Consider the following 72,089-nt stretch of genomic DNA (forward strand, 5'->3'; position numbering starts at 1 on the left):
ACCTATAAACTCATGTAAATAACGTTAGTTATCCGGAGTTAATCTGGGTGCCGGATCATGCTGACATTTGGATTGAAATACAAGTGATATTTTAAGCAGCCCTAGCCAAACACCAAAAGATAATAAACATGTAATCAGAAGGTAATAACTACAGAATTCAAACTAAATATGGTAACCAGTGTTGTTTCCATAAGCGTATTATTTGTAGATCTTCTCAAGGACTATTTATATTTAAAATTTAAGCTCAGTCAGATCATAAATTTTGGCGATTTTTTTTAAAAAAATTAGACCCGAGGTGAACCACTTTGAGGGGCTACGCACTGACCCCCATTAGTGCTAGGAAGCTGAACAAAAGTAAATCAACTCGAAAACACCAAACAAAATATGGAAACTCCCACGAGACCATCTAAAATACGAAAATTGTGTTTGAATAATGATAAGTGCCTCATTTCTCTCTCCGATGAAGAAGCTCTAGCATTTTTTCTTAAAAAATAATTTCACAAAGAGGCAATATTGCAACATAAGACTGGAAATTAAGCAAAGGAACTCCGATAAATTGGTGTCATATATGAGAATATTGGCAGGAACACAAAGCTGTAGACCAAATGGCGTAAGTGAAAACATAGCTAAAGTTCCTCTACAGCTCTTAATACACACTGCAACAAGGTTAGTTGAATTGCAGAAATATGTTATTTCATCAGTAATGAATAGCAACAATTGCAACTACATCTCAGCAGAGTTAATTTTAAGTTATGGGTTTGATAGCACCACGGCCCAAGCTCAATTCAAGCAATCTTTTCATGAACAAAATTCATCCCGCTACGCAGATTCATCTCTTTTAGCAACCACGGTAATTCCTTTGTGACTTGTTGGTGTCTCAGGAAGACTGATTTGGTGTTATAGAACTAAACAATCTACAAGTTTTTGTCGACCACCAAAACTGGAATTCGTAAAGGAGACGAAAGAAGTTGTATTAAAAGAGGATGCTTTATTAAGCAAACAGATTGAAGATATTCAAGTTTATTGATTTATTTATTTTTTTTTAATTTTGCTCGATATTTTTATGGTATTTTAGATATGGTGGGCCTATGGAGGGTCAAAATTTATTTTTAAAATATCAGATATATTGGCAATAAAATTCTAAATAAAATAAAGACAACTTGCTAACAGTTATCTGTTTCCTATAAAAAGTTATACGCATCCAAAGTTGGAACTTGTAAAAGGGTATTTTTAACGTTTTTTCCCAAAAAAGCCCATATATGTTTTTTTTTAAAAAAAAAATTTCTTTTTTTATATGATCCGGTATGATAACTTAATGAGAAAGCGTGTAAAGAAAAATTTGGCTCACTTAAGAGGACATATCACCCCCCAGAGCTATCCAAACTTGGCCAATTTTAAACAAAAAAAATCGGTTTGAGTAAAAAATTCTAAAAAGGCAAAGCACGAATCCTCGAAAAAGCTGCATATTTGTATAACCCCATATGTTTCTTAAATACTTGCTAAGTGTTTTTACTATTACACGGTAAATAACGTCACAGTAGGCACTTTTCTGAAAAAACTCAGTTTTTGTAACACATTTTCTTCGTTTTAGGAATTTCGGTATTTGAAAATAAAAAATTTCAAAAATTCTAATGGCATTGATTTAAGGATATTTGAGTCTATATTTGTTCCAATCTTTTTTTTATGATATCTTTAACTATTAAAATTTTACATTAAGTCAAATTTTATATTTTTATTCGAGGAAAATCACCATATTATATTTTTTAGTTTTTAAGGTAAATGAAGTCCCAATAATGTATAAAATTATTAAACTTTACCAATATATCAATCTTCAAGTCATATGTTTTCAACAGTATCAAATACTTATATAAAAATCCTTTATTTACTCCTTAGAAGTTCCACAAACATTGACCCCTTTGACAAATTTGTACGTTTTTTCATATAATGCGTACCTCAGCTCAAACCATGTGAAATTTCGTAACAATATCTCCCATAGGTGCCAAACAGTACTTAATAAAAAATAAGATAATATATGTTAAATCAAGTTCTCGATTGTATAGACCTGATACTTTACATATTCCCATAGAAAATATTCGAATGTCTTCAAATAGCATGTTAACAGGTCCTATTCATGAAATTATTCGTTCGCCAAATGTCCCTAACAATAAATTGATTGTTTTATTTTAATTAAAAGTTCTTCGCCTCTATAAAAAGCATCCTTTAAAAGGAAACAGTGTTAACATTTAGCTTTAAATGTTCACACACAAAATGATTTAATGTTTCTTTATTTCAGAGCGGGCAAACAGCAGGAACTTTCCAATTTCCACAGTACATAAGGTAACTAAATTTAAGATGAGTATAATTAATTGCTATGATAATTATTCTTAAAATGAATTGCTGTCTTGCCATCATCTTTCCTTTCCTTGTTACCCTTAAAAGAAAATTGAAAATCCTAATAGAATACACGTTTCACCCAGAATTCCTAGCACGTACCTGTATCATTACAAAACAGCAGCACACGCTGACTTCATTGCAATGACAACCAATTATAGTGATTATTGTCAAAGACACACGAAAAATCCCAAACAAAAAAAAATATGAAAATAAGAAAATAAATAATCCTATCCACAGTTATCAGTTGGAAACAAGTTAACTAAAGGTTCGTCCTTTGTAAAGTAAGTGACACGAATAATAAAAAATGTTTACTCCTGACAACATGTCCAGTTGAAATAATAACATTTTTGCTTTTTCTCGTTGGACACAAGCTAAAATTTATGGTATTTATTAACTACAACAAAATAAAATGTCAATAAAAACCTGTTAATAAAATCTACAATAAAATTGTTCGTCAAAATAACAAATATTATTAATAACCTCAGGCTTTCATCTCTATGAACATAATGTCACCAAATTCAATTCCTTATGGCTTGAGAAATTCCCACTTTACCCTGAACTTCCATTGAATAGTACAATGTCTTGATATGAGTAGGTGTTTGTTAGTTAGTTTTGGGCTGCTTCTCCATCCCTTGGGCATCATTTGAAGTGCTTATTTTTTTCTGGTTGTAAAAAAAAATGTTTCCTTACAACCGAATGTCTTAAATTGCTGCTAATGCGAAATTACCACAATAAATTCCAGCAATTCATTTGTTCGCACTTGTAGTTGGAGCAGTAACAAGCAACATATAGAAAATATTGGCCAATATTTAGGGTGGCCATTTCTTGCAAAATTCCAACACTATCGAAATTCGACGAATATTTAGAATAAAATATGCTTATGTTATTTTCCAGTGGGGAAAAAAAATTGCTGCACAGTGGGGAAAAAAAATAGTTTGGAATTAAATCTGGCATTTCTAAACGGCTTATTCGTTCAAGATAAAATTTGACATGGGCGTAGACAAAAAATGGACCCTACAAATGCTTCAGGGGCAACGCTACGGGGGTCCAAAGTAGGGTACCTTCGACATTTTTAAACACGTGTCATTTTTGTGCTTCCCATCAGATTTCAAAGATTTTTACATTATTGGAAAGCGCTCGGCTAGGTCTTGTACTATTCATCTCTTAAAATTTCCGAGTTATAGGCATTTGAAAATTTAATTTTTTTTGTTAGTTAAACAAGTATATTACCAATAATATATAAAAGATTTCAGAGCAATATCAATAATGAATCCAAAAATAAACGATTTTAAATTTAGAAATTAAAAAAAAAATTTTGCTGTTTTTATTAAAAAAAACTTTCTTTAAGAACATACTCAAATTTCATGTTTTTCTGTAGGTATCTCGAAGGAGAACATTTTGGTATAAAAAACATGTCCTATTTTTTGAACGTATCGCCTCTACGCCCTTCGGAATTTTACCTATTTTTTGTCAAAATTTAAACTTTGGGCCACATGTTCTAAAATCCCAATGCTGTGATCAGAAAATGGAAAGTAGTTTTGGAAACCTTTTTGTGTTCCCTATTTATCCCCAAAGTATTTTCCCAGCCCCGAAGGAAATGTGGACCCTATGGGCAAAATTGTAAAAATACCAGTTTTGGGATTCTCGCTTATATTTTTAGGAATTGCGGGATTCCCTTTTATCTTTTGACAAGTTTTTTTTAAATTTTGTTATTTAGAATGACAAGTGCAAAAAACTTTGAAAATTTCATTGAGTTTTGTTAATAAATAAAGATTTTATTACATTTTACATATTTATTGAGTTTCTAAAACTAAAATTTGTATCAAAATTTCAATAGGATTGCAAATATTAGGAACAATTTGATCCACATTTGTTTCAAACTAATCTTTTTTGTTTAGATAAGTTAATTTTTGGCTTTACAAAATTTCAAGTCAATATCTCAATTAGATTCAAAAATACACCACTTTACCTTGGCAAAATTTGTAACCCTTAAATGCATGATTTTTACTTTTATTTTTCTATAAATTATCAAATATTTATTTGATTCTTATTTTAAATTTCAGTTCTCAAATGCCTATAACTCGGAAATTTTAAGATTTAAATAGTACACTCAAGCATGTTTTTCCAAGACCTAGCCAAGCGCTTTCCCAAAATGTAAAATCTTTGGGAATGGATGAGAAACAAAAAAATGGCACGTGTTTAAAAATTTTACATGTCGAAGCTACCCTAATTTTAGCCCCCATAGCGCCGCCCCTCAAGCATTTGTATAGCCCATTTTAATAACTTAAACTCGAATACTCCTTGTCTACGCCCACGTCAAATTTTATCCTGAACGGATAAGCCGTTTAGAAATTCCAGAATTAATTCCAAAAAATTTCGACACTGTGCGCCCAAGAAAAAATATAACGGGGTCACAAATCACACTATATCCGTGACCAGTTCAGATCACCTCCACGGAAATAACCATGCCCTCAAATCGCTCATAAAGAGTGTCCAATGTGACATGAACTTTGTGGCACATAGCACCGTCCTGTTGAAACACATGTCGTTAATATAAATATCATCCAATTCAGGCCAAAAGAAGTCGATAATCTTCAAACTATAGCGCTCAACGTACTCAAAGATATAGGGACCGATGGAGCTGTTAACCCAAAATTCACTTTTTAGGGATGGATTGGACTCTCTTTTGTGTGGTTTGGTATTGTCCCAAATTCGACAATTTTGTTTGTTGATGTACCCATTCGTCCAGAAATGGGCCTCCGTAAAATGGGGAGGAAACACAATTTCAATATTTGCACGTGTTTTTGAACGCTACATCTGCCCATGGTGATTTGCAAAACAAACGTGGATAAATGACAGCCAATTCGACAGATGTAGCTTCAACAATACAGCTGCTATCAACTGTTAAAGTTCATAAGTGCCTATTGGAAGACCATTTATAAGTAATGTGGGATCTTAAATAATTTTAGAGAAAAATAATTTACCAAAAAAATATTTTTCCCGATTTTGGCCTATTTACGGTCCGAGTTTCTATGATGTTATAGATCTGTGAAATGCTTTCAATTTGATATTCATATTGTCTATATAAATGAATTAGTTATCGAGATATACCCTACACAGAGAAAACAGATTCGTGATAGCAACCGAATTTGTTGCCAATCGAATGATTCTACCTTAGTAACCGTTACAGTTGTAGCTACAATTTTTTAGAAGCGGTAACAAAATTTTGGTTGCTTCAACCGAAATTCTTCTTTATCAACTGACTTTCTGTTGATGGAACCGAAAAATTATATGTGTGCAACCGAATCATTCGATTGGCAACAAATTCGGTTGCTATCACGAATCTGTTTTCTCTGTGTATATATTGATGTATCAATCATGATTGTAAGTTATTTCGGGTCTTCGGAATGTTGATTTTAACAGACACACGGAATGACAAACTTATATGCACCCTTACTATTAATGGTGAAGGGTACTATTATTATTTATAATAAACTCCTACAGCCTGGTCACCTTATTTGCAATTGTTCTTGTACTTATGTTCATATTTAGTTTCTAACATGATTTGATTTTTCATTCCTTTTGATTTCTTTTTCCTGACATCCTTTAGTACGTTCAATTTATTAAGTGTTCGTTACACCCTCTCAACAATAACAACAAATATAAAAAAAATACAATATAAAATTATATCTAAAAAAAGAAACAAATCGTTGTCGTACATTGAGTTCACATTATTATTTTCATCATTTATCGCATTTCGATATTTGGTGTAATGTTTCCAACATATTGTTGGAAACATTTTCCACTCATGTTTAACAAATTGCCTTCAATTGACTTTTATGTTTGCGAGAAAATAGAGTTAAATATAGAGTTAGAGTACCTAAAAGTATAAACTTAAACAAAATATTATGAATGAATTGTTACTTCAAATAAATCGAATTATCATCTGATAATTTAGAATATCTGCTAATTTTTGTTATGCTGCCAATTAAATTGAAATTTACATCATGTCAAAATAATTTTGCATACACATCATCATCAATTCATTTACTCAATTTTTGCCATCAGGCAGTTTTTTTGGAGGTTTCGGAATCTTATTTTTTGTGAACAAATTGATTGCGGCTTCAACTTCATCTTCAACATCACTTCCTGAAATCACAGATTTGAATAGCTTCACCTTAGCGTTCATAATGCCGAAGAACAGTTTGAAATCTGCCTTCTCCAGCACAATTGAGCCGGTTTCGGGGAGATGGCAAGAATTAAGCATATGTTACTGTCGCTGTGTTGCTTGGCCATCCATTGGAATTCTGGGATTCTGAATTACTTAGTCATCTCGATATATGTAGTTTATCATCGATTTCCAATTTGAATTCCGTAGATGAAAGTGTTCGTCTATGAAAGTGTTCGTCTCCTATTAGACTAAATACAAGATATTGATACAAGAAATGTTAAAGCATTTCATTATCCTCTTCACCTGCTCTACAGATCGTATAATTGGAGCCACCGAGCCAGATAAGTCTCCAGCTTCTTCTTTGTATTCTCATGGTTTAGGTTTTCCGATTGAATGTCGTTCTTTCTGCCGACTGTAGTGTTCTGCCAGTTTCATATATATTCATTTATTGTCCATTCTTTAAGTTCGTTCTTAAACCCTGATGGTTGGGACACATAAATCTCATGATATCAGCAATTTTAGTAAGTATTTCTTACATTTAAAACTGTCGCTTCTCAGGGTTTTCATTAACGGCTTGACCATCCGTAAATATACGAGTTGGAGTTTTGTTATCAGTCCTCTTCAACCATTTATTATCCGCCGTAATCCTAGTCTGAAAACAATATTGAGATCGTGGAGACGAAAGTATTTAAATATGTTTCAGCTTACTTAACAAAAACTCCTGAGATTTGATACTATTTTTCTGGTAGGTGTTATCGAGTATATTAAGAATTTGTTTTTGAAATTAGCAAAACACGTCCAAAATCTTGAATTACGGGTAAAAACCCGATTGTAACATACATTTTCCGAATTTGAAGATGTTTTTTTCATTCGAATGGCCATTAATTATTTCTAAATCCGCTGAGAAACGAATAACTCGAACAATGTTGTCCTCCAAATCGTAAATTGTTGCTGGTTTATCAGCACAAACCAGTGACTTCACGTTGTCCCACAGGAAATAATCGAAAGGTGTCAAATCTCGAAATCAAGTTATCGCCAAATTTTGATTTAAATAAATCGATGGTTGAGGTCGCCTTTTGGCACGTAGAGCCATCCTGTTAAAACCACATCTCGCCCGGATCAATGTCATCCATATTTTCAAACAAAAAAACATCAACATGGTGAGGTAACGATCTCCACTGAACGTAACGCGGCTCCGGCTTCATTTTTAAAGAAATAAGGCCCGATGATGTCACCAGTGGTATAGAAAAAAAAGAGGGAAATAAATCAGTTTTTTAACAAACCCGTCAAAAATGGGCCATCGCACAGTGGCGCCCGTAGAACAAGTGAGGTTGCAAAAATCAAAAATTTCATGTGTCCCTAAAAAATATTGAATAAACCTATTTTACAGTAAATTTTCCAACGATTTCGATTTGGTTCAGAAGATATAGCCCTTCAAAGTTGACTGATTTTCAGTTTTCAAGAAAACAGACCATTTATAGGTAATTTGGACCGCTTTCAGATACAATATATTGAAAACTATATAACGGATCGTCATTATTTTTGATTCTATTGATAGATCTATTTATTAAGAAAAGAATAAAAAATATTGTACTATTTTCTTTGTATTTGTCCAGGTAAATCAATATTTACCAACTATCCATTTTTTCAATATTTCAAAACTTTGATGGAAAATAAGAAAAAAACTATAATTTCATTTATTTGCCATATTTTCAAAATAAGTTCTTTGATTATTCCTTTACCTAATGCAAAAACTTCAGCTGCCCGTCCTTGCCCCATTTTTTGCTAGAGGTAAAATTTTGAAAAAAGACATGTTTCCAAAAATGACATTAACCGTGAAAAACCAACCAAAAATAAAACAATTTTTTAATCTTTTCTGGAATAATTTTAAATCATAAAAGCTTTATTTTACTTTATTTTACTTCCCATAAAATTGATTTTTCCACAAATTTCAACTTTGCTAACCCTTAAGTAGGCAACTGAAAGGCATAGAACCATTTTCAAACACTCATTTAGGGCTAATCAATTATCTATCATAGTCCTTTTAAATTTTTTGATTATCTCATTTGGTTCAAAAGTTATGATTTTTGCAACGAAAAAACTCAAATGGCACCACTGTGCGTCGACACAGTCGTCTATAAGTTGCTTGAATCGATGACTGATTTTCAAAGTAAATTTACATAATTCGGTAGCTTCGTTAAAGCGTCAATCTATTCATGATGATTTGCCAGAATATACTGATCATAACTGTCAAAAATTGAGTGGTGTATGGCAGTTCATTTGACAGTTAACCCTTTCGTAGGGCTTAAATAAACCTTTTACTTTGTAGAATCTAAGTAGACAAATTTCTATAGAAAATCTTAAAAGAAAGATGTCTATTATTTTATTTTAGCTAAAGATATACAAATAACTTGTGACTGAATATAATCTTTTGACACGGTCTTCATGGCACAATTTTCCGCTGACACTATAAAGATAAATAATTTTAAAAATCACCATTTCTTCAATATAAACCTTAAGATAAATTTACATTACGACCAGCCAGCCGGTCACCCACTGTAAAAATGTAATCTAATTATGTTAATAAGACATTTTTATATTTTATTATATAATGACCTCATGGAATGTTTCTAATCCCTTAGTTAACTATAAAAATATTTTCTATCGTTTGAAAAAGGTCAAAAAATTATGCTTGTTCCTAAAAGATAAACATTTAACGCGCCAAATTATGCGTTATAGTTAAATTTTATTAAATATAACCTCTAAAAAGTTCCAAATATGGGACAATATAATTAATATAATCCGCTAAATAAATGACAACTGCTTGAAATTTCATTGAAGGCAAAAGTAGCACAATTAAAAGAATTTAAAATAAAGTATTCTTACTATTTGTTATTTTAGAGTTCATTTATTTTAAATGTAAACCAGCAAAAATTAAACTTAAACTCTTTCCGTATTTATTTCCAAGTGCAATAATTACTTAATTGTTTATAATTTGTATAAAATAAATTGACTAAATACTCAATCGCTCGCACACACAACTCGTACAAATAGTTTTAACAACATAACCTCAAAAATTAACAAAACGGAAGCATACTGATTGAATTGGCATTGTTTTCATGAACACCATACTCCATTTGTCTTCTATGCCCCCCCATCCATCCACCTTTTCCTTCTACTTTACACATCATACACTTTTCAATACAAGCTATACAATTTATGAGATATTTGTACAAATAGCACGAACACCATGGTCGTCCTTATTAAAGCAAAGCCATCGAAACATAAAAACAGTTTGTCCTTTTGTTCTCTATAAAAGCCCCCCATGGAAATGTTTGATTACATCAAGGGGTGACTGACTGACTGGTACTTTCATCCTACATGTAGAGTAAGAGTACTTGCTACTTTAGACAATTTTAAAATACCATTGTACAAGTATTTTAAGCGTTTAATGTCTCACCCAAAAAAAAAACAGGTGGTGGCATTGAAGGCATCAACAACCAAATCTGTACGCACCATACCCGCCAGCCGTGTTTGTTTCACTTCAACGAGTGGCTGGTCCAGGGAGAAGCAACAAAAGTATACCAAAGTGATTTTAATGCGTCCTTAATGGGATAAATTTGTGTCTGATTTGTGGTTTTTGTAAACCATTTAAAAATAAAAGACGAATCTTTTTTTAATTCAAATATTTAACAGCATGACTTTAAAGTGTGGTGAGTTTTAAAGCAGGTTATTGTGGGTTCTTTTTCTTCTACCCTTGTCAGAAGAAGAATGTAAATTAAATGAACATCACTTTATAAAAAGATAAAGAGATATTGTTCATTTGTGGAGTTTTTTAACACACAATAAATTAATATATTGTATATTTTTTACACATTAAAATTAATTCGAAGACCACAATAATTAAAATCATTGACATTGCCATGCATTAAGTGAGTATGAATTGATTTTGTAATAATTTTTTCTCTGCGTGTTAAAATGACAGGAAACGAAAATGTTTTAATTAAGTTGTGTGTTTCCTATCATATATAAAAACTCACAATATCTAAATTCGCTAATAACTTGGCCTATAAGCATTGGTAGGCAAAAATAGGCATTTAATTTGTGTGCTCTTTTGGGTAAAAAATAAAATATCCACAACAACATCAAGAAACTGAATGAATTGTGTGTATTTTTACGCTCTATTACGCTCTGTTGTTCACTTTCGGGTTGTTTGACGAAAATCATCGTAACCTGAACAATATGAACGCCTACCATGGCCTATAAGTGTTTAATCAAGAAAAGGAGCTCGATCTGTGATCACTCTTATTTCTGGCCAAAAATAGATTTTTTCTATAAAAACTCAAAATATCTAAATTCGCTAATAAGTTGACCAATAAGCGTTTAATCAAGAAAAGGAGCTCGATCTGTGATCACTCATATTTCTGAACAAAAATTGATTTTTTTATATATAAATATTTTTACTTTAGTAAAAACTGAGTGGTTAATAATGAAAATACGACGAAATTGTTAAATTTTATTAAAAACAAGTAAGAGTGCTATATTCGGCTATGCCGAATCTTATATTTTCTCTTGCAATATATAAACAAAAAACTAAACTATTTCAACTGCAACAAAAACAGTAACAACAAAACCAAAAATACTCCATATTTAACGCGTCAGAAAAAAGTGTACACATTTAGAATTGCAATAAGATTTTTCTAGCTACATAAAAAAATATATTGTTATTCTTTATTTTTGCCTAGATTATAATTTTTTGTGGATCTTGCTGCTAGTCTCATGAGATTTTAAGATAGTAGCTTTTCTTGTTTGATCGCGAGAACTTTAAAACCAAAATGGGAAAACAAACTGCAATTGAAACAAGAAAGTAAGTCATAAAATTTAAAAATGAAGGCAAATCGTCACGTGAAATCTCCTCTATAATAGGAAGAAGCCATAATACTGTAAAAAAAATTATAGACAAACAAAAAAATTTAGAATTTTAGAAGATCAGCTACGTGCCGGAACACCAAAACGCCTTAACAACCTTGAAATACGATCGATTGTGAGAGCAGTGAAGAAAGTATTCACAGTAAGTGAAGTAAAATTATGCGAAGAATTAACAGATTCGTCTGGAGTGAGAGTTAGTAACAGTACGGTTCGCCGAGCGCTACACCCAAATGCTCTATATGGTGGAGTTCCGAGAGAATAACCCCACATTTCCAAACGAAATAAAGAGCGACTTCGAGAATTCGCAACCAGGTATAAAAACCAAGAAAATAGTTTTGGAATAATGTGCTGTTTACGGACGAAAGCAAGTTTGAGATTTTCGGAAGTAAAAAAAGGAGTAAAATTTGGAGAAGCAAAAATCAAGAGTTCGACCAAAAAATGTACTATCCACCGTAAAGCATGGTGGTGGTTAGGTGATGGTGTGGGGGTTTATGGCGGCAAGTGGCATGGGAAAACTCATATTTATTGATAGTTGGATGAGCAAAACCAATTACCTAAACATTCTTATAGAAAATATGGAACCCATCATCAGAAAACTAAATCTAGACCGAACCTGGATCTTCCAACAGGACAACTATCCGAAGCATACTTCTTAACTTGTTAAAGAATGGTTGTTGTATTATACACCGAAACAACTGGAACAACCCCCACAGTCACCGAACATTAATCCCATTGAACATCTGTGGTAGCATTTGGACAGACAGATCAGAAAATGAAATATTACCAGCAATGACTTTCTACACGAAATCCTGCAGGAAGAGTGGTTCAACATCCCAACATCGGTGACATCAAAATTGGTAGAAACAATGCCAAGGAGGCTTGAAACTGTTTTAAAACCCAAAAGATGTCAAATAAAATACTAAACACGTTTTTTCTTCTAATTTCCCTAAACTGTACACTTTCTTTTGACGCGTTAAAAATGGAGTATTTTTGATTTTGTTGTTACTGTTTTTGTTGCAGTTGAACTAGTTTAGTTTTTTGTTTATATATTGCAAGAGAACAATTAAATGTTTTGTTAAATATACTAGAACTGGAGAACAAATAGTTTTTTAATATGTAAATAAAATGTTTTAAATGTAAAAACAAGTTGTACACTTTCTTTAGACGCTGACTGTATGTACATTAGAGTGCTCCAAAAAAATAAAATTGTGAATTTTGACCGTCCCCCCCTCTAGAATTGTTCTATGTATTGTAGAAACACATTGTGTAAAATATTAGGATGACAGGATAACGTTAACTGGTGGCGCAACGACGCTGAAGTTTTGAGGTGCATTTACAAGGGAAAAATATGCAATTTTTTCAGTTTTTGTAAAAATTTTGCCATTAAATAATGACTTTTACAATTTAATTTAAAAGAATCGAAATGTGTACGTAATTGTCGTTATAATAAGATATAAAAGACAAAAATTGGTGAAAAAATGTTAAAGTTATTAAAAAATCGCCAGGCCATTAACGTGTCTCAGGCCACTAGAACAAGAAATTTATGAACAAAATTAACATATTTTGAGAAATATTAAAATAAAAGCCCATTTTTACTTAAAATATATCCATATTTACTTGTATATGAGTTTTTGTCCTCGTAGGATACCGTTAACATATTCGCAGGTATGACCAAAAAAATTAAATTTTTTTAACTGCAGTTTCAAAACTCCAATTTCAAATTTTTAAAAATTTTGTTAAACAAATTTCAGAATTTTTTGATCATCACATGGGGATTTATTGACAACATAATAGGGAATAAAAATGTGAAAAAAGTATGTCAATACCTCCCATAGTTTTTCCGTACCTGCGATATAAATTTTGCGATTTTCGAGAAAAACTAATTTTTTGGCCATATTTTGGGGAATGACCAGAATTTCCTTACTGTAATGATTTTTAAGTAAAAGCTATTCAGAATAATATAGTCCAGGTAATTTTAAATATAGTCTGAAAGTTTTACTAAAATCGGAAAACTTTAACCCTTAAATCGTGAAGGTCAAAGGTCAATTTTTTCAATATTTGGAATTTCTCGTGGAAAGATAGCGAAATATTATATATTTTTGGGCCGATTTTGATGAAACTTACGAAAAATATAAAATGGAGTCTAGTATTCACAATAACAGTACAAAAATGGAAATTAACCCTTAAGAGTACTTTAGGCCAAAATGACTGTGTTTTTCGTGATTTTAAAAGTTGAGGGTCATTTGGACCCCAAGTGCTTTTAAAGGGTTAATTTCCATTTTTGTACTGTTATTGTGAATACTAGACTTCATTTTATATTTTTCTTAAGTTTCATCAAAATCGGCCCAAAAATATATAATATTTCGATATCTTTCCATGAGAAATTCCAAATATTGAAAAAATTGACCTTTGACCTTCACGATTTAAGGGTTAAGGTTTTCCGATTTTAGTAAAACTTTCAGACTATATTTAAAATTACCTGGACTATATTATTCCGAATAGCTTTTACTTAAAAATCATTACAGTAAGGAAATTCTGGTCATTCCCCAAAATATGGCCAAAAAATTAGTTTTTCTCGAAAATCGCAAAATTTATATCGCAGGTACGGAAAAACTATGGGAGGTATTGGCATACTTTTTTCACATTTTTATTCCCTATTATGTTGTCAATAAATCCCCATGTGATGATCAAAAAATTCTGAAATTTGTTTAACAAAATTTTTAAAAATTTGAAATTGGAGTTTTGAAACTGCAGTTAAAAAAATTTAATTTTTTTGGTCATACCTGCGAATATGTTAACGGTATCCTACGAGGACAAAAACTCATATACAAGTAAATATGGATATATTTTAAGTAAAAATGGGCTTTTATTTTAATATTTCTCAAAATATGTTAATTTTGTTCATAAATTTCTTGTTCTAGTGGCCTGAGACACGTTAATGGCCTGGCGATTTTTTAATAACTTTAACATTTTTTCACCAATTTTTGTCTTTTATATCTTATTATAACGACAATTACGTACACATTTCGATTCTTTTAAATTAAATTGTAAAAGTCATTATTTAATGGCAAATTTTTACAAAAACTGAAAAAATTGCATATTTTCCCCTTGTAAATGCACCTCAAAACTTCAGCGTCGTTGCGCCACCAGTTAACGTTATCCTATCATCCTAATATTTTACACAACGTGTTTCTACAATACATAGAACAATTCTAGAGGGGGGGACGGCCGGTACCTAGAAAGTTTTTTTCGTCCATACAATCTTGGAGCACTCTAATGTACATGCCCACTTTCAGCGTACAGCATCCTAAATTTATCAAGAACACAAAAAACAACAACAACGCCAAACGAAACAAAACACCAAAAAAATAAACAAAATACGCAAGGCAATGAAACCAACACACATCTAAACATACGTTTAATTGTATAAAAAACAACAACAACGCCAAAAGAAACAAAACACAAAAAAAAACAAAATACACAAAGCATGCACATCCAAACATACGTTTTGTTGCTTTTTTGTCAAAACAAAACCACATACGCAAAGCAAAAAAACCAACACACAACCAAACATACGTTTAGTTGTATAAAAAACAACAACAACGCCAAAAGAAGCAAAACACAAAAAAAAACAAAATACGCAAAGCATGCACATCCAAACATACGTTTTGTTCCTTTTTTGTCAAAGCATGCAATACATTGTGTTTTTTGATGAAATTTTCAGAGGTTGTCTCGGATTTTTGCTCATATCTCCGTTATTTATGGACGGATTTTGCTGATTTTAAATAGCAAAATTCTCGAAAGTATGTCTGACAGAATTGTTGAAGATTTGGATCCCGGAGATATCTGGGGCCTTCAGAAAATTGATTTCAACAGACAGACGGACAGACAGACGGACATGGCTTAATCGACTCCGCTATCTATAAGGATCCGGAATATATATACTTTATAGGGTCGGAAAATTATATTGTGGAAATTACAAACGGAATGACAAACTTATATATACTCTTCTCACGAAGCTGAAGGGTATAAAAATACGCGATTTGACATTTAAGAAGGTTTTTTCTGCAGGTACAGATTAAAAATTTCAAATTGCATGGACATTGCATTGGTTGGTATTCAAATTATCCGATTTTTCTCTTGTTCGAATAATTCGAATAAGGGATTTTAACTTTTTCGATGAATTCGATCACACGTTTAAAATTAATCGAATTATTCGAATAATTTAAATTTTTTTAAAAAAGTAAAGAATGAAGTTTTTATGTAGGTTTTTTAATATTTTATTGTTAAAGAAAAACAAAAAATAACGTTATAGTTAACAATTCAAGTATTGATAATGTTAAAAAACATTTGAAAACAAAGTCCATGAACTAATTTTTATCAGAAATATTCCGATTAGATTCCCTCCCAAACAATCTACACAACAATTGTCTAGCAAACCCTTTAGTTTCCGTTTTTGTGGTATGCTTTAAAAAATGTGAGCTAGTTGGAAATGATCCTGAATTCAAGTACACTATAAACGTATTAAGAACCTTTTTTCGAAAATTATTCGATTAATCGAACGATCATTATTCGAATTAATACCCTAATACTTACCCGCTGATTTGTAATTGGTAATAATCAGCTGAATGAAAACATGAATTTTGAAATTTCAAGTTAAATGAAACTGATTTGAGTGGAAACCGTTTTTTTTACAAAATCTCTTCACAAAAGAAACTAAAAAAGCCTCAGATTAGTTACAAATCAATAAAAAATTCGAAATTTTGTAAAAAAAAAAAAACGTATTCCATTACATTAAATTTTAATACATATCAATATGTTCATATTATCAACTTTATTTACACCACCTTTTGTCCAAACAATACAATTAGAGTTTATTCAATTCATCGCCTCTAGAACTCACGGGCATCAAATGACCATTAAAGGGTTTAATGTTGGAATATAAAACAGCATTAGGAGTAACAGGATTTTCAATACGATTTATACATTTAGATCGAGCTCTAAATTCAGCTCTAGTGCACTCCATATTACGAGTAACGGTGGCTTGATATGGATCTCCCGTATAGAAATCATCACCTGTTAAAAGATGAAAAAATATTTAAATTAATTAGAAAAGGTTTAGGTTAAAAATGTTAAATTAAACCTGGAAATACAAAGACAACACCATCCGTACAAACGTGACCAATAGGACGATACATAGTTATGCCTTTTTTCCTACGATCCCATGAAAATTGTTTGAGATAATCGAAAGATTTATAAGGAACTAAGCGTGATAACTCATAAACTTGTGGCGGTAAAAATGAGAGTTTGGCTTCACGTACCATTTGTAAAAATGTAGGTGGAGGCAGCCACTAAAATTAAATTAAATTTGTGTATCAATTGAAACATTAGTTTATAATTTATTTTATTAGTGATTTTTTGAATCCCATAACTTACCAAACATTCTTTGACTTCCGTTTCTTCACACAACACTTTGGGTATTTCATTAAGGAATGTTATAAAAAACGCTGTCTCATAACCTCTTTTTATAATGGCTGGACTGGCCCAACCGCACCACTCATGTAGTCCCCATAAATCGGGCACTACATTAAGTTCTTTACACATATTGAGAAATTCTTTGGGATCTTCATGAACCAATTTTTGCCACTTTAATTTATCATATTTTTCAATATAAAAGCCTGTTATACTATTGTTGAGCAATTGTTCCCGATTACGACACAAGAATACACCAACTTCCTCAAAAGTTTCACGTATAGCATTTATGCGAAGTGAAATTTCCCTGAAATTAAAATAAAAATTTTATAATTTACAAAATAACATGCATTAGTTTTACCCACCTGGCCCATATTTTAGAATTTTTAAAAAATCGATCATAGCATCCAGTGCCTTGGGGTGCTAAGATTTTTGGTCTCTCAGTTTCGCCATCGATTATCACCAGCTCTTTCAATGACTGCTGTGTGACACCGAATTCTTCGAAATATTTTAACCATTCTATGCTCTCATCGAACGGATCATAAATACCACCGGGAAAAACACCTTGTTCCTTAATTAAAGCTGTGCGATCCGAACGTTTTAGAATTAAGATCTGTGAGATAAGAAAACTGTAAATAGAAATTTATTTACATATTTATTTTATTTGTAATATATTTACCCTATAATCGTATTCACTTAGTTTTTCCGGACTTTTGGCACATATTATTAAACTGGATGATTCTCGCCATACGGGACTCTTAACTTTTTCACCGCTTGTTGTCATTTTAATATAGATTTTTTTTGTTGTTAAATAAGTGTGTTCTATCTTACCGTATAATGATACAATTTTGATAATCGGGGTTGTCATAGAATCCAATCATTGTCGGAATCGGTTTTGAAAACGACAAAAAAAAGGTATATTTGACTTATGAAAGAAATCCAATGTAATTTTATGTTTAATCGATAAAAAATTTAATTCTAGATCGAATATAAATCCGATAACTTTCGATTTCACGAGACCAATATACCTTTTCTGTCGTTTTCAAACCCGACACTGATTGGATTCTATGACAACCCCGAACATGATTGGATTCAAACCCGACACTGATTGGATTCTATGACAACCCCGAACATGTATAGAAACAAAAATTGCCGTTTTCAAAACCGATTTCGACAATGATTGGATTATATGACAACCCCGAACATGTATTGAAACAAAAATTGTTATAGATAGAGTTTCCGCAAATGTAATTTCTTTCAGTAGCAGCCTTCTGTTTTGGGAGAGGAAATTAAAAGCTTCTTGTCATTAAAGACTTGAATTATTGCCTAAAGATTTGAATGTGGCCCAACTAAAATCAAAATAAGGTTGCCCTTTAAAAGAATATTTATAATGTTTCACAGCGTAACATCGGAAACAGAATTTATTTAAAGTAGTAAGAAAGCTTTTATAACTTTCATTAATTTTAAACATTTTTAACAAAATTTAAAAATTAAAATTTAATTTAAATTCAAAAAATTGTATGGAATTTTATTTTATTTTTCAAATCAAATAAAATACTTTGGGGAAACCTGGTGGGCCCATGCAATCAAAATTCAAAACTTAAACTCCTCAAATTATATTCAAATCGGACTAAGGGTTTAGAAGTTACAGATTTATTTCCCTTTTTATGCCCTTCACCTTCGAGATAAGGGTATATATAAGTTTGTCATTCCGTTTTTAATTTCCACAATATAATTTTCCGACCCTATAAAGTATATACATATATTCTGGATCCTTATAGATAGCGGAGTCGATTAAGCCATGACCGTCTGTCTGTCTGTTGAAATTAATTTTCTGACGATCCCAGATATCTTCGTGATCCAAATCTTCAATAATTCTGTCAGACATGCTTTCAAGAAGTTTCCTATTTGAAATGAGCAAAATCGGTCTACAAATTTTTGACCTATTTATATAAGTCATTAACCCTCCGGCGGTCCCTGGGGACCTTTTTCATTTTCAAACTGAAATTACTCCTTAATGGTACATGGGAAGTATAACCGCCCCCCCCCCACATGTATTCCAAGGAAATTTTATCTAGAATCGTTTAAAAAAAATCAAAGCGATCCGACCAATAGTTTAGTTTCTATTGAGATTTAAATGTGTTTAAATGTGAAAAAGTGAAAAGGTCCCTGGTGACCTTTTTTTTGAGATTTAAATGTGTTTAGTACGGGAACGTGTGAAAAGGTACTTGTACTGAAATTTCAACAATAGTTTTTTAGTCTTTGTTAATATAAAACTCATAAAAAATTAATAATAAAATATATAAAAGAAAATTATTTTTCTAACATTCATTATACATGTATAATTAGTAAATAATAATCAGGCCTGTCACACATTTTGTTTGGTTTCAATTCCGTAGTTTTTATTCCGATCGATTTCGTTTTAGGTTCTTCAGATTCCGTGTAATTTATTAATTCCAAAAATATTTAATAATTCTATATTTCTGATTTAAATTTGAAAGCGTTTTTTATATTAAAACAAAAGGGAAGCTTTTGGTATAGAAATTGATTAAAATTTTTAGAAAAACCAATAATTATAAAGAAATATCAATTACACTTTGAAAACTGAAAGTGGTTTCATTCCGAAAGAAATTTTCGTTTAACTTTTTCTGAAGAAGCAAAATACGGAAATATGTAATTCCACTATCGATCGGAATGGAATTCTGTGACAGGTCTGAATAAATCAAAACAAAAAAAAAATGTGTTTTCATATAATAGAAGTACAAGGTCCCTGTGGACTTTGTACTTCGTATAAGGGCAACTTCTCCTCAACCGTCGGAGGGTTAATATATCTAATGATAGATATTTGAAAGACCTTTGCAACGACGTATATGGGTCAATGGGTCAAAATCGGAAAAAATATTTTTTAACCTGAATTTTTTTTTTAACAAAAAAAAAATTAAAAAACAAAAAAATTTTTTTTAAAATTTAAAAAAAAAATTTTATACAAAATTTAATACAATTTTAATAACAATTCGAAAAAAAAATTTCCAAAAAAATTAAAAAAACATTGGAAAAAAAAACAAAAAATATTTTTTTGTTAATTTTTTTTAAAAATTAATAAAAAATTGTAAAATGAAAAAAAAACTGCAAAACAAAATTCGATAAAAAATAAAAAAAAATAATTTTGTTTAAAAATATTAAAATATTTTTTTTTTAAGTTTAATTTGGTGAAGGGTATATAAGATTCGGCATAACCGATTCTATTAAAAAAACCCCCATAGATCGGTTTATTCTGAAGTCACAAATTTGTATAATTTTATCCAGCTAGATTTAGGATTGGAACCACAATGTACCGCCAGCCGTCGTAATTGTGTTTATTTTTTCTCTTACAACAAAACTGTGTCAATGTCGGACAAACTGCAGCTTATCACTGGACTCTCTAAAATAATGTTACTGGATAATTTTTACTGAAGAGAAAGTTCAATAACACAACTATTTTCGAGCAAACTGCAGCTTATCACTGAACAATTCTTATTTGCTATTAAAAAATAAAACTGTTTCGACCATGATACCCAAATATCAGTATTTTTCACTATTTTCTAACAACTTGTTTACTTTTTGTATTGAAAATGTCTTGTCAACTATTCTACAAAAACAGTAAAGTATAATTTGTACACCAAAGTCCAAATGCTCCAATTCCCCAAACAGCTGTGGAAGATAACAATCCAACAGTGTTGTAAAATGTTTAATGAACAGCTGAGACTGATTAGAATTTAAAAAAAAAGATAACAAAGTTCAAATTTAGCTTAGATTTTTGTTAGAAACTAAAGCAGACTGAATAATGACTGATGATGAGTTGGAAAAGATCTATAGACCTTCGGCCACCTTAATAATAGCTGCTAAATCTAGCAGTAACGAACATGGCTACAATTATCAAGTAAATATGGTTTAAATTTGTATTCAGTTAAAAAAAAATCTTTTCATAACATGTTTATTAATAAAGTTTTTACTGGCCAAACGTTCTGCCGCCATAGCATTTGCTCCCGATCATTATGTTTTCCCCGGTGGCGTGTTTGATCCAAAGGCTGATGAAAATATCGAATGGTTAGGATATTTTAAAACGTTTGGCATTTCCAAGGAAGATCTGAACAAACTGAGTTTGCAAAACTTACCCAACAGACCCACACCCCTAATGACTAATGGTCACAACTTAGGCCGTGATATCTCCTTACGTATAACTGCTATTAGAGAAGCCTTTGAAGAAGTTGGCCTATTGTTATGTTTGAATCGTGAAGATTTGAAAAATAAGCATAAAATCAGTGGTAGTTTTAAGCACAATTTTGATCGTTCACATTGGCAACAGAGGGTACATAATAATGCTATGGAATTTTTAAATTTATGTAAACACATGGATGTTGTGCCAGATTTATGGTCTTTACATGAATGGAGTGTCTGGCGTAGTCCACCCACAGCTAGAAAGAAATATGATACAGCCATTTATGTGGTGACATTAGAGGATCAACCGAAACTATTACTAGAGCCGACAGAAGTTGAAAAAGAATTGGTAAGTAGCTATTAAGGACTTCCACGTTCATGCTAAATTTATACTCCACTGTCAATTTTGGTCCAATCCTTATTTTAAAAAATATCAATAGAAAGTGTAAAAATTGAACTCGAGATCTTTTATTAAAAAAATCATTTACAATATTTACTACTTTCAGTGGGCGACACCACCTGCCTCTCTTAAGCTCTACAAAGATAGCACAATTTGGTTGGCTCCTATGCAATTTTACGAAATCTCACGCTTATCTAATGCTTTAGACTGGTCCAAATTACAAGCATTTGTTAAAGAGCGCAACTTTAAAGGTAGTACACTAATAATGCTGGCTTATTATAGATGTACCGATTATTTAGTGGGAACTTTACCAGGTACATACAACCTTTTAAATAATGTTTGGGAAATAATTCCGTATATTTGTATTTCAATTTATAGGTGACGATTATTACCCCAAAAATACTTTAGAGCATACGGAAACTTTGCCATTATCTTGTTCAGTTATGGAATTTAAAAAAAAAACTAAAAATATTCATCGAATAACATATCTTGATATGTATGATTTGTGTGTTACTTCAAATATTACACCAATAGATGGGCATTTAAGTCCTGTGCTAAATTTGTTGGATAATAGTAAATTGTAAATATGTTTTAGGTTGTAAATTAAAAAACATTTTTAACAATTATTTTTTCTATTAAATTTTTATTAAAATATACAAAATGAAACATTTAAATTGATAAACATGGCTTTATTCACAGCAATAAACTTTCATTTGCCGATTCCATACATATATTGCGACACGCGTGACATAATTTCTTCAAGTAAGGTTTCTCTACTGAACCTCCCACATTTTCGGTAGCCTTTGAGTTCAAATCCGGGCATTTATCCAAAGTACAACCACTTTCGGAGACAAGTCGTGAGAACTCTATAGCTAACAGGGTAGTAGAATCTTGATAATCTAAAAATGATTTACAAAATGAGCAGCATTTATCATCCGTCTTCAAATTATCTTCGTTATTCAAATCAAGTTCGTCCAAACGTTGTATCACATCCTGATTAACCGCAATTTTATCACCCGTTCGAAAAACTGTCGATACTGTGGCTGAGAAATTCTGCTGCAAATTGTCTACAAAAGATTTTGTTAAATTTTGCAAACTGGCCGTTGAACCAACCTCCACACCATAACGTTTAGTCTGCAATAATTGTAAATCTTGGGCTTTTAAATATAACTCTATCTCTGCGATATTTAAATCTTTTAAAGGTCTTATAAGTTTAATGTCATCACCCAAACGATCATCAACCAAGGCCACGTCTAATGCTGCACTACCACCTCTGCCCAAAGCCACAGCAGCTAATAAATCGGAGGCTAAGTCTGAGCTAATATCAGCCATAAAGGCAAATTTACTTTCAAAATGTTTAGCTACTGCTGCAATTAATTTGCTGCGATGATGTTTAACAAAATCTTGGCGGGATGTTAAGGATTTTATGGAATTGATTGAACTTAAAAACGATTGCTTTTTGTCCTCATGTTGCAAATGATATTGTTGATCTTTGATTGTCTTAAAATTTAACATGCAACTTATAACCTGCTGTTCTTCCACCAAAGGCACAATATAGCTTTCAAAGTGGATATATTCTTGTAGAAATATTTGCATCTTTTCCAGAAATCTTACATACTCATCTTTCCTTTCACTACTCTGTTCCAGTAACTGGTAGTCGTCTATATACAATACGGTGGCGTTACAATGCAAGCGTTTAAAGGCGTTTTGTGTCTGAGCGTGATGCAGCATATCCAATAACACTAATGACTCAGCACTGCCATCAAACACCAATACAACTTTGGCATCTTTCGGCAATACTTTCGATGAACCCAGAGCAGCTCGAAATTTATGGCGAGCATAGAGTAGGAAACACTCACGGCATTCTGCCTGCCTAAAGGGTAATTTATATCCAGCTCCTGGTTTCTTACATTTATTACAAAGTTGTTCCTCTATTAAGTTAGTGACTTTGTATGTTTTTATGTCGGGTATCATGGCGTGTACTCCTCCCTCATCGCCAAAATCATCTTCACCTATGCTGCACATATTACTTTATTATTTATTTTTGTAATTATTGTAAAATTTTAAATAATTTCACAAGTTGCACATGTGAACAGTGAAACAAGCCGACCGGCTCAGAGCCGACGGCGCGCCGCCGCCGGTTATATTTTGGACTTTGCCGCCGCCGCCGTTTTAGTCGGCTCATAGCGGCTCGAAATAAGCCGCCGTAAATATTTAGTACATACCAAAAAAAGTAACACCAAAGTAAATTAATAAAGTAGACTCAGTAGAACAGCTGACTATTTTTTTTACTTTGGTCTGAACTGTCAATTCACTTGTGGTTGTTGTGGCGAAAAATACAACAAGCCCAAAAGCAAAAACAACAACAGGCAACTTTGACAGCTCAGACCTTAAACCAAAAACAAAATTGCTTGTGGTTTTTGTAAATGTTGTATTTGTTGTAGTACTGTCGCTACTTTATTAATTTACTTTGAGTAACACTGTTTGTTAAAAGAAAAAAATGCAATACATACATACTAAAAAGTGCCGTTAGTTTTATTTTTAGTGAAATTGTTGTCAAGTTTGCAAATTGCAAATTTCAAATTCATTTTGAATTGGGTGTTGGGACAATATTTTTGCACGTTACGAACATCAGCTCTAACCCAATATAACCTCCCCACTATGGTTCTGTAGGGTATAAATATCTAAAAACACACCAACCAATACTTTATGTTATTTTTTTATTTTTATTTATTTACTCAAGCCTTCAACTTTGAAACTTAATTTAAAAACAAAAAACAAAATTGATTGACAACTAAGAAATATTGTCTTTGTTGTATTTGTTGCCGAGACGCTCTCACCTGATTAATACGCCTTGGCCTTATTCATAAACTATGATGTGGAGCTCTTGGCCTAGTAAAAAAGCAGACATTGACAAACATTTCTATTTCTAATGTAATTTGGTTTTGGCCAAGTGCTCTACATTGTGAATACCGCTATTGTTTAAATTTAAAATTATTTCATGAATAGGGTAAATTTTGTTATTAGAAATTTTTTTTTTATTGGAACATTCAATAAAGAAGTAAAGCCGAAAAATTAGCCGCCGCCGTTTTATTTAGTCCGCCGCCGCCGAAAAAAAACATTCTAGCTGTCAGCCGCCGCCGCCGAAAATTTTGGCTCGGCTTGTTTCTCTGCATGTGAATGTTTACAATTTTATTGTTGGTATTTTGACAGTTTCTTATTATTGTACAGATGTTTTGACATTTGCTTTAAACATGATTTCATAAAGATCGGTGTGGCCAGACCTCAAAACGTTTGGATTATTTAAAATAATGCCAATTGTTTGTTGTATAAAGCGCATTTAACCGGTTTCACTTTTAATTAAAGTCGGACATGTTAAAATGTGTGAATATACTGTCAAAGTTTGGACAACAACTATGTAGCTTGTACGTTTCTTGTAATATTCGCAACAAGAAAAACCCTTGTGAAACCCCCCTCTAAACAAGTGAAGAAAAAAATAATCAGAAATGCTTTGGATAACAAAGTTTGTGGAAAAGTAAATATGAGGTGAATATAAATATTTGACAAACATAATCTCTTGATCATTTTTTTTTTGAATTGTCAAAATTCATCAAGTCGAGAAATTTTAAATTTACATTTAAAACTTTGAATTTACGTTGCTATCGTTTGGCACAAGCTCTAGTTAGAAAATATACACTGAATTGGATTACATATATACTGTTCAGTTAGCATCAGCATAAACAAACATTTTATGCAGTTAGAAAATGTACATAATATTCTGCTTATTGGATTGGTTTTAAATTTCTAACAGTTGTAAAGTAACCGTACTTGATTTTGGGGGTTCTATTTAAAAGAAAATTGTAACGTGTCAGTTTTTACATAATATTTAAAGTATGGCAATACTCGTAAGTAATATTACCATAACTATCTCCCTCTAACCAACATCACAGAGTGGTAAAAAAAGACAAGCTATCATATGATGAAATCAGAGATGCCATAAGGTTACCAGGTGGTAAAAAAAACTATATCAGTATCTAATTTAACAATTAAACTTAAAAAATAACCATTTGAAAAGTAAATTATCAAAACTATTTAATTAAAACTTTAAGCATTACACAAATATTTTTAAATTTGCTCTTTTAGAGCAGTTTTTAAAATTTTTATTGAGAGCACAATTCATTTGTTTTAGTCTGGCTACATTCTTAGTACAACTCGTTAGATTTGTTATCCATCCTTATTCGTTGAACAACACGAATTGTAAGTGTGCTGGTGTTAATTAACAAATTTTACCATTTAAATTAAAAAATAATTATTAAAATTGTAAAATTTCAACAAATTTACTGACAAACTTCATGTAGTAATAGTTTTTTTTACGAAAATTGTGTAAAAATAGTGGAAATTTGTATAATAAAGTTGGCAAAAAAAATTTCGCCAATACTGTTAATTCAGTAACGAGTAGCAAAGTCGAGAAAATTTTTCTTCTCGTTACTTCGTCATGTAACGCAGCGAATTGAGATAATGTAGTAAAAAAAGCTACTACTACATGACATTAGAAAGACAACACACAGTCAATCACACGCAGAGAAATTTGCAGAAATATACAATTAGAATTTTTATTTTTTCGTGACATTTTTGACAAATAAGTGAAATAAATATTTACATTAAACAAATTATTCCTATTGCCATGCATTTACAGAAAACGTGTTTACTGAATATAGAGTATAACTGGAGAAAGTAAAGCATTTTTATTATTTTTTAGTTGTAAAAAAAATAATACCACACACTAAGAGATAGAAAGATTAAGAAGAAGCTAACAACTTAGGTCATTTAGCGCAAAAAAAAATAAAGAAACGGAACAACAATCACTAAAGACCAACCCCTACTTTGGTAAACAAATACATACAACAACAGTAGCAACATCAATCAGCAATCTCGTTTCGTCGCATACAGAGATTCTAACTATGCTGATAAATAATACGGAAGCTTTAAAGAGCTGGCTGGTGGAAATCCTTGAACCACTGTAAGTAATTATATTCGACTTAACGAATTGATATGAAACTATATTTACTGAAAATTTGTTTGTGTTTAGATGTGATGCGGATTCCTCGGCGTTGGCCCGTTATGTGTTGGCTCTATTGAAAAAAGACAAACCCGAAAAAGAGCTTAAGCGTGTTATGATCGAACAGTTGGATGTATTTTTGGTGGAAGAAACAAAACCATTCGTTGAACGTCTCTTGGAAGCCATTAGTACTGAAGAATATTTGAAAACTCCCCTGCCTACTGCCAATAATCCAAAAACAATTGTGACCGGTAACGAAGATGCCGAAGTGGCCTCCATTGCTAATAATGCTGCCGTCGCCATTGCTGCCTCCTCGGCGGCAACATCGTCATCATCAACCTCCTACTCGTCTAACATGAACAACACCTCCTCCAATACAAACACTGGTGCTGCTGCGGCTGCGAATACGATAACGACGGGGTCAAATGTTACAAATGTGATAAATCAAAATGATAATAGCGATACAATCAATAGCGTAACCGCCAAAGTGATAGATAATAATACGGCTGCTACAAGTAGCACATATGCGGATAAAATAAATACACCACCCATTGATGAAGTAAGTAAATTATATCATTTTATTTTGTTTATACGTTTGTTTTTGTTACAATAATATTACCACCATGTGTTTTACACTGCATATATTATGAGCTCATTTCTTTTAATTAATTAAAAAGTACAAACATAACCTTAAAATATGGTTAAAATTCGTCGGATTAAAATTGAATGAAAACTGTTTGTGTTTTTGGATTCATTAAAAACTGTATTAAACTTATTCAGTTGGGTTAATTATAAATTCAGTGCAAGCCGGTTGTGGTCTTGTGTATTTTGAAATATACGGGGAAGTCCATAAGTATGTTTATTAGTTGTCACAAGATAAAAAAAAAATTGATGCTATATAAGTTTTATCATTAAAAAGTTTACTTACGTACAACTTTAAACAAAATACGTTTCGTTTAAGATTTTGAATTAGCGACAAAATCTTCAGATAAATTCAAGTTTTATAAATCGTCAAAAATAAGATAATTTTTCATATATGAATGCATTTTTATATAGATTTTAATAGCATCTTTGATAAACAAATAAAACAAACACTTTAAGTAAACGACTTAAGTAATGTATTTTTCCAGATCTAAATTATATATTTTAGACAATATAGCAAATACTTTAGTTGTAGCAGAGGTGATTTCTGAGTTGACAGCCTAAAACCAGCTGATGTGGAAATACTTAAGTAATTATCATTAGTGGTAAAAAATAAAAAAGTAAAACTATGACTGTATAACCCTACGGTTGACGCTAAAATATGCATGTACAAAGACCTACGATTGATACCAATAGAAGACTGTATAAACATACAATTGAAGATAAAATATGAGTGTATAAAGACCTACGATTGGAACTATAATATGATTCACTCAAAGTACTCGCAGGTGTTATAGATCTGGTAGTAATTAGAAGAAATTTACAGCCTGTTTTTTTTTAATTGACGAATTTCTAAATGAACAATTCGCCAACAAACGAATGTGTTACAAATTGGTTTTTTATAAATCACAACAATTTGTTTATTTTTCATATATGTATTTTTATGCTAAAATTTCAAATGCTCAAAGAATTTCGTTTAAAAATTATAAAATTCTTTTAATAAAGCCAAAAACAGATGACAACCATGGCAGAATCAACCAGGTACAATTATTAGAAAGTATGTTTTCAATTATAATTTCCCTAAAATGTCAAACAAAAGAAAATTAAAAATATCAAAATAAAATGTCTAAAAAAATAAAATTATTTCCAGTTTTGTTGAAAAAAATCCATTTGAAAGGTTTATTTCTGAAAAAATTTATTTAACGAAATAAAAATGTGAAAAATTAAAGTTTAACGCAAACAATTTTTAAAAGCGCGCACAAATCAAATGAAAACATTAAGTGATAACATCCAGAGTTTGACGTTGTAGGTTGATTCTGCCATGGATGATAACTAGGTAGGTAACTGAGAGGCAAAAACCTAAGTCTGTTGTCATAAACCTAATTGATGAGAATGTATTGTCATATATTTTGTTATTGTATCACACATATGGGCAATTCCATATCATCGTACGTGACATTTGTACGCCTATAGAGTGGAATAGATTTTGCAAAAATAAGAGTATCTGAAAAATAATTTGGAATTTTTTTATTATTATTTATTTATTTAGTAGTATTTTAAATACTTTATCTTATAACTATATAACATTTGATTAAAATTATTTTAATTTTTAAATTCTCTGATATACATTATTTTTCACAAAAAATACACAATTTCTTTTAAATATATTAATGTTTCGTTCATTTTTTACATAACTTGGTAATAAGTTGAATAACTGTAATCCTTTGTAGAATAGGCATCTCTTCATGGCATTATTTGTGGCTTTATGTATCCTAAAATCGCTGGCATTTCGCAGATTGTATGGTTGTACTTCGTTGACATATGTTAGTTGCTCTGTTAAATATCCTGGAGCACTTCCTATCTTCATTTTATATATAAAAGTTAATGTATTTAGTTGGAGTCTTTGTCTGATGTTTAGCCATTTTAGTGTTTCTAGCATAAATTGAATTGGTGTAAACCTATTGCATTTAATTATAGTTCTCATAGCTTTATTTTGTAGTTTCTGTAGTCTCTCTATTTGTGCATTTGTGCAGCATGTGTATAATATTGTTGAACCGAATTCAAAATGTGGTTTGATTATTGTATTATATATATTTATAGCAGTTATTGTCGATATTTTGCTTCTTATTCTCCTAAAAAAAACAATCTTTTTGCAAATATATTCTATATGATCTTTTAAGTTAATGTTATTTATGTTCCATTTTAAAATAAAATAATAAAAAGTTCTTACGAAACATTGTTGTCCAAAATATCGAGCGAAATAAGAGTATATCGTACGTTACATAAAACGGAAGTCATTTTATGGTACATGTAGAAATATGCGAAAATTTTCGATTCGTGAGAGGCGTTATGTTTTCTTTTAATTTCTTACACTAAACAAAATATTTTTCCTTTACACTCCGTCATATTTAAATAAAAACAATCTTTGGATGATTTTATAATAAATAAAATTTAATACGTACGTGACATGCCGTACGTGACAGATTTTTCTATATTCTGTAAATATATGTGTATACAAAAACTAAAAAAATTAATAGAAAATATACATTCGGTTTCAATAAACAATTTTATAATAGCAAATAAACAATCAGAGTCAAATTCATTTCATACTATATGCTAATTGGGGAACTTAGTTTTAACCGCAATTTTAGCCTAAAACATGTCAATTAAATTAAAAAATTCAATATAGTCAGTTTAAACTATTATTTTTGCCAATAAAACGTTATAATAAGCTCTAAATACTTAGACATAGTAATATTTTAGTGTTTTCTCCTATTCAAATCATCTTGAAAAAAAGTTTCAAGGGCTTTTGGGTTTTCAGTCGTGGTAGTCATTCTCGTGGAATTGCCCATATGTATGTGTGAAAAGAGAGTAATTTTTGTCATTGACATTCCTCTCTCCTTCCGTTCTATGTATTTATCTATGGGCGAATAGCTTCTACAGATTCAGTGTAATTTATTAATTTTGTATTTCAGATTTTAATTTGGCAGCGTTTTTTATATAAACAAAAGTGAAGTTTTTGGTACAGAAATTTATTAAAAATTTTAGAAAAACAAATACAAGTTAAAATCAATACCACGTAGAAAACTGAAAGTGGTTTCATTCCAAACAAAATTTCGTTTTACTTTTTCTAAAGAAGCAAAATGTGGAATTAATTCCACTTTCGTTCGGAATGAAATTCTGTGGTATGGATCAATAAATTCACTTATAAATAATTTCGTCCTTGTTTAGGATAAGCAATACTAATTTGACTTCTCTTCCATATAGAATATAGTTGAGTTGAAATGACATTCCTCATTATTACTTTATATGTGACTCAAAAACTACATAACTAGTTATTTTAACATGTACGGATGCTAAATGACCTCAAATAGTCAGTTAAAGAATTCTCATAGACAGTCCAATAACCGATTGCTTGTAAACAGTATACTTAAGCAAAAATAATATAAATTGTATAAAACCAGCTTGTACGAATTACTCACGAAAAAAATGGCAATACAAAAAAAAAATTAGAGACATTTGAGTGACAATTGTCTTCACACTAGATTACCTGGGATGTATAAAGTAACCAATTGACTTCTCTCGGTACTACAAATGTCACATACGTGACAAATGACATTTTCTCCTGTTTGTTTTATATTGTCATACCATTTATGCACACACGTGAACATATCACATTCAACCATTCAGAATTTTAATCAATTCTGTTATGAATTGTAAAAAAACGTAAAAGCAACAACAACAGCAGGCAGACTTTGACAGTTCCAGCTAGCATAAACAAAATGCATGTGGTTTTTTTAAATGTTGTACAATCGCTCTCTCCTTATAATGAATTCGTCTTGCTAAATATGTTTGCGTTGCGTAGTAAACTTAAATAAAACAAGAGAGCTCTCGGCTCTGCTGTGCCGAATCTTATATACCCTTCACCAAGTTATACTTTAAAATAAATATTTTTAAGTAAACAAATTTTTTTTTTTTTTGAAATTGTTTTTTAAAAAAGTTTTTTCCTAATTTTTTTAAATTTTTTTTTAAACATTTTTTTTGTAAAATGAATTTATAACAAAAAATTTTTTATGAAAAAAAATTCGAATCAAAAAATATTTTTCCCGATTTTGACCCATTATAGGTCCAACTTACTATAGCCTTATATACATCGTTGCAATGGAAATATCTATTATTAGATATCCATATTGTCTATATTAATGACTTAGTATAATATTAGCCGGAAGAATTCCCGATATATTGATGTATGAATCATGTGTAAGTTATTTGGGGGCTACAGAAAGTTGATTTCAACAAACAGACGGACATGGCTATATCGACTTCGCAAAATAACGTAAAATCACTTTTCATAAATTTATAGGAGAAGCAAAAAACGGTATAAAATGAAAACTACTTGAAACTATTGAAACAAAATTTTCAAATCTGAATTACATTGAAACTAGAATTATAATTTATACATATACATTTTTAAATTTTTTATGATTTTTTTATTTTAATTACTAAAGGTAGGGTCACACATGGCAAATATTTGCTCAAAAAATTAAACTAAATTTTTTGTTTTGAATCATCCTAAGTAAAATAAGGTTTTGAAATAAATAAAAGAATTCAAATGTATTTTATTTAGTGGTTACGTCTTTTTCGTCAAATATTTGTCATATGTGACCCTACCTTAACTACTTCATTAAATTTCCATAAAGACTGCAAAAAATATGCAATTGCAACAAATTTATTTAAAAAAAATTAGGATACTACCTAAAATATGGTAAAAACTATTTATTAATTAATTACTCAAAGCGTATACGTTATTTTGTTTAAGAATATCATGTACTTGAAGATAGTTTAGTTTCAATTTTGGTTATAACTTGGATATTTTTTATAGTAAAAGTTTATAAAATTTTGTACACATATGTAATATGTAATATGATGTAGTGAATCGTAATCAATAATAAAATCAATTTCGATTTTTTTTGATGATACGTTGTTTTGCATTTTTGGTGACGATATATATTTTGTGGGGTTGCAAATGAAAAATGTAGAAATTACAAACGGAATACCTTTGCCACTCATGGTGAGGGGTATATAAATAGTCAAAATGTACGCGCACAAACCAACAAACACATCGAACATGTTGCAAGAATTTGTACGTTGTCGCACACGCAAATCCAATTTGTATGGCTGGCTTTACTGAAACCAGCTAATTTATATCTGTATAAAGTGAGATGTATTGTTTTAATTTTTTTGAGAACATATATTTTTTTTTCACACATTTTACCAGTTTTACTAGAAATGTGTTGGAACAAAGCTTACATTTGAGTATTTTCCAAAATATCTAGTTCCCTATTGAGACCACATTTGTTTGAAACCACATGCAAACGTTGAACATAAATGTAATTGTCAAAATACAGCTATAATTATGACAATGCGGGGGATGATGGATATTGATGCATTGTTTTATTTTGGTGCATTGTATTAAATATAAATAATAGATTATCTGTTATTGTTCTAAATATGTGTGTTTGTGTGCATGTAGCTTAGTCACCTTCTAATCTGAGTATGAATGTAGGGTTTGAAACATGCAAAGCGGATGTTGAACGAAAAAGAAAATTCACACGCATTTTTATTATCCAAGATTAGAACAGTTTTGAGTTTCTATACCCTACACCATAATAGTGGGAGGGTATATTGGGTTAGTGCTGATGTTTGTAACGTGCAAAAATATTGTTCCAACACCCACCTTAAAATATACCAATCTGCCCAGCATTACTTTCTGAGTCGATTTGGTACATGATCTTCTATTGCCCCAATGACGAAGCCTATTGAATTTGGTTAGAATCGGTCCATTATTTCTCCTAGCCCCCATACGATTGCCCTATCTGAAAATAGTTAAGCTCTCATAAATATCTCAGTTATATAGATATCCAAACCAAATTCAGCAAAAATAAGTTTTATATAAGACGATGATTGGTCCACAATTAGTCATAGCTGTCATATAGGCTTGACGGACTATACTTTCTTACTTGTTTTAAATATGTTCACTGTATAAGTTAATTTCTTAATATGCGTATCGTCATCTAGAATGCAAAACAACCTGACAATTTTTAAAATGATGGAAAATTAACCATTTGCAAAATGAATGACAAATTGAAATTTTAAGCTCTTATGCCCGTAATTTCAACAAATAGATATCTACGGTGTAAATTTCCCAGTAGATAAATTTACCTAAAAGGAAACTTTACATTAATTTCAAATCAATATCTACGGGTAAAAATGACCAAACATTTTTACTCCGTAAGTAACTAAGCACTGATAGATATACATATATTTATTGAAATTACGGGCATTAAAGGAATTAATAAGATAAAATAAGGATAATAAAACTGATTTGAATTTTCGTATATCCATTCTGTTTTGAAAACGTTGCGAATTACACATTTTTCTCAATTTTAACTTAGTCGGACCTCTTTAATATCTTAATAAAAGTATATTTATTATTGAATTTTTACAGATTATTTAAATTTAGTTATTTATTGGATATTTTCCTTGGATATTATAAAATTTTTCTTAAGTTAAATGTTGTTTCAATTGAAAATAATATTTCTTTTTATAACATCAACATTTAATGTGAAATCTATAAAGTTAAATATTTCGTTAAAATTACAACATAATTTCCTAAACGGATCTGCCCACGATATATAATTCAATTCATTATTTGTGTTTCTAATTTATTTATGCTTCCGTTTTAATTTCATTTGCAGAGTAAAACCAAAGATACTACGACAGAACGTACCTCATCGTCATCATCCAATGCACATCATCAATCCTCCTCGACTTCACAATATCATCATCAACAGCATTCTTCCGGTGGTGGTGGTCATCATCATCACAATTCGTCGAATCGCAATGAAGCAGCGCATTCGTATGGCAGTGGTGCTGCTGGCAATGATCGTCATCAACAACAACAACAACATCATCCACGTAGTGCTAGTCCACCTGTCGCACGTACTAATGCTGCCGACAAAGAGAATCAACCCCGCGAAAGTCGTAGACGACGTGCCTCCTTGCGATCTCGATCAAGATCACGTTCTCGCTCACGATCGAACGAACGTTTTTCGAGACGTTCTCGATCCCGTGATCGCCGCATCAACGAACGTGAGAAAACACAACGACAATTCCGCAACAAGTCACCACCCATGGGTGGTGGCGGTGGAGGAGATTCGAGACATGATCGCAGACGTGGTGGAGGTGGTGGTGGCGGCGATAGACGTCGTATGATGATGAATAACATGGGTGGAGGATCATCGGATGATAGATCGCCAAGATTTGGTGGTGGCGATCGCCGTGGCAGTGGAGGTGGTGTTGGTAGTGGCATGGGAGGACCTGGTGGACCCGGTAATCGTTCGACAAATCGTTCACCTATATCGCCTCGTAGTCGCTCGCCTTCGCTGGAACGAGGCGGTAGAACTGGTAAAAGGTCTCCTTCTGCCGGACGCTCTCAAGCTCGTGGTGGTGGTGGTGGTAATGCTGCAGGTGCTGTGACTTCTCCCGATGCCCGGCATCATCACAATAATGACGGCGAGAAAAGGCAGAGATGTCGCGACTTTGACGAAAAGGGCTATTGTGTAAGAGGCGAAACCTGCCCCTGGGATCATGGTGTCAATCCAGTGGTCTTTGAAGGTCTTAACAATTCGGCTCTAATAAGCATGTCGCTGCGCGAATACAATCCTGATGCGCCCGATCTTTGGTCCCGCTCAGCACCCCCTGCTGGTGCAATTGTGTCTGGTGGCACTCCAGGAGCTTTGATGGCGGGAGCTGCTGCAGGTGGTATCAATCCCTTTACAGGTGCCGCACGTCCAGGTGCTGTCATGATGGCTGGCTCAGCCGGATCTGTAGGATTTCCTCAAGTGCCTGGAACTGAAAAACCTACGAATGGTGCAGGACCTTTGGCAGCTGCCGAATATGCTCGTACAGCTGCTGCTGCCGCTGCTGCTGGAGCCGGTTTCCGTGCAGCTGCTCCAATGATGCCGTTCCCTTTCAATCCTGCCGCCGTTACAACACCTTTGCAACGTGAACTCATCCCCATACCCGTAGTTGATGCTAGCGGCGGGGCTGCCGCTGCGGCTGGCGGTGACGTTACAGCTGCCTTGCAAGCACAAAGTAAACGGCGCTTTGAACTCGAAGATTCTGTTGCCATAGCTGATGGACCCACAAAAAGAAAAATACCAGCTCACAGTCGTTTAGGTCCACGCGTTCCCAGTCTACAAAATTGTTCCCTGGAACTGCGCAAAGTTCCCAGAGGTCTCAATACAATCGCTCACCTTAACAATCACTTTGCCAAATTCGGTAAAATTGTCAATATACAAATTTCCTATGACGGCGATCCGGAAGCCGCTATTGTAACATTTTCCACACATGCTGAGGCCAATGTAGCATATCGCAGTACCGAGGCTGTGCTTAATAATCGTTTCATCAAAGTATTCTGGCACACTGCAGAACCCTCAATGGCCAGCGAAAGTAACTCTTCCATGATGCAGCAATCAGGAGGTCGCAAAAATAGTCAATACCATCTGAACAATGTGCCAGCGGTACCAACGCCCACCGCCGACTCCGCGAAAACCGCCAACACTAGTCAAACGCAAACATTGGGCACCTCAACTGCCAGCAGTAGTTCAATGAGTGGTACAAACACCCAAGATACCGTCACAACTACGACTGCTAACAGTGGCTCAACGACCACAACAGCAACAGTGGCAGCAACTCATGTACCCCCAACCTCCTTACGTCTCAAAAACAATATACCACCACGCACTGGCGGCGGTGTACCCAGTGCTGTTTTCCGTAAAAAGCAAGAAGAACAAGTCAAGGCTGTAGCCCAACTAGCCAATGGTTTGCGCAAACGCAAACAGGAACTCTTACAGAGTTATGTGAAACAAATGAAGTCCGCCTTGGAACTGGTCGAACGTTGTGAACCCACAGATCCACAACGTGGTCCAACTTTAGCCACCATTAAAGTCCTGCAGGAGACCATAGATAAGCTACGCAAAGAAATTGCCGCCGAACAAGAACAAATACAGGCTCAAATACAAAATCAAAATCAGCCACCACCAGCGAAAAAATCAAAGGAACAACAAAAGAAAGAGCTACTCGACATCGAATTGGAATTATTTGCCCAACAACAGGAGGGCAACGATACAACTGCCATACAAAAACGTCTCGAAGAACTACAACGTAGTTTAGGCATTGTACCCGGTACGGCTGCCTCCGGTGCAAGTGGTATCGGCTCACCAATGGGCGCGGGTAAACCGGTACATTATATGTCCGGTGGTCGACCAATCGTTAGAGGTAGAGCTTCATATCCCGAAGGTTCTACCCGCGTAGATCGTCGTCCCAAAACCATTGTTGTAACCGGATTCTCGAGTGAAGATGCTGACTTTGTGCTGGGCCATTTTAAGGTAAGTCCGACTAAGAATTTAAAATAAATTAGCTCAATAACAATTCAGAAAGACATTATTAAAAAACACGATTAACCCGGTGACGCTATGACTTCTAGAGGAGCCTCATTAAGATCTAAAAGTAGTAATGACAGATAAAGATAGGCAAACACATACTACTAGTAACTTTCAACTTACTTAACGAGCTACAGTTGCACTCATACGCAGTGAAAATAATTATTTTACTGCCCCAAATGGTTAAAGGTTGTTAAGATCAAACGGAATGAATTGCAAAGGTCGAATAATAACCTAGTTTCAGCTCCTCAGCTCCAGGTAGTATTTATTTATCGTATTCTCCCTGAGTAAAATGATTAGACAGATGTCAGATTCTTCGGAAAAAGTTACAAAATGTTTAACAAAAATGTTTATACAAAAACCATGCCAAAATATTTTTCCCTTCAGAAGACATAGCTAGATGGTCTTTCAGTTTCATACGGACCCTAAACATAAATAAGTTTTAGGGTTTACAACCAATATTCATTTGGTCAATTCACAAGGTCTCTTATCATGTCATAATGTCCTAATATTTCACAATGGTTTTTATGACTTTTCAAGCAAAAAATGACATAAAATAATACTACTCAGTATGCTATGTTTATTGTGTTATCGTAACCAACCAGCAGAAACCTGCGCCGAATGCCTAATACCATGTTCACACGACGGCATTATTCGTCATTCACGCTCTCATTCGTCATTCAACCCCCAATTACGAACTGAATTACATGATTCGCCATACAAAATTTCAAGTGCGAATTACCTTGTTCGTACGTAATTCAGTTTGAATTACCTTATGAATTACGAACGAATGACTGCCATCTCTAATTTTTATCGATTATTTATGTATCAAAATCAGCTGTCCAAACAAAAATGTCAAAACAAAATAAAGAAAAAGATTTTTGTATTAAATAAATAAATTAAAAGAAATAAAAAGTCTGATTAAAGTTAAATTCATTTGTAGAAATAGCAGCTCTGCCATTCTTTCAGCCCACACCTCTAATAAAGCCCGCTCGCTGCCCTGGTCCCACTTGCTTGCACTTTTTCTTTTTTCTAATAATGAAAATAATAATTAAATTATATTTGTTTAATTAATAATGCTACAATTTTATGGTTTTACTTACCTTTTTTATCCAAATTACAAATTTAAAATTCGCACCAAACAAACAAAATAAATAAAAAAACAAAACATGTAAACAGAAGAAAAAAAACAAGAAGAAGAAATAAAGAAATGTCAAACTGAATTACGAATGTTGTCGTGTAAACAGGTTGATTCGCAATCGTAATTCAAAACGCGAATTAAGTAATTCAGATTAGCCGTGGAAACATGGCATAAGAGTCGGTTAAGCAGAGCTGCCGAGTCTTGATATATTAGGACATTATGACAATATGACTGCTAAGACCTTGTGCATTGACCAATTGTCTCATGGTGGATAAACAACTCAAAATTAATATTTTATTTAAAGAAATTATACAGGAAGTGCGAAATATGCATATTTTTGCAAGGTTCAGCCACAATTCCTATGCAAACGTTTACTTTTGCAAACACAAATAGGTTTTAAAAATATGCTTGGGGGATATTTAATGAAATCGAAAAATAATTTTTAAATTGCTTAACTTCCTAAAAACCTACACTACATAAACGTTTCATATTAATTTACACTATCATTTGACAATATTTTTCCTTGTTTGCTGCCTTATTTTCTCTTATTTAGCATTTTGGTGAAATCACTAAACATGATATGGATTTGGAGAAACCTCAACTAATATTATCATATGCCACTCGTATCAATGCCGAACAGGCTATTTTGCGTGGCAAAATCTTTAAAGATAAACGTTTACAAATTGTCTGGGCTCCGGTGGTTCAAACACCAACTGTTGCTGCAACAGCCGCCGGCAATAAAACAACAACACCGAATGTTGAGAGTAAAACAACGGGAACGGATGCGACTAAATATTATCCCGCCAACATTAGTAGATTACCATCACCCACATATACCCCAGCTAGTAATGAGACAGATGCTAATAATACCGATACATTGCCCGAACTGAGGCTAGAAGATGAAGAGGAAGATGAGGAATCCGAAGATCGTTCGTGGCGTCGTTGATTTTCAATATTCAACAGTACACGCAACCTTAGCAGCAGCAACAACATAAATACATGCAGCCATACCAACTGTAACCAGAGTCTGAGATGTAGAGTCTAATCGCCCCCTTCCTTCCCCCTGTATTAAACTATTATAAAAAAAATGAAAATGAAACATAAAAGAAAGTGTTGTAAAAGGTGGAAGGAAGTCAGTCCGTAATGTTTGTGAATTATTTGATGGCATAATGATGAAGTTAATACATAATTGTTGTTATTAAATAGCACATATTTTATAGATTAATAAGTACTTTTTTGTATACTAGAGAAAAAGGAATGTGAGAAAAACAAACAAAAAAATATCCTTAAAATACTTTTTTAATCCTAAGCTAAGAACGCTTTCTCTTATAAATTGAAATCAGAATACAAAAAAAAAAACATAATTACAATAAGGTTTGTTATTAATAAACAAACTTTTTCTACCAGACAGAATTCTACTCTATATATACAAACATGCATACATCTAAATATAACTATTATACGTATAACTAAATGAGAAATTATACATACATAGAAGTAAAATTGAATATAAAAAACTGAAATTTAAAATTGAAAAAGAATAAATGAACAGCATACAAAATAAACAAAATGATTCATTATTCACTAACATAAGATGAATTTTAAATTTTAAAATAATATGCATAACAAAATATATAAATGTAAAACATTTTTTTTGTTAATTTCTTAATTATAGCTGTATCTTTAAACTCTCTTCTCCCACTTCTGTTTTTCTGTCTCTCTTCTCTCTCTCTCACACTAGACATTTTGAGCTCTAAAAAGCAATGAGATTTTTAAAATTTGTTAAATTTACTTAAAGAAAAATAACAAATTTTCAAAATAGTTTTTTTAAAAAAAAAAAAAAGTCATCACCACCACCAGTAATCAATCTTACATCTATTTTGTATTTCTTACTTTATGCTAATGGTATTCTTTTCTTTTTTAACTTCCTTTTTCATCTTTTTATTATTATTATATTATTATTTTTAATCAAATTGTTTAGTTAAGCGTTTTTATGTTGAATTATTTTACTTTTTAATATTAAATTGAATATATATTTACGATTAATAATAATACATTAAAACCAACAAAAAATAAAAATAATAATCAATGTTTATTGATACAAAAAATATATACATTACAAGAAGAAAAAAACAACTTTTCACAACAACTACAAAAAATTTAATAAAAAAAACTATAACAAAAAAAGAGTAAAACTAAAAAAAAGCAAATAAAATTTAACAAACAACCAACAAGTAAAAAATAAATATGATATTGAAAATATATCAATATAAATGAGGATCATAAAATAAATAAAAAAAAAAACTATATAGATTATTATTTGCTATTAAATTTCACATAAATCTTAACTGTGTTTTATTGCGGGTGGGAATTGGGCATATGAAATAATGGAGATGCAATGAACAATGTATTAGGTTTTGTTGGCTCAGATCTCTACACAAGGTTGCACGCCAATTAAGGATCGTGCAGAGACGTAGAGTTATAAATGTCAATATTCAAATTTAACTGGTTTAAATCAGTTCCGGAGTTACATAACTGATCGTATACATACTGAAGGTAAGCGTCAATATATAATAGTCATTGATAAATTTCATATCCAATAAAGATTTTTCCTTTATTTTGTTTTCAAAAATAAACTGTATATAACTTATGCATAACCTACCCCTTTTCAGACAACGATGCAAGTTTCTTACTGGAGGATGAAGCTTTACAGCTTCGGCAAACTAAAATAAAATATAGAAAGAACTTCTCATTATAATAAAGTGACAATACACATGTTTGGTTATAATTAACAGAATAAAATGAACGAAAACAAGTAAGATTGTTATAATCGGCTGTGCCTAAACTATATACCCTCACCAAGTTTTAAAAAATATAAAAAAATTTTTCAAAGAATTATTTTTTGGTGGTATAAAAATGTTGGTCATAAAAGTCTTGAGGAAAAAAACTTTTGGTAAAAAAATATTTTGTGAATTTAAGTAAATAAGCACTCAATCATGAAAATATTCCATTTTGAACATCTCAGTGGGGAAAATGAAAAAAAAAGTGGAAATAAATATTAAACTTCTAAACCAATAATCCGATTTTAATAAAATTCTCCACGACTATAGCTGAGTTTAAGTTTTGAATTTGGACTTCAAAGACTCAAGCCCCAAAATCGGTTATATGAAAAATTAAAAATGATGCCAAATTTTTGTTCTCGATCCGATTTGAAAGCTTTTTAAATATGTAGCATCTACAAGAAGAGAGCTACAAAAAACATTGCTACAACTATATTTTATCTCTTATAGTTAACGAGATATTCACATTTAAAAAAATCAGCTACTATTTTTTATTACAATATTTTTGAAAAAAGTCTATTTAATTCTTAAAAATTGTATACATTTTTGAAAAGAAGTCACGATTTCTCCTGCACATTGATATATAATTAGGGTCGTATGTCATAAAATTTCAAATTTGAGTCAGCTGATAAAAGAAAAAAACAATTATAAATATTTTTAATAAAAAATAACAAAAACAAGTGAAACAAGTAAGATAGCTATATTCTATATCCCGAATCTTGTATATCCTTCACCAAATTATAATTTAAAATAAAAATTATAAATCGTCCCCTTAATAAAACATCATTTTTTTTTTGCCATTTCGAAATAATTGAGTTTAAAATGTTTAGTGTTAGTAGACATCTAGAACAAAAGTAATATTTCAATTGATCTTTTGAACCACTTTGTGGAAGTAGAATTTCACCAAATTTTGACTACATATAGAATCAGTTATGTAGATTCTTATTTTTTATTTATTTAATTCGCCAATGAAATTACAATTTCTTACAGGCTAGCATAATTCTTAAATCTTAATTAAAATCTATATTATGCAATACAAAAATAATGGTGAATATGCTTATACACTATTGTTTTATTGAGGGGACGAAATAGTTTTAAGCAAAGTATAACGTTTTAAGTATATAAAATTTAAAAAAAAAAATCTTTAATTTTCATTTCAAAATTTTTAATGCCAAAATTTAAAAAAAAAAAAAAAAAAAAAAATTTATAATAAAATTTTTTTTGAATAATAAATTTTCGGTAGGAAAAGATTAGATAATTTTAAGGATAACTGGGGATTATAACAAAACATGTGGCAGCATTTTTTTTATAGAGCATCACCCAGTTCAGACGATGATTTTGACGCCGCAGTTTTTCAACGTCTATTTTTGTTGTCAAACGCTGTAGAGAAACATGAGGCATGAGGGCTAAACAATAAGACTTGATTTATGTTTTTCTTCTTGTTACCAAATTCTGTCAGTCGGCTAAAACTAATTATGAAATAAAAAAGTTATATCAAAAGTACAAATTTATTGCAGTTTTTAGTTTTTTTCAAACCGACTTAAGATAAACTATTTTTAAAGTCGTTGGATTTTAAAATTGATCGGCGGCTAGACTCAGCTGTTTTACAGACGTTCGGCGCAGAACTCTGAAAGTAAGCTAAAAAAAAATATTTGTTTGGCGGAAATATTTTAAATTTTGTGCAAAATTAGCGCTATAATCCTGTGTAAATATAAATGCTTAAGATATTAAAATGCTGCAATTTCTATTTGCCAAAAAGACACTTTGCTAAAAAGGAAATTAACATTGAAATGAAATACCTAAATGTGGCGGAGAAAAACGATGCTGCTAAGACAATTGCTGGTCAATTGTCCAATGGAACGGCTAGAAGAGTAAGTTTGCAATTACAAACTGATATTGGAATTAGTAATTTAACGAAAGTATTAATATTTCATTAGCGTGAAGGCCTCTCGGTGTATAACAAAATTTATGAATTTGAAGCAACAGTGCTGGGTAAAAAAAGTAAAATGGTCATGACCTCGGTGTCTGGTCATTTGTTGACATTCGAATTTCTGAGCTCTTATCGTAATTGGAATAATGTCGATCCTCAGAGTCTGTTCGATGCACCCGTACGCAAAGCTTGTAGTGAAAATTTTGCAGCAATTAAGCGCACTCTGGAACGTGAAGTACGCAGTTGTCAAGGTTTAATTGTATGGACAGATTGTGATCGTGAAGGCGAGAATATTGGCTTTGAGATTATAGATGTATGCCGTGCCATAAAACCTAATATACCAGTATATAGAGCGATTTTCTCAGAAATTACTGGGACGTCGGTTAAAAGAGCCTTACTTAATCTAACACAGCCGGATAAACGACAAAGTGATGCCGTAGATGTGCGTTCGGAATTGGATTTAAGGACTGGTGCAGCTATAACGCGTTTACAAACGATGCGTTTACAAAGATTATTTCCAGAGAAAATTTCCAATAAATTGATTTCCTATGGCAGTTGCCAAATACCCACATTGGGTTTTGTTGCAGAACGCTACAAGGAAATTGAAGCATTTGTTTCGGAGCCGTTTTGGAAGATTAAAGGTAAGTTTTAATGTGATCAAAATCTTCTTGTCACTTGATGAATTCCCGTCTTAATTTTTTAGTTATTCATACTATTGAGGATTTAACGGTTGAATTTCTTTGGGCTCGCAATCGACTCTTCGACAAACAAGCCTGTGAAGACTATTATCTTCTTGTTATAGCAAATCCCATAGCCAACGTGGAAAGTGTTACGGTGAAGCCTAAAAGCAAATGGCGGCCCACACCTTTGGACACGGTGGAATTGGAAAAGTTAGGTTCACGCAAATTGAAATTATCCGCCAAAGAAGTTATGACTATAGCCGAAAAATTGTATACCAAGGGTATTATAAGCTATCCGCGCACGGAAACAAATATGTTTTCTAAGGAAATTGATTTAAAGTATGTAATAAGAATTTTGAGAGAATGTTTCAAAAATTGCTTAAACTTTGTAGATCCCTTGTTGAACAACACACGGGTCATGGAGTTTGGGGTTCATTTGCTCAACGTGTGGCCGAATGGGGTCCAAATCCTAGAAATGGCAATAAATCCGATCAGGCGCATCCTCCGATACATCCCACCAAAATGGTGCCTAGTAAGTGTGTCAAATCTAATTTTCACCCAACAAATTATTTTCAATCGGTGAAGAGTATATGATATTCGGCACACCCGAATAGCACTTTTACTTGTTTTATTTTTTTATATTTGATACCAACATAATTGTTTAAACTTTTATTCCCAGATTTAGATGGCAACGAGGGTCGTGTTTATGAATTAATTTGTCGTCATTTCTTGGCCTGCGTTAGCAAAGATGCAGTTGGCTCCGAGACAATTGTGACAATAACAATCGAAGGCGAAAAATTCTCCGCTACGGGTTTGGTGATTTATGAACGCAACTACCTAGACGTTTATATCTACGATAAATGGAATGCCAAACAAATTCATAAATACGAACAGGGCCAACGATTTGAACCGACAGAAATAACAATGCCTGAAGGAAATACCACCGCACCGCCATTATTAACCGAAGCTGATTTAATAGGACTCATGGAAAAACATGGTATTGGTACAGATGCTACTCATGCGGAACACATTAACACCATTAAAGAAAGAGGCTATATAGGTGTGGTGGACAAGGGCGGCCTAGTGCCAGGTGTTATAGGCATGGGCCTATACGAGGGTTACGATGCTATGGAATTGACCTTGGCTAAGCCCAAGTTAAGAGCTGAATTCGAGCAAGATCTAAAAAGAATTTGTTTGGGTGAAAAGGAGCCCAAGTCCGTATTGCGTGAACAAATTTTAAAATATAAAGAAGCATACAGCCAAATTATGGATAAAATTAGCTCTTTGGATGAAAAAATGTCCCAACGTATAATAGAGACACCAGCCCAGCAAAACAACTCCTCTAATAGCACTAATAACACTTCAAATGGCCGCCATGGTGCTGCAGAAAATCAGAATCGTTTGCAGGAACTATTCAAATGCCCCAAATGTTCAATAGCCCCAATGGCTTTAAAATCCAAAAAGAATCAAACCGGGTTTCTTATAGGTTGTCTAAATTTCCCCGATTGCAAAAATTGCATTTGGTGGCCGGATGAATGTAAAGAGCCCAATGTTTTAGATGAAACCTGCAATAGATGTGGTACGGAGATGAAATTGATAAAATTTAAATTCTCAAATCCCTATCACAAGGCCATGTTTAATGCTCCCTCCGGTTGGTATAAAATCTGTCTGCGCTGTGATGAACAATTTCGTAATATATTCAATATAAATCTGGACAGTGTTAAGAGGGTTGGTGCCATTGTCGCCGACATTTCATCCATACCCATTAATTATGGTATAACACAGCCAGCGGCTGGCGCTACCAACAATACGGGCAGCAATAGACCCAAGAGTACGGCAACTAAAACAAAGAAATCAAATGATACTGGCGGAGAAACGGAAACTAAAGCAAAGAAAACACGTAAACCTTCCACAAAAGCAGCTACTACAAGTACAAATCAAAATAAAAAGACTGTAAGCTCAAGTATACGTTCTTATTTTACAGCAGGTAAGTTTAAAACTTATTTTTAAAGAAGGTTTGTAATATTGCATATACAAACATTTTTATATCCATATTGACCATTTATCAAGCATTATGTTCACAAGATTGAATGTCTCATAACACGGGACATAATTGAAAAGAATAAGAAACTATCTGTAACGGCCAGTTATAATTTAACTGTTTGTTAATATACATTTTTGAAATTTTGATTTGTATTAATACAAAGTATTGTAGTGGAAAACACATTTAAAGGAAGAGTACAGCCAAACTAGATTTCCTAATTTCCCGGGAAGAAATAAAAAACTTTTAATTCCCTGGAAATTTTTAATGCTAAATTAAACCAAAAAACTAATAATTTTGTTGTTAAATATGAAAAACATGCAGAATTCGTTTCGAAAGAGACATTTTTCAAATGTAAAATGTATGTAGATAGATTGATTTTAAGAGGTGTTTATTATAGAAGTACACTTCCAATCGGAGACCCATAGGATCCATTCTGATACCCTAAATAAATATAACACGGTGTGAACTTAAAGTGAAGAGATGAAATGAAATTGGAGAGAAAAAGAAAGAAGTCGTCAGGTGCCATAAAAATAATTAAAGTGAAAACCCCAGTCGAAAGAAAGATAAGAAAGAAGAAGCACAGAATATAAAAATAGAATGGGAATCACATAGTCCCGTTACCTAAAAAGAGCCGGCCTATTCCCCTGATAAGTCCTAATATATTCCCTAGATAATATTGAGTTATATACCCCAGTTCATCATGGAAACTTTCCTCTAGCCATTTTTGCCTGAGAACCTGTAGTCTAGGACAGTTACACAGAAATCGATTTTTTTTTCTTTTGCTGAAAATTGTACGGTTATTTCATATTTTGTCAGCTGTCAACTGAGAACAAAGAAATCTATGGATATTTTTTGGTATTCTCACAATTGCGGGTTATCCCACTTCGATTCCAGTAAGTCCCTATTCGGATATCTTCATTAAAAACAAGAGTGATAATGGTACTCCACCAGTTCATATGTCGACTTATAAATGGTACTCCACCAGTATCGATGAGTTTATAAGGTCTCAACCAGGGTTGATCCAAATTAAAAGACAGATGGTTGGTGTAAACAAGAACAGGAATTTCACATGCCCGATGCATGGGAAATTTGTCGAGTGATCTTACTTGTCAAAACTGTTAAACAGAGCGACCCAGAAAGACTCTGCCTTTCGCGAAGACGAAACAACAGGTTTAATGACTTTTAATACCGCATCTAGTATACATTTTATCTGTACGTAACCTTAATTTTTCACAAACGATGACAACGAAATGGAAAATGGGCCAAGTTATCCCGTCATTAAAACCCGGGGAATTCGCAATCTATTTCTCTCCTGTCACCCGTAACGAAGACACTCGAAGTTATTCTCCTCCCACAGTTGAGAAGTCAACTACCAGCAGCTCCTCGCCAGCATGGATTCCGTACGATCGACAGCATTTTCTGTCATAGTCACTCGGATCGCACAGGGCTTAAATCAGCAGAGGCCTTGTGAACGGTCTATCCTAGTTGCACTTGAACTGTTAGTCACGCCAGACTTTTCCACGATCCTGCATACTACAATGTCCAACAAAACGAAGAGTTGAATAGTGATTTATCTGAGTGACAGGCAGTCGTCCTTGGAGTTTAGAGGTGAGAGGCCACAACGTTGATGACCTTTGGGGTAGGGTGAATGGTTATCTCAACGAAATACAAAATGTTTTTACTGCACGTAACCTGCAGTTATCACCAACGAACTCAACACTCTTCACCACCTGGACGACGGAGGTAAAATTCAATTTAGACATGGTCGAAGATCTTGGGTATCACTTTTGATAACCTTTTTACCTTCTCTGCACATGACACTTCAATGACGAACAAATTGCGAAATTGGACCAAGGTCCTGCCGACAGTACTTGGTATATGGATAAAGAAACCTTGCTAGCTACATACAAGACGATTGGTCGGTCAGTGGTCAACTACGCTGCTCCAGTGTTGTCACCTTCGTTGAGTGATACCCAGTGGAGAAATATTCAAAGCTATCAACATGCAGCCTTAAGGACCGTCACAGGATGTCTTCAAATAACAGCCGAACACCATATTCAAGGAACACAACGTCATATTGACGCAACATGGGAAATATAAACAAAGTCTTCGCCAGCACCAATTGAAATATGGATTTATAAACCTCGTAAGCTATTTACAAAACGATTGATTGTTCAGTGGTCAATTAAGCATGTTGATAACCAGTAGAGAAATATTCAAAGCAGTCAAAATGCAGCCTTACGCAACGTCACTGGCTGCCTTCAAAAAACGTTCTAACACTTCATAAGAAAAAATAGGTTCTACCGATCAGGGAACAAAGCGTCATATTAAAGCAAAAGTTCTCTCTGATATGTGCAGAAGTTTTATCGTATTCGTTGATTGATAATCAGAATTAAAGGTTCCACCGGTCAGGGAATGTCTGGGAGTCATAGAAAATTCGACTTCAAATAGTTGTAGATTACCCCGAGACATGCAGAGGTATGTACAGAATATATTTGATCGCAATGAAGATTCTACGCTTCAACCTGTTACTCCAGTTCTCGCATATATTTACCAGTCCTGTCAACTCTACTTAGACCAAGTACTGCGTTAGGATTCATATTGGGTACTATCAAATTGGCAGAAGTTTAAGTAATTTACACCCCTTCTAATCTAATATATATCAATAAACCAGTATTGGGTACGATAACATAGGCAGAAGTTTAGGTAATTTACTAAAAAAAATAATTATAATTTAAATATTCTTAAAAAATTTAAGAAATTCAAATTTTACAAACAACAATTAGGGTGAAAATGGTGGGTTTCTACTTAATATTTTGTTAATACTTTGAAGCTGTGGCTGGCACAAACCGATCTGTCCACAATACTAAATGTATGATTGCTGAGATTTACCTCTCTTCTAGCTCCTCAACAAACTGCCGACGAAATTGCCGCCTCCGAATTGCAAGACATGCCAATTGATGCCTTTTTCGATAGTAATGATGGATTCGATGATCTTTTACTATCGGCCGAAGCTAATATACCGTCCAGCCGAGCGATTCCAACTACTACGACAACAACAACAACATCGCAAACACGACAAGAAACCGTATTAAGCGATGATTTAGCAGCTGCATTTAATGATGACGATGATGATTTATTTGCTGATTTTCAATGGGGTTCTGGAAATAAAAACTCCAATGAACAGAATACTCGTACATTAAATAACCCAACAACGTTATCGTCCGCTTCGACTAGAGGCAATGCACTTATAGATACGAGTTTTAGCGAGTGGCTGCAGGATGAAAATGACCCTGATGAAGATGCCTATGTATGGGGTAGTGCTGCCAAAAATGCTAGACTTTCTGAAACTGGACCAGCTGCTAAAAAACCAAAATTACAAAATTCAGCAACAACAAGTGAAGATAATTTTTCCTGGGGTTCAACTAGTCGCATGAATATAGAAGAAACTAACGTTGATGTTAAATGCACAGGATGCCATCAGCCAGCTAAAGAGTATGAAAATAATTTGTATGGGGTTTCTTGAAATATATTTTGTGTGTGTGTGTCTTTCAGGTTATCGGTTAAAAAGGATGGCCCTAATAAGGGTAGAATGTTTTTTGTATGTTCTAAGAGTAATCCTTGTAAGTTTTTCCAGTGGTCAGATGAAATTGAACAAAACCAGCAAACTAATACACAAAGCAGAGCTGATACTAACACTTTCAACCACACCAGCAATTGGGGTTCTAGTACTAATAGTAGGGCAAACACTACCAGCTCTAGCAGGGATAGGGAAGCTGACACTACCAACGCTAGCACCAGCAATTGGGGTTCTAGTGGCAGTAGTAGGCCAAGCACTGCTAGTACTAGCAATAATTGGGGCTCTAGAGATGCGGACATACCAGATAATAATGAACAAATTAATTGTAATTGCAATAAACCTGCCAGTAGCTTAACCGTGCGAAAAGAAGGTCCTAATAAGGGACGAGATTTTTATGCTTGTGCAAATCGTGACAAATCCTGCGGTTTCTTTCAATGGGCCTATCAAACCGAAAGTGCTGAACAATCTAGGTTTGATACTACTACCACCAGCAGCAGTAGCATTAGGGGTTCTAGTAGTAATAGTAGGGCTAATACTGCAAATAGCACTAGTAGTTGGGGTTCTAGAGACACGGATGTACCCGACAATGCCGAACAGGTTAATTGTAATTGCAGTAAACCGGCCAATAGCTTGACTGTACGAAAAGATGGCCCCAACAAAGGAAGAGGATTTTATGCCTGTGCTAATCGTGACAAATCTTGTGGTTTCTTTCAATGGGCCGATCAACCTGAAGGTATGAGTTATAAAGCTTATAGATTTTTTTAAACTACCATACATTTTATATGTATAAAAACCTATTGCAGATGACAGTCAACGTTCTTGGGGCAGCAGTTCATCAGCATCAGCCAGCAGCAATTTTAAACCAGTAGCAAGTAAGTTATTTGGTTTATTGTTTTTGTAATTATTTTTAAATTGCTTTTTTTATGATAAAAAAAGATTCTTCAGCAGCTAACGCTCCAAAAGGCCGAAAATGTGGTTTGTGTCGCCAGGAGGGACATACGCGTCAAAAATGTCCTCGCAAAGGAGAATTTGAATTTTAAGTTTATTTGTTTTTACTGTATGTATTTGTAAACATATCTTTTGAATTATGTTCTGTTTGTAAAAAAGAAAAGTTAATAAAATTACATATAAGTTTTGTTATATGAAATACTTTAGATCTTTGACTTTGTGATAGAATCAAAAATAAACTTTTTGTAACCCGCCCGTCTAATCGATCTTAAAATAACTTAGAAGCATTTTTTCCGAATTTTTCATTAAATCTTTTTTACACATTAAAACCACCACTTTCAATTATGTTACAAATTTATATATTTGTTGTTATTTTTATACATCTTTTTTGTTGGTTTGTTTTACATTTTTCATCTTAACTTAGCATATATAGAGATGACCTATGATTAATGTGTTACAAACTAAGACAAAAAGCCAATTTCAATGTTAATTTAGCTCTTAAGTTTAATATTGAGAATTTTCTTATTTTTTTTTTCTTTATATAAATAAAACAAACAGGATAGCAAGAATAGGAAGAAAAAATATTAGAATAGTAAAATTATATTAAATAATAATAATAAAATAACTATAGTTAAACAATTAATTAAAGTAATTGGTTTACCTAAAAATATATGTTGTATGTATAAATTTAAATGAGTTTTAATTAAGAACTCAACTCAAAATATCATTAAAAAAAAATAATAAAAATATTTCTTTTGTTTAAATATTAAAGAAAATAAGGGATAAAACGTACATTTTAGAAGAGATATAAAATACACGATTTTATATATGTATGAATATTCAATTGCATTTGGATTGATTTTTTTTGTTGTTAATTTTTGGTTACATAGAATACCGAAGAAGTGTGTAGTAGTTAGATGATGTTGGCGGGTTGTATGATGAATGAAATAATGAAATCAATCAATTTTAACAGCGCTATAGATTTTGCGTATAAAACTATAGGCGGCAAAGAAACCAATTGTGCCTGTCAAGAGCCAAAATGTTAAAACCATAAGACCTAGAGGGAGTAAACAAATATATTTGAGAAAAGTATAGTTGAGATATATTATATAAAGGTTTCTTTTTGAAAAACACTGAAAAACTTTTGTTGTATAACTTACTTGTGTATCCAAAGTACAATAGTGTGGGTATAAATTCGGTAATTTCAAGTTTCGTAAAGAAATAAAATATACTATAAAACAGCACATAAACAGCGGAACCTCCTGAAACTATAAAACTACGCCACCACCAACGATAATCCTGGGAGAAAAAAAATTTTGTATAAGATTCGAATGAGATTTGTGTTCTTAATTGCTGTAATATTACAACACTACAACATAGTAAACGTTAAGTGTTCGAAAAGCCATTTTAGGAATTAAAAAATGTTGCGTATAACATATATGTACAGTATAACAGTGTTTTCAATAGAAAAATCTGTGAATAACAATTTTTCTATAGAAAAAAATTTCGTATAACCGTTTTACTATAGAAAAAATTGCGTATAACAGGTTTTCCTATAGAAAAAAATGTGTATAACAGGTTTTCCTATAGAAAAATTTGTGTAGACCACGTTTTTCTTTAGAACATTTGTGTATAACATTTTTTTCATAGACAAATGTGAGTATAACAGTTTTTTCTATAGAAATATTTGTGTATAAACGTTTTTTCTATAGACAAATTTATGTATAACAATATTTTATATAGAAAAATCTGTGTATATCTTTTTTTTCCTTAGAAACAATTTTGTATAAAATTATTTTCTATAGAAAAATTTGTGTATAATGGTATTTTCTTTAGAACAATTTGCGAATAATTTTTTTTCTATAGAAGCACGTTTGTATAACATTTTTTCTATAGAAAAATGTGTGTATAACAGTTTTTTCTATAAAAAAAATTGTTTATAACAGTCCTATCTATAGAAAAAAAATGTGTATAACTATTTTTTCTACAGAAACAATTGTGTATAACACTTTGTTCTGTAGAAAAACATGTGTACAACAGTTTTTTTATAGTAACTGTACGTTAGTCTAAAAAAAAAACTGCTATACAAGATTTTTTTCTATTGAGAAAATTGTATATAACAGTTTTTCTATAAAAATTGTGTATTTCTATTAAAAAGTTCTGTATAACAGTTTTTCTATAGGAAAATATGTGTATAACAGTTGTTCAGTCTTATGTCACCAAATCGGGCACCTAAATCAATCAAACTTACCTCGCCACACAATTGAAAGTATGTCATGACTATGGAAATTTGGGCACAGCTCACTACCAGTATACAAAATACCAAAAATAGAAAACCAAATAAGTAGTAAAATTGATTCTGCCAAATGGCAGTGAAAACAAAAAATAGTTCTATAAATACAGCACCAAATGGTAAAATACCAGCCATTAGAGTACTGCAATAAGAAAAATAAAACCAAAAAATATTTAGTTAACTTCGAAATAATTCCTTAAAACTATGAGCTTCTTACCTTAGAATTGCATTCATATACCAATGCTGTGTTGGTACTTGTCTTGGTATCATATTTGTGCGTACAGGATGCTGATATGGCTGCTTGCGATAACCAAAATAGTAGCCCAAATAAACTAAAGGCACTGAAATGCCAAACCATAATAAAATTAATGAGATCATGGTCTTAAAAGGCACAGCACCACTTGATTCTTTGTCCCATATAAAGAAGTTCAAGAAAAAGCCAGTTCTGCAAATAAAAATCAATTATTGATTGCCTGAATTTTGATTTAATTTTACTCACCCAAAAACAATGCTGGGATACAAAGTTGCTGTTAAAAATGCAGATTTTTTCCATTCACGTCCTTTCATGGTTTTATACAGACGAGCGGCAAAGTAACCAGCAATGATGCCCATAAATACATACATAAAAATGCCAGAAGTCATGAGAGCACCACGAGATGAAGGTGACAACATGCCCAACATTGCAAAGACTAAAATGGAATAAAGGATTTTATAACAAAATACATATATGACAATTCAAGTTGCTTACATATTGTTATTAAAGCCATAAAAAATATTTGTATGCCACTGCCAATAACAGCTGAAAAGAAGCGGGTATTTTTTGGTGGACGGAATACATCACCATGTACCAATTTCCAACCAGTCTCTTCCAAAGTATCTTCAATATTATCATCGGTATTATAACGAGCAATGTCACGACGCAGAGTTCGTATCATAATCATAGTTAAAATTCCTAAAAAAAAATAAAGTTAATAAATAAAATACTAAAACCAGCTTAATAATCTTACCCGATAAGAAGAAAACCACTACCAACGAATTGATGATACTAAACCAATGTATTTGTACATCTTTCATGCCCAAATAGATGTCCCAACGTGAGGCCCAACTCACTTTGGACTCCTTCCATTCTACGGAATACGTAAAGTACAGCTGAGTATTTGAATTGGCATTAACCAGTTGAGGGCGGGCATTATCGGGGAAATTGCAATTGTCTCCCTCAAATTTAATATCTTTGTAATTAACCGAAGCTGTTTCTACTTCAAAGCCCACTACACGATATTTATCTCTAAACAAACAATACAAATTTATAAATATTTTAAACAGAAAAACACAGAATCAACTCCACTTACTTTGTGTGCATGTGATATGATAAAATGAATTTCAAATGATTGTTTATATACACATTATCACCATCAACTTGACCCAACCGATAACCATGTTCATACGTCACTTCATTGGGATTATTAAGATTGACAATGCGCGTTGCCACCGGCAAGTTATCTACCAATAAATGCACAAAATACTCATGTTTTATACGTTCGGCCACCATGGCCGATTGCGGCTGCTCCCAATTCAACGGGGTATTGTCCTTTTTGTTGCACAGCAATTTACAATTGATATTAACCGCCATTTGTACTTCATAGGGGGTATTAACAATACGATCGCCCCTCAAGACCTCACCGAGGTTTTCAGATTTGTAGATTAAAGTGCCATTTTTGGGCAAACAAAATTGCAGTGAATAGTACTGATAAGGTAGTTGAGTACGACTGCTTGTCATTTTTACGGCCTTAACATCTATTTTCTGTCCTTTGACAAATTCTACCGGCGCCACTCCGGGTACATAAAAGCAATGAGTCCCACACACTAAAATCACACACATCATTAATCTTCGTTCTAAAACAATAAAACTTTTCACTTACCCAACGCCAGCAGGATGGCAATCGCCAGCGTGTAGTACTGTAAATTTAAAGAGGAAAACATATTTGAGTTTATTATTAGTCATCTCTTATCCAGAGTTTTTTTCATGTACAAAAAAAAATCAGCTTGCGTGGCGGAGTATTCCTTTCACGACATTTCCTTTATTATACAAAGGATTTTTAAAGCATACACATTCGCTGGTAAAATAAACATACCTGCATTGTTGTTGCTGCTAAATTTAACTATTAATTGTTTTATATTTAAAGTTATATTGATAAAAATTATGTTAAAATATACTAGCTGAAAATATGTAGTTTCTTTTCTGTCACAGTTCGCAAAATTTTTTCTTCGCATGTCCGTCTGTGGACATAATTGATGAAAAACGTAGTGTCAGAACATACCTTTTAAGCAACTGTGTGCGTTGTTTTGAACATGTGTTGAGTGTTACCATTTCAATATTGAAAGGGAAAGTATGCCAACATGTTTTTCTCAGCCAAAGAATATGTAGTATAGAAAACTTTGGTGTAAATAGATCGATTTCATGAAAATGAGAAGTTACTTTTTAAATCGCCGTGAACAAAACAAGATTTTTAACAATACTTTTTCATGTTTTTGTAAATCAACCGCATGGTAAACAACTTTTTTTTTTATTGTTAGCACGTGCGTGTAAAAACATAACAATAAATGTAAATAAAAAATAACAAATATATGGGTACGTTTGAGGCTTTACCAACACGATAGTTATAGACGAAATTTATTTTTTTTAACGACAATGAATAGTACAATACCTCAGGACCCTAATTTATTGTTAGTCACTTTCGATCTTTAATTAATTAATGAAATATTTAACAATAAAAAAAATCAATATTTTATATAGTGTTTTTAACTTTTGGTCCTTTAAAATCTAAAAATCGGCCAGTGTATAAAATTTAAAAACTGTAATCAATAGCCCATAATAATAGCTATAGAATACAACAACTGTCATTTTCTAAATATTAAAGGAATATGGGGTACCTCACAACAAACTTTGAAAATGATCAAAATTGCGTAAATTTCTTGTTGCGATATAAAAGCTACAAATCGAGCGGTACCTGAAATTTGAAAAGTGGAATCAATAGCCCTTAATAATAGCTATCGAAATCAGTAACTGTCATTTTCGAAAAATTAACGAAATAAGAAATACCCCATAAGAAGTAAAATTTGCGAAAATTACTTGTTGCGATATAAAAGCTACAAATTAGGCGGTGCCTGAATTTTGAAAACTGGAATCAATAGCCCTTAATAGTAGTTATCGAAATCAGTAACTGTCATTTTCGAAATATTAAGGGAATATGGGGTACCCCATAAGAAGTAAAATTTGCGTAAATTCCTTGATGCGATATAAAAGCTACAAATTAGGCGGTGCCTGAATTTTGAAAACTGGAATCAATAGCCCTTAATAATACCTATCGAACACAAAAACTGTCATTTTCGAAATATTAAGGGAATATGAGGTACCCCATAAGAAGTAAAATTTGCGTAAATGTATTGTTGCGATATAAAAGCTACAAATTAGGAGGTGCCTGAATTTTGAAAACTGGAATCAATAGCCCTTAATAATACCTATCGAACACACCAACTGTCATTTTCGAAATATTAAGGGAATATGAGGTACCCCATAAGAAGTAAAATTTGCGTAAATTACTTGTTGCGATATAAAAGCTACAAATTAGGCGGTGCCTGAATTTTGAAAACTGGAATCAATAGACCTAAATAGTAGTTATCGAAATCAGTAACTGTCATTTTCGAAATATTAAGGGAATATGAGGTACCCCATAAGAAGTAAAATTTGCGTAAATTTATTGTTGCGATATAAAAGCTACAAATTAGGCGGTGCCTGAATTTTGAAAACTGGAATCAATAGCCCTTAATAGTAGCTATCAAAATCAGTAACTGCCATTTTCGAAATATTAAGGGAATATGAGGTACCCCATAAGAAGTAAAATTTGCGTAAATTTATTGTTGCGATATGAAAGCTACAAATTAGGCGGTGCCTGAATTTTGAAAACTGGAATCAATAGCCCTTAATAATACCTATCGACAACAACAACTGTCATTTTCGAAATATTAAAGGAATATGAGGTACCCCATAAGAAGTAAAATTTGCGTAAATTTATTGTTGCGATATAAAAGCTACAAATTAGGCGGTGCCTGAATTTTGAAAACTGGAATCAATAGCCCTTAATAGTAGCTATCAAAATCAGTAACTGTCATTTTCGAAATATTAAGGGAATATGAGGTACCCCATAAGAAGTAAAATTTGCGTAAATTTATTGTTGCGATATGAAAGCTACAAATTAGGCGGTGCCTGAATTTTGAAAACTGGAATCAATAGCCCTTAATAATACCTATCGAACACAACAACTGTCATTTTCGAAATATTAAAGGAATATGAGGTACCCCATAAGAAGTAAAATTTGCGTAAATTCCTTGATGCGATATAAAAGCTACAAATTAGGCGGTGCCTGAATTTTGAAAACTGGAATCAATAGCCCTTAATAATACCTATCGAACACAAAAACTGTCATTTTCGAAATATTAAGGGAATATGGGGTACCTCACAACAAACTTTGAAAATGATCAAACTTGCGTAAATGTATTGTTGCGATATAAAAGCTACAAATTAGGCGGTGCCTGAATTTTGAAAACTGGAATCAATAGCCCTTAATAGTAGTTATCGAAATCAGTAACTGTCATTTTCGAAATATTAAGGGAATATGGGGTACCCCATAAGAAGTAAAATTTGCGTAAATGTATTGTTGCGATATAAAAGCTACAAATTAGGAGGTGCCTGAATTTTGAAAACTGGAATCAATAGCCCTTAATAGTGGTTATCGAAATCAGTAACTGTCATTTTCGAAATATTAAGGGAATATGGGGTACCCCATAAGAAGTAAAATTTGCGTAAATGTATTGTTGCGATATAAAAGCTACAAATTAGGCGGTGCCTGAATTTTGAAAACTGGAATCAATAGCCCTTAATAATACCTATCGAACACAACAACTGTCATTTTCGAAATATTAAAGGAATATGAGGTACCCCATAAGAAGTAAAATTTGCGTAAATTCCTTGATGCGATATAAAAGCTACAAATTAGGCGGTGCCTGAATTTTGAAAACTGGAATCAATAGCCCTTAATAATACCTATCGAACACAAAAACTGTCATTTTCGAAATATTAAGGGAATATGGGGTACCTCACAACAAACTTTGAAAATGATCAAAATTGCGTAAATGTATTGTTGCGATATAAAAGCTACAAATTAGGCGGTGCCTGAATTTTGAAAACTGGAATCAATAGCCCTTAATAGTAGTTATCGAAATCAGTAACTGTCATTTTCGAAATATTAAGGGAATATGAGGTACCCCATAAGAAGTAAAATTTGCGTAAATTTCTTGATGCGATATAAAAGCTACAAATTAGGCGGTGCCTGAATTTTGAAAACTGGAATCAATAGCCCTTACTAATACCTATCGAACACAACAACTGTCATTTTCGAAATATTAAGGGAATATGGGGTACCTCACAACAAAGGTGGAAATAAAAATTCAAAGCCAAAGGTTGTAATACAGTGGTGCAAAGCCCATTATATACATATAATGTGCAAGGATCTTAATAATAACCTTGGAAAGAATAATATACTTCGTCATTTGATCTGAATACTATTCAGGATTGCAAGTTTTGGTTCAAACATATATTCGTTGTCCTTCTGTATACAAGAAAAAATTATAAGAAAAAATTATGAAAGTTTCAATATTTTACGAAAAAATATAATAGAAAGTAACGATGATGAATATGTAAATGAAAACATTATCGAAGATGAAGATGAAAGTAATTTGGAATCAATTGCTTCCAGAAGTCCCTTTAAAAAAATGTTCTTAAACATATTTAATGATGTTATTATGGATATAAATGAAACATCAATAAAGGGTGAAATCAACGAATATAATAATGAAAATATATGTCTCTTTATTTTAAATAAATATTGTCCATTTATACCAATCTGGACAAATGTGATGGGAATATTAATAGATCCATCTGGAGACCATGTGAGCAACGCTCCTGTGGAGTTTAGCTTCTTTTTACAAAAAAATATACTATTGGATGATGACTCTGTCCGCCCTGGTGAATTTATAATAACAGACAGAACCGATAATATCGCCACTTTAAAAGAAATCCGATATCACTATAACATGTTCAACGAAATTGAAAATAATGATGCAACACTTAAAAATAAAACGGAAGAAAACAAAAAACTTGTTCGTGTCTCTAAAGAACATAGTTATCCCAAACCAATTGAGTTCATAGTACCAGAAGAGAAATGGGGACAACCAAATATGAGAAAACGTTTAAAAATAACCTCAAAAGAATTGAATCCGCAGGAAGACTGGGCAAAAAAAAATGCAAAAAAACAAAAAGAAATAAACCCAATACAATTGGCAAATGCCAAAATAACTAGAAAATTTTTAGTAAAATCGGAAAACGTCCAAGATATAATAACAATTGATTTAAATGAATTATCTCCAGTTCCTCGAATTGATAAAGAACACACCTATTGTGAAGCTATGCCAGAAAAAGATATAAAAATCAGTAATAAATTCGAAATTAAATATTTTCTTTTCAGGTATAATCAATTATTCAATAAAACTTATCCATCCCTTAATCAATTAGAAATTGGTTTTTATAATTTACTCGACCTTCAGGATTGGCAAAGTTTAAGAAATGGACATCAATTAACTAATTTTATTTTAGATTGTGCAATTTTGGGTGTAATTAAGGAAAATTTTAAAAATGTATTAAGTATGCCATGCCAGATAAACGAAATCTGCTACAAAAAGGTAAACAGACTAGCATTGTATAAACCTCAATATATTATACCCATTTTAAAAAATAATCATTTCAATCTTTGTATTTTAAATCTAGCATTACAAGAATTTATTTTCATAGATAATACTGGTGAATATCATTATAATAAATTCATTTCGGATGCTTGTAAGGATAAATCTTGGAAATTTAAACAAGTTCTTAAAAGAAGTATGCAAACAGATGGTGTAAGCTGTGGGATTTTTGTAATTTTATATATGATTAACTTTTTAAAAGGTCAATCACTGGAAGATTTACGTCCTCTAGACGTTTTCAGAAATGAAATAAAATCTAAAATAATTAAATACGCTGACGATAGTACAAAATTTTGTTGTCATTGCGGGAATTCCAAAAGAAACAAAACTAAATGTTCTCAATGTAATTACACAGTTTGTAAGGATTATATTAAAAATATATACAATACTCAGTTTAAAGTATGCAAAATATGTACAAATAATATTTTAACTAAATACTAAACAAATGTTAATTAAAATGCCGAAAAAGCCATTAGTAGTTTTTGTAGTCTTATAATTATTAGTATTTTCAAAATATATGTATGAGTTAACAATACAATATTTTTAAATAAAAGGTAGTTTTGACAAAATTATCATGCATATACAAAATGGCTTAATGAAAATTCAGTGACATGGCATTACATCAATAAAATAGTCACTCAGTAGTACTAGAAGTAGTTATATAGATGTAAATAGTAAGTAGATATACAAAAATTAATGGTCTATGCCTATTGGGGAGCCAGCCATGTAAAATAATTGGAAGTAGTTATATAGATGTAAATAGTAAGTAGATATACAAAAATTAATGGTCTATGCCTATTGGGGAGCCAGCCATGTAAAATAATTGGCAACGCGCCGTGTGTAGTACCTCAACGGTGGTGTGGAAATCTACACTTCACTATTATTAAGGGCTATTGATTCCAGTTTTCAAAATTCAGGCACCGCCTAATTTGTAGCTTTTATATCGCATCAAGAAATTTACGCAAATTTTACTTCTTATGGGGTACCTCATATTCCCTTAATATTTCGAAAATGACAGTTGTTGTGTTCGATAACTACTATTAAGGGCTATTGATTCCAGTTTTCAAAATTCAGGCACCGCCTAATTTGTAGCTTTTATATCGCAACAATACATTTACGCAATTTTGATCATTTTCAAAGTTTGTTGTGAGGTACCCCATATTCCCTTAATATTTCGAAAATGACAGTTGTTGTGTTCGATAGGTATTAGTAAGGGCTATTGATTCCAGTTTTCAAAATTTAGGCACCGCCTAATTTGTAGCTTTTATATCGCATCAAGAAATTTACGCAAATTTTACTTCTTATGGGGTACCTCATATTCCTTTAATATTTCGAAAATGACAGTTGCTGTGTTCGATAGGTATTAGTAAGGCTATTGATTCCAGTTTTCAAAATTCAGGCACCGCCTAATTTGTAGCTTTTATATCGCAACAAGAAATTTACGCAAATTTTACTTCTTGTGGGGTACCTCATATTCCCTTAATATTTCGAAAATGACAGTTGTTGTGTTCGATAGGTATTATTAAGCGCTATTGATTCCAGTTTTCAAAATTCAGGCACCGCCTAATTTGTAGCTTTTATATCGCAACAATACATTTACGCAATTTTGAACATTTTCAAAGTTTGTTGTGAGGTACCCCATATTCCCTTAATATTTCGAAAATGACAGTTGTTGTGTTGGATAGGTATTAGTAAGGGCTATTGATTCCAGTTTTCAAAATTCAGGCACCGCCTAATTTGTAGCTTTTATATCGCATCAAGAAATTTACGCAAATTTTACTTCTTATGGGGTACCCCATATTCCCTTAATTCGAAAATGACAGTTACTGATTTCGATAGCTACTATTGAGGGCTATTGATTCCAGTTTTCAAAATTCAGGCACCGCCTAATTTGTAGCTTTTATATCGCAACAATACATTTACGCAATTTTGATCATTTTCAAAGTTTGTTGTGAGGTACCCCATATTCCCTTAATATTTCGAAAATGACAGTTGTTGTGTTCGATAGGTATTAGTAAGGGCTATTGATTCCAGTTTTCAAAATTCAGGCACCGCCTAATTTGTAGCTTTTATATCGCAACAAGAAATTTACGCAAATTTTACTTCTTATGGGGTACCTCATATTCCCTTAATATTTCGAAAATGACAGTTGTTGTGTTCGATAGGTATTATTAAGGGCTATTGATTCCAGTTTTCAAAATTCAGGCACCGCCTAATTTGTAGCTTTTATATCGCAACAATACATTTACGCAATTTTGATCATTTTCAAAGTTTGTTGTGAGGTACCCCATATTCCCTTAATATTTCGAAAATGACAGTTGTTGTGTTCGATAGGTATTAGTAAGGGCTATTGATTCCAGTTTTCAAAATTTAGGCACCGCCTATTTTGTAGCTTTTATATCGCATCAAGAAATTTACGCAAATTTTACTTCTTATGGGGTACCTCATATTCCCTTAATATTTCGAAAATGACAGTTACTGATTTCGGTAACTACTATTAAGGGCTATTGATTCCAGTTTTCAAAATTCAGGCACCGCCTAATTTGTAGCTTTTATATCGCAACAATACATTTACGCAATTTTGATCATTTTCAAAGTTTGTTGTGAGGTACCCCATATTCCCTTAATATTTCGAAAATGACAGTTTTTGTGTTCGATAGGTATTATTAAGGGCTATTGATTCCAGTTTTCAAAATTCAGGCACCGCCTAATTTGTAGCTTTTATATCGCATCAAGGAATTTACGCAAATTTTACTTCTTATGGGGTACCTCATATTCCTTTAATATTTCGAAAATGACAGTTGTTGTGTTCGATAGGTATTATTAAGGGCTATTGATTCCAGTTTTCAAAATTCAGGCACCGCCTAATTTGTAGCTTTTATATCGCAACAAGAAATTTACGCAAATTTTACTTCTTATGGGGTACCTCATATTCCCTTAATATTTCGAAAATGACAGTTGTTGTGTTCGATAGGTATTATTAAGGGCTATTGATTCCAGTTTTCAAAATTCAGGCATCGCCTAATTTGTAGCTTTTATATCGCAACAATACATTCACGCAATTTTGATCTTTTTCAATATCGCTAATTTCATTGTTCAATATTACATTAATTGGTTAAATGTCGTAAGTGACCAATACAAAATTAGGTTCCTGAAGTTTTTCAATATCGCTAATTTCATTGTTCAATATTACATTAATTGGTTAAATGTCGTAAGTGACCAATACAAAATTAGGTTCCTGAAGTGTTTTACTGTTGATTACCGTTTAAAAAAATTTAATTCGTCCAAAGTTGTCGTGGTGGCAAATATTGGAAGTTACCTATATTTTTGTCAGGTTTTATTTACATTTATTGTTATGGTTGTGTACGCACGTGTTTTTTTGCAACAACAACATACAGTATGCACGTGTTTTTAAAAAAATCTTGTTGAGTGCGGTTGATTTGCACTTCTTTATTTCTTCACGCGCGTACTTTTTAATACAATTATTTATATAATTTCGATGTGTTGATCACTAATCTGTCAAAATATTTGAAAATTATTGAATCTTTTTCGACATATCGCCCATTCAATATATATAAATCTTTAGAAGTTAAAACGTATATACAAATACCAACTTATTTTTAATTATTATATATTTTATTCAGACCAAATGTAAGGTTTTCAATACCTAAATAACCACATTTTTAAACAAATATTAAAAAATATCCGAAAATAACCAAAATCAATCGTAAAGGCTCTAATACACGGTTGTCAGATCACATTGTTGTCAGAAAAATGTTCAATATATCGTTAACGACCATATATTTTAACATAAGTTCACATGGTTGTGTTAAAAATTTTTTGAGCATTTTTCTGACAATGTTGTAAAATCAAAAAAAAATATCACTTATAATTTGAGATAAATTTATAAAAACCATTTTTGTCAATATCGACTTTTTTGCATATATTCCAAAAAATTATAATCTCACTATATGAATAGATTAAAATAAATAGAGTTTAAATAAATTTACCCAAGTCGGGGGTCTCAACTAATTTGCTGATTTATAGTGATAATATCAAACTCTATAAAAAAAACTAATTCGTCACTCATGTGAATTTCAATATATATATAAAAAAATAAATGATTTTGCCGTGCTGTTAGTTTTTACTAATTCATCTAATTATGCTTTCGAATCATTGAGAATACATTAAAAATGAAAACTTAATTTTTTGTTTTTTTAGTTTTCATATACCAAAAGAATCGCTAGAATTGACAATGAACACAAATATCTAAATTTGTGGAAGAAATCACAGAATTACCTACACTGCTTGTAGTGTTGCCAGATAATTTATTTTCTTTCTCTTCTAAAAATTTTTTTCCTAAAATTCAAAAGGTTCAATTTAACTAATGTAAATTGTGGCAATTGCAATCATTATTTATTGGTTTAATAAACATTTGTCATTAATGATGTTTGTTGTCAAGATAAAGTTGACTGAGTAAAAGAACATAACGATAATTATCATGATTTAGAACTGAAATCTTATATGAATATATTATTTAAAATGTAAGCTAGCGTTTACACATGCAAATAACAGTTCGAAAAACACATTCACACTTTTGTTCTAACCCAATCACACATGCACCCACCTGCAACTCACTATCTAGCAAGGAGATTTCATACAAGGTGGTGTTAGTTCTACAAAAACAACAATTGGTATTAACAAATTTCAAAAAACCAAAATGATAAAATTAAACAAATATGTATTAAAACTTAATTTAGTGTAGATAATTGGATGAGGGCTTTACTTATTTATGTAAAAAATATTTTGTTAATAAGATTAGAATATGAAGATATTTAAATATAAAAACAAGCTTCGACATTTTCATACAAATGAAGACAAACTGAGTTGTCAATAAATAGTTTTAGAAAAATATACTAGATGGTGGTTAAATAATAGTTATACTTTTAACTTATTTTATGTATTTTTGTAAAAGAAAACAGTACAAATGGCCACTAATGCTTATCGTTTTCGTAAAAATACCAATTTGATTACTTTTTATAAATAAAACTGATACTAATATCTATAAAAATTGTTAACACTAACATTTTCCCCAGAAATTTTTGTATTTTAATATCATGGTAACACTTTATTGTTATTAATAAAAATTGGGTTTCAAGGCGCAAATGAACTTAAAGGTTTATTTATCAAATTAGTTGTAATTTTCTTATATTTGTGGCTATTTGGCGACATCATTCTCCTTCGCTAACATTTACAAAATGAACTTTTACTTGCAAGCGTAAACGATCAAGCCATAGGGCAAGGTGCATTTAATAAGGTGTCATCGGGAGCACAGCTGATTATAGAAATTGCACGCGATAATGTCAAACTACACATATAAAAAATATTTTGTTGTTGTATGAGATATGATTTGTTGTATTTTTGTTTGACAAATCGGAATGTCTCGTCTCTATGTATAATTCTCTATGGCTCAAGCAACTTTAAGACATTTCTATGTATTTTCGACATTTTCGATAATAATACGTATTCCAAGCTGAATTTATTGAAGGTAACCTCAGAAGAACTGCTGATTATTTTTTCTTCAGTTGTTTAGACAATTGAACTGTCAAATCACTTGTGTTTGTTGTGGTGAAGACCAAGGCGAATCTATAGAAGGTGACGACAGAAGAACAGCTGATTATTTTTTTTATTCAGTTGTTTAGACAAGTGAACTGTCAATTCACTTGTGTTTGTTGTGGCGAAAAATACAACAAACCCAAAAGCAAAAACAACCACAGGCAACTTTGACAGTTCACTTATCTTTTTACAAAAACAAAGTACCTGTTGTTTTTGTATATGTTGTATTTGTTGTAGTTCTGTCGTCACCTTCTATAAATTCGCCTTGGTGAAGACAAACAAATGGGAACTTTGACAGTTCAATTATCTTTTAATAAAAACAAAGTACCTATTGTTTTTGTACATATCGTATTTGTTGTAGTTCTGTCGTCACCTTCTATAAATTCGCCTTGACATATTCACAACTTTCATCAATTTACTTGCATGTGTAAATGCAGTGCAAGCAAATCATATCTAAAAGCTTTATTTAAATATTAAAAAATTATCTCTAAATTAAAGAAATATCTCTAAGGATGGCAACACTGTTTAAAGCAACTTGCACTTGTTGTTTGTTTGTGTGTTTGTACAACGGAATGAAGTAAAGAAAAAATTGTGAGCCGTGTAAAAAGAACAGATTAATTATCTATATTTTTTAATTAGATTACGGAAAGACAAGCTTTTTATAAACAAATAAACTGAGACAATTAAAAATTTGACTGTGTTTAGCACTTGAAATATAGAATGCAAAAGCATTAAGTGAAAAACTCTATACAAAAAGAAAATCTCATAATGAATAGAGAAATTTTAATGAATTGAAAAAACAAAAACGAAGAAAAAAACAAAATTTTCACCTTTATTTGTTTTATATACTTATATTTTTGCAAACAGCCGAATAGACAAAGCAAGCAAAGCAACATAATTATATTGGTAATAAATTTTTGAAGTTATACTTTTGTTTATTTTATATAATTTTTATTTGTTACCATTTTTGTGCATTGACGAAAGAAAAAAAAATAATTGAAAGTTTGTGGGTTGGAATTTGATGTACAACGTATTGTGTGTATGTTTGTGCAGTTCCTCATCATTTGTGTTCCTCATGACATTTGTTTGTGTTTGTGGTGTATGTGTAATGGAAGCAACAAATGCCAATTTAAGAAATTAACAAAAAAAGAAAAGAATTGAAGACACACAAAAAAAGGGAAGTCAGTCAGTCAATCGTCATTTTATTTATACATATTCAGTACAACAAAAATTAAAGTAGAATAAAACAAAAGAAACAGGTGAGTTGTTTTCCAAAAAATGCTTACGAGGGTTGTTTGCATCTTCTTCAGATTGTCTCATATGTACATTTTATTCTGCTTGCTGATTACAATTAATTTATATCTATAATAGTTTTTGTTTGAGATACTATGACACAAACATTGAATTTTAATGCTTCATCTTTTTTTGTTTGTTTAATACTTGTTTTCCAGTAATTAAAATTCGATACTGATTGCTAAAATATTGAAATTTAACCATTGTATTTGTCAAGCATAGACAGGGAGTTAAGAAAGAGCAGGCAAACATTTTTACATTTCTGTTCTTATAACACAGTGCTACAAAACTTTCCGAATCGGAATGGGATGAAACTAAAAGCAAATGAAAGTTAACATTATAGTTAAGTTAATGAACTAGATTTTTTTTAAACGCATTTGAATTTGGTGATTTTGGATCGCTGCCTATCAAGAAAAAATCATTAAAAATTTTATAAAATAACGCTTATTTATATACACATCTGCTCAAAATAATAGATACACCAAAATTTATTTTTTAAAAACGAAAAAAAATAATGGTATATTGTAAAATTATAAAAAAAATTCAGTCAATTTTTATTTTAGTTAAAAGGAGAGTAAAAAACAAAAACAAAATATTTCATAATTAATAATAAATATTATAAAGTAAATTAAATTTCTTAAATTTCGAAAAATTTGGTGCTCATAATAATAGATACATTTTTAAAAAATCTTATTAAACAAAAGCTAATAAATTTTATCTTAAAAAAATTAGTTTATTATTAAAGTAAAGCTAGTATCCAGTATATCCACCTTTGTTTTGTAAAACTTTCTCCACTCTTCTGGGCATACTGGATATCAAGTTCTGACACTTCTCCAATGGAATCTCGTACCATATTTTTTGCGTTTTCTCCCATAAATCGTCTTTATTTTTGAAAACTTCCTTCGAAAGCCTTATCTTTAATTCACTCCACAAGTTTTCTATTGGGTTTAAATCAGGGGATTGGCTGCGCCAGCTTAAAACAGGTACGTTATTCTCCAAGAACCAGTTTTTAACTAATCTTGAACTATGTTTTGGGTCGTTGTCCTGCTGGAATGTCCATATTAATGGCATATTTTCCGATGCATATGGAAGCATTACGTTTTCCAATATGTCTCTATACCCACTAGCATTCATGGTATCTTCTATTCGGAATATCGGACCAACACCATTCCATGAAAAGCAACCCCAAACCATTATGTTTCCCCCGCCATGTTTTACCGTCTTTTTTGTAAATTTAACGTGGAATTCTTTTCCTTTTGGTCGGCGTACATTTCTTTGGCAGTCGTTTCCAAACAAATTTATTTTTGTTTCGTCGCTCCATAAAATATTTCTCCATTTTTTTCGCCTTCACACCCGGACCATTGTAAGTGCTCTTTAGCAAATTCTAATCTTGTCTTGATATTTTTTTGGCGCATTAGTGGCACTTTTCTGGCAATTCTTCCCGGCAATTTAGCTTGTAAAAGACGACGACGAACTGTTTGTGAACTGATTTCGTTACATAGCTCCGCAGAAATAGCTTTCGATGATATGAAAGGGTCTTTTTTAACCATAAGGACGATCCGCCTATCTGTTTCTGGCCTGGTTTTCTTTGGTCTACCGCGAGTTTCTCTTTTTTGTTTTTTAGATAAAGCATTTTGGACAAAATGTAAAGATCTTCCTATGCTCTTTGCTATTTCCCGTAATGATTTTCCTTGATTTCTCATCGTTTGAACAATTTTTTTCTCATCTTCGGTACAATGATGATTTCGTCCCATTTTCTTCAAAAGAGTCCTATTTTTTATAAAATTGTTGCTAAAATTTAAATTATACTTACTGTTTCACGTAAATAGGAACAAAAAATTGCACAAAAAAAAATTGTATATAAACAAATTACAAATTACTGATGTGTATCTATTTTTATGAGCAATAATTTTTTGTAATTCAAATAAATTCGTTTTTAAAAATCAACATGAAAGCAAATAGTTGCCAGATTTTTGACTGACATGACATTGCCAGATAGAAATTTTAATAATATGATGTATTCTTAACGCTTGCGAGGAAATTTTCAATGTTACCGCCATTTAAATTTTTTCCAATTAGGTGTATCTATTATTTTGAGCAGATGTGTATATTACCCTGTAAAATTGTGGTATCTTACAGTTTTTGGGGTCGAGAAATCAATTTTTGATATTTATTATTACCTAAAACACACGCTAGATGACGCTGCATAGTGGTATAGAAAATAAAAAAGAAGTGTTGTCGAGTTAAAGTTTTGAATTAGGACCACATGGGCCCACCAAAGGCGCGGGCAGGGGTTACCAAATTAGGACACCTCGGGTATACATATCGCACTTGATCAACAAGAGGGTATTAACTCAAAATTTTGAAAATTTCACTTTTTTCAAGAAATCAACGAACAACATCAATATCTATCTACTGTAAACATTTCGACGTATTCCGATTACTCTTTCATCTCGAAAACAACATTTGAGACCATTTTCGTGATAATGTAGTGACTACTTTTATACTACAAAAAGGTATTATTTTGATTTAATACAAAAGTTGAAATATAAATTCATCGTATATTTTCATATAAAAGGTATTATTTTGAGTTGAGCCTTTATTCCAGTTAAAAATAATCAAATTGTTTTATTTATATTTGGTTGTATTTTGAGTTGATAATGTTTTGTTGATAAAACTTGTTTTACTTTATGATTTTAATTCGAAATATGACTCTTTTTATAATAAAATTGTTCACATTTTTTCAGAAAAATGGTATTAACTCAAAAAACAGATTTTTTTGCAATAATTGGAAAAATTTAAAAGAAAAACAATGTAATTATATTTTTAAATCGAATTTATATATGTACTATTATGTATTCAGATTTTCAAATTCTCTTAAAATGTAACAACAAACAGTTTTTATCATCTACTGAAAATTTTAAAATTTTGAGTTAATACACTCTTGTTGATCAAGTGCGATATATAGTATCTCCTCGTCGATCACTACAAAAACATCATCTTAGCTATCAATTAACTCTTATAGCATAGGACATATTCGCATTTTTACCCACCCTACTCCAGTTTTTTGATAACAGCGGGTCCAAATATTTCCCGATTTCCGCCATTTTCTTTCATTGTACTAAAAACAAATGTATATGTCAAATAATATGTCCAATGTTATATGCATTTGAATTTAAAAAAATTAATTTTTCGCTTGTTTTTTGGGAATAAAGTAGTTTTTATCATCTTTAAGTTAATAAAAAAATTTCTAGAAGATTATAAAGAATTTATACTTTTTGAAAACTTAACTTAATCAAATATCTATGAAAAAAAAATTGAAAATTGTTGATATTGAGGGGACATGGTCCCTACAAAATAGCCTAATTTTTATTAATTAAAATTTGATATCAAAATATAGTAGCCCATTTTAGATGTCCTAATATTTTCATAATTATTTTGTAAAGGTTCACAATGTTAATAAACAGTACCATATTATATATCCCATTCCCATAATGATCAGAACATTTTTAAAATATATGAGAAATTTACTATTAGAGTGCAAGCTTGATTTTCGCGACTAATCAAAAACCAGACCTACAGAACTAGTGTTTATAAACCGGATAACCGGTTAACCGAAAAACCGGTTTTTCTTTGAAATCTCGGTTTTTTGCGAACCGGTTAATTTAAAATGTTGATTTTCGGTTAACCGGTTTATCCGGTTTTTATCACTCGGTTAACCGGTTTTTAAAATTTTGACTTAAATTAATAAATCTAATGTTTTTGTGCATTTTTTATATTCATTGTGTACACATTATATCAAACATTCGGTCTGATTTGAAACCTATACTGCTGATTTACAATACAAACCTCTTTAGATTAATATTTTTAAGAATTACAATTATTCTAAATAGTAGAGGATGATCAGTTTACTGAAAAACTTTTTCAGAATAAATTGCACATATTGAAACTATTAAAAATTAAATTCCGCATAATTCTAGAAGTTAAACTAAATTTTAATAATGATTCATTATAAATTTTGTGATGATTTTACGAAACGTTAAATTGAATTTGATGTACATACCTTCTTTCAATAAATTTGACTTCATTCGTGTGTTTTGTTCTTAAACTTTTACTTTATTAATCATTTCGTTAGCTTAGTGTACAAAGTCCAATTCAGAAATATTGAAATCCATGTTTTGGAATCTGATAATGGAGTTTTATTAGTTATTTGGTATGATTTATAATAACAAATAATCACAGCTAAGAAGAAGCGCGTTTGCATCTTATAGGTCCTTTTTTGGGACTTGTAACATTTTCTGTATTATATAGAAAATTCGAGGTGATAATAAATTTCAAAATTATTAAATATTTAATTAATTTTACATTTTTTGGTTGAAATTTAATGAAAAAAACAATAATTAAAACAAGTATTATATATTTAGTAACATACACAGAAAAAATTATATTTCAATTCAAACATATATCCCATATTGAGCTGGTTTCAATTATTTCATAATTAAATCAAGTATTCATTTGCTCAAAAACTAAATTTCTTGATATTTTCTATTGAATTTTGAGTTTTGAATTTGATTATTTTGACAATTGAATATAAAATTTTCGTTATTGGTTGAATTTCAAATACAAAAATTATTGAATAGATAATTTTCGTAATTGAAAACACATTTTTGTTATTTTAATATAATAAATAATAAATAACAAAAATGTGTTTTCAATTACGAAAATTATCTATTCAATAATTTTTGTATTTGAAATTCAACCAATAACGAAAATTTTATATTCAATTGTCAAAATAATCAAATTCAAAACTCAAAATTCAATAGAAAATATCAAGAAATTTTGTTTTTGAGCAAATGAATACTTGATTTAATTATGAAATAATTGAAACCAGTTCAATATGTGACAAATATTTGAATTGAAACGGTTTAAGAAATAGTTTTTTCTGTGTATGTATACTCAATTCCATTTGACGGAGATAATAATTTTGAAATTTTTACAAAATGGACTTTGCACTTTTGTATATTTATAGTTATTTAATATTAACCATTATTCCTGGCTACTAAAAACTAAAAATTTCAAAGTTGTGTATACTTTATTGGACATTTAATGTTTTCTACATATATATGACGGTTAACCGGTTTAACCGGTTTTTTCGATGTCGGTTAACCGAAAAACCGGTTTCCTAAAAAATGTCAATTTTCGGTTAACCGACAAACCGGTTTTTTAAAAAGTCGGTTTTTTATAAACACTATACAGAACCCAAAATTTTATTGAAAAATTGTATGTAATTTTTAAAATTAGAATTGTTTTTATTAATATATTTACATTTTTAAAGAAATTGGAGATTTTCAGTAGCTTTTTCGTATAGTTTCATTATGTAGTTCATATATAGTGTTGTTGTCGGCTTATCATTTTTTTCCTGTTACCTGTTTTTCGTAAACTGTCGCGATTATCGAACAATGTTATATAGAGCAATGTAGAGTTAAGTCGTCGCGATAACAGAGCCTTCGTGATAATGAGAATAATTAAATCATTATCAATGTTTGACATCTAAGCTTGAGCTATATATGAATGCTTGCAATTAAATAAAAGAAATTATTAAATAATCATAATAGCCATTGATTTTCAAAGTATTTTCCAATCGCTTCAAATTACACAATCAAAATCAAAATTTTATGGATACCATGGTATGTTGGAATTAAAGGGAATGAACACAACGATTGTGCTGCAAATAACGCTATATTATTTCCACTACTATTTAAGGTGCCACAATGCAAAAAACTGTAACAAAATTAAAAACAAAAATTATTTTGAAAAGCAAAAGGTAATGGCAGAAATAAATTCATCCTTATAAAGAAATTAACCATGACCATAATCCAGCAATTCTTCCAACCAATACTACCGCACAAATTAACAGATTGTACAACAGATTATGAATAGACAATATACATCTTACCCACAACTACTTAATTGCGAAATCTCTCCAACTAATTTGCAATTCTAGCCGATTACCTCCTACTACAAAACATATCCTCAATGAATATTCGGACAGAGATTTGATATACAGAGATACATATACTTAAATTTCCAAAAAAAAAA

The 72,089-nt window shown here is 31.6% G+C and overlaps 7 protein-coding genes across 7 annotated transcripts in view; 4 read left to right on the forward strand and 3 right to left on the reverse strand.

The window, feature by feature from the left end:
- Positions 1-16,283: 16,283 nt before the first annotated feature.
- LOC135950277 (acyl-coenzyme A diphosphatase NUDT19) lies at positions 16,284-17,792 on the reverse strand. The gene is made up of 5 exons (XM_065499821.1): positions 17,646-17,792; positions 17,332-17,579; positions 16,931-17,273; positions 16,638-16,845; positions 16,284-16,570 (listed from the first exon to the last, which is right to left on the reverse strand). Exons 1-5 carry the CDS (start codon positions 17,748-17,750, stop codon positions 16,362-16,364), a joined length of 1,113 nt encoding a protein of 370 aa, XP_065355893.1. The 5' UTR covers positions 17,751-17,792; the 3' UTR covers positions 16,284-16,361.
- A 2,912-nt stretch (positions 17,793-20,704) lies between these two features.
- LOC135950278 (acyl-coenzyme A diphosphatase NUDT19) lies at positions 20,705-22,185 on the forward strand. The gene is made up of 4 exons (XM_065499822.1): positions 20,705-20,885; positions 20,952-21,512; positions 21,670-21,877; positions 21,942-22,185. The coding sequence occupies exons 1-4, from the start codon at positions 20,790-20,792 to the stop codon at positions 22,145-22,147; spliced, it is 1,071 nt and encodes a 356-aa protein (XP_065355894.1). The 5' UTR covers positions 20,705-20,789; the 3' UTR covers positions 22,148-22,185.
- A 1-nt stretch (position 22,186) lies between these two features.
- Ctu2 (Cytosolic thiouridylase subunit 2) lies at positions 22,187-23,663 on the reverse strand. Its single transcript, XM_065499820.1, has one exon. The coding sequence runs from the start codon at positions 23,586-23,588 to the stop codon at positions 22,257-22,259; it is 1,332 nt and encodes a 443-aa protein (XP_065355892.1). The 5' UTR covers positions 23,589-23,663; the 3' UTR covers positions 22,187-22,256.
- A 2,127-nt stretch (positions 23,664-25,790) lies between these two features.
- On the forward strand, positions 25,791-40,253 carry swm (Zinc finger protein swm). The gene is made up of 5 exons (XM_065502438.1): positions 25,791-25,820; positions 26,260-26,583; positions 26,653-27,181; positions 34,023-36,716; positions 38,465-40,253. The coding sequence occupies exons 2-5, from the start codon at positions 26,525-26,527 to the stop codon at positions 38,855-38,857; spliced, it is 3,675 nt and encodes a 1,224-aa protein (XP_065358510.1). The 5' UTR covers positions 25,791-25,820; positions 26,260-26,524; the 3' UTR covers positions 38,858-40,253.
- Positions 40,254-42,328: 2,075 nt separating this feature from the next.
- Positions 42,329-50,132, forward strand: Top3alpha (topoisomerase 3-alpha). Its single transcript, XM_065499858.1, has 9 exons — positions 42,329-42,622; positions 42,689-43,322; positions 43,385-43,700; positions 43,754-43,893; positions 44,041-45,348; positions 48,309-48,900; positions 48,961-49,718; positions 49,789-49,857; positions 49,922-50,132. Exons 1-9 carry the CDS (start codon positions 42,467-42,469, stop codon positions 50,023-50,025), a joined length of 4,077 nt encoding a protein of 1,358 aa, XP_065355930.1. The 5' UTR covers positions 42,329-42,466; the 3' UTR covers positions 50,026-50,132.
- Positions 50,133-50,497: 365 nt separating this feature from the next.
- TM9SF4 (transmembrane 9 superfamily protein member 4) lies at positions 50,498-54,514 on the reverse strand. Its single transcript, XM_065499814.1, has 10 exons — positions 54,359-54,514; positions 54,146-54,182; positions 53,576-54,089; positions 53,234-53,511; positions 52,975-53,178; positions 52,726-52,915; positions 52,444-52,671; positions 52,185-52,368; positions 51,094-51,232; positions 50,498-50,990 (listed from the first exon to the last, which is right to left on the reverse strand). The coding sequence occupies exons 1-10, from the start codon at positions 54,362-54,364 to the stop codon at positions 50,890-50,892; spliced, it is 1,881 nt and encodes a 626-aa protein (XP_065355886.1). The 5' UTR covers positions 54,365-54,514; the 3' UTR covers positions 50,498-50,889.
- Positions 54,515-65,737: 11,223 nt separating this feature from the next.
- The window catches only part of cyst (cysts), a 25,654-nt gene continuing 19,302 nt past the window's right edge, over positions 65,738-72,089 (forward strand). Inside the window, exon 1 of the mRNA XM_065502698.1 lies at positions 65,738-65,956. The gene's annotated coding sequence lies outside the window, so the exon portion shown is untranslated. The remainder of the gene's footprint in view (positions 65,957-72,089) is intronic.

The sequence above is a fragment of the Calliphora vicina genome, chromosome 2 (assembly GCF_958450345.1).
Source record: "Calliphora vicina chromosome 2, idCalVici1.1, whole genome shotgun sequence".
NCBI lineage: Eukaryota > Metazoa > Arthropoda > Insecta > Diptera > Calliphoridae > Calliphora > Calliphora vicina.

Excerpts from the sequence above, each read along its gene's own strand:
- LOC135950278 (XM_065499822.1), top strand. The coding sequence starts at position 20,790 with ATGACTGATGATGAGTTGGAAAAGATCTATAGACCTTCGGCCACCTTA. Across the intron at positions 20,886-20,951 it reads AACATGGCTACAATTATCAA|TTTTTACTGGCCAAACGTTC; the intron begins GTAAATATGGTT and ends TTATTAATAAAG. Across the intron at positions 21,878-21,941 it reads TTTAGTGGGAACTTTACCAG|GTGACGATTATTACCCCAAA; the intron begins GTACATACAACC and ends TTCAATTTATAG.
- TM9SF4 (XM_065499814.1), bottom strand. Across the intron at positions 53,179-53,233 it reads AGTGGTTTTCTTCTTATCGG|GAATTTTAACTATGATTATG; the intron begins GTAAGATTATTA and ends ATTTTTTTTTAG. Across the intron at positions 52,916-52,974 it reads TATGGCTTTAATAACAATAT|TCTTTGCAATGTTGGGCATG; the intron begins GTAAGCAACTTG and ends ATTCCATTTTAG.
- Top3alpha (XM_065499858.1), top strand. The coding sequence starts at position 42,467 with ATGCTTAAGATATTAAAATGCTGCAATTTCTATTTGCCAAAAAGACAC. Across the intron at positions 42,623-42,688 it reads CCAATGGAACGGCTAGAAGA|CGTGAAGGCCTCTCGGTGTA; the intron begins GTAAGTTTGCAA and ends ATATTTCATTAG. Across the intron at positions 49,858-49,921 it reads CAATTTTAAACCAGTAGCAA|ATTCTTCAGCAGCTAACGCT; the intron begins GTAAGTTATTTG and ends TGATAAAAAAAG.
- swm (XM_065502438.1), top strand. The coding sequence starts at position 26,525 with ATGCTGATAAATAATACGGAAGCTTTAAAGAGCTGGCTGGTGGAAATC. Across the intron at positions 26,584-26,652 it reads GTGGAAATCCTTGAACCACT|ATGTGATGCGGATTCCTCGG; the intron begins GTAAGTAATTAT and ends GTTTGTGTTTAG. Across the intron at positions 27,182-34,022 it reads ATACACCACCCATTGATGAA|AGTAAAACCAAAGATACTAC; the intron begins GTAAGTAAATTA and ends TTTCATTTGCAG.
- LOC135950277 (XM_065499821.1), bottom strand. The coding sequence starts at position 17,750 with ATGACAACAAGCGGTGAAAAAGTTAAGAGTCCCGTATGGCGAGAATCA. Across the intron at positions 17,580-17,645 it reads TAAGTGAATACGATTATAGG|ATCTTAATTCTAAAACGTTC; the intron begins GTAAATATATTA and ends CTTATCTCACAG. Across the intron at positions 17,274-17,331 it reads AATTCTAAAATATGGGCCAG|GGAAATTTCACTTCGCATAA; the intron begins GTGGGTAAAACT and ends TTTTAATTTCAG.
- Ctu2 (XM_065499820.1), bottom strand. The coding sequence starts at position 23,588 with ATGTGCAGCATAGGTGAAGATGATTTTGGCGATGAGGGAGGAGTACAC.